Here is a 69,341-nt window from a genome sequence, read left to right on the forward strand (position 1 = left end):
TACTACCTATCTCTCCTTTTTTCTGATCTTGGTTCCATCCACACCTATTTAGAAACCCCAATCTGAGCCATCGAGGATGAGTCAGTTGTTGTTCGCTGATGATACAGCGCTGGTGGCTGATTCATGTGAGAAACTGCAGAAGCTGGTGACTGAGTTTGGTAAAGTGTGTGAAAGAAGAAAGTTAAGAATAAATGTGAATAAGAGCAAGGTTATTAGGTAGAGTAGGGTTGAGGGTCAAGCCAATTGGGAGGTTAGTTTGAAAGGAGAAAAACTGGAGGAAGTAAAGTGTTTTATATGTCTGGGAGTGGATCTGGCAGCGGATGGAACCATGGAAGCGGAAGTGAATCATAGGGTGGGGGAATGGGGCGAAAATTCTGGGAGCCTTGAAGAATGTGTGGAAATCGAGAACATTATCTCGGAAAGCAAAAATGGGTATGTTTGAAGGAATAGTGGTTCCAACAATGTTGTATGGTTGCAACCATGGAGACATCACACACCCCTGCTGCAAACCTACATTCACTGAGAACCAATCACTTTCCTCTCTCCCTACACATACACATGCCTTACATCCTCGATAAAAACTTTTCACTGCTTCTAACAACTTGCCTGCCACACCATATATTCTTAGTACCTTCCACAGAGTATCTCTATCAACTCTATCACATGCCTTCTCCAGATCCATAAATGTACATACAAATCCATTTGCTTTTCTAAGCATTTCTCACATCCATTCTTCAAAGCAAACACCTGTTCCACACATCCTCTACCACTTCTGACACCACACTGCTCTTCCCCAATCTGATGCTCTGTACATACTTTCACCCTCACAATCAATACCCTTCCATATGATTTACCAGGGAATACTCAACAAACTTATACCTCTGTAATTTGAACACTCACTCTTATCACCTTTGCCTTTGTACAATAGCACTATGCACGCATTCCGCCACTGCTTAGGCACCTCACCATGAATCATGCATACATTAAATAACCTTACCAACCAATCAACAATACAGTCACCCCCATTTTTAATAAATTCCACTGCAATACCATCCAAACCTGCTTCCTTGCCGGCTTTTATCTTCCGCAAAGCTTTTACTTCCTCTTCTCTGTTCACCAAATCATTTTCCCTAACCCTCTCACTTTGCACACCACCTCGACCAAAACACCATATACATGCCACTCTATCATCAAACACATTCAACAAACCTTCAAAATACTCACTCCATCTCCTTCTCACATCACCACTACTTATTATCACCTCCCCATTAGCCACCTTCACTGAAGTTCCCATTTGCTCCCTTGTCTTACGCACTTTATTTACCTCCTTCCAGAACATCTTTTTAATCTCCCTAAAATTTAATGATACTCTGTCACCCCAACTCTCATTTGCCCTCTTTTTCACCTCTTGCACCTTTCTCTTGACCTCCTGTCTCTTTCTTTTATACATCTCCCACTAGAGGGGACGGGAGCGGGGTGCCAGAAACCCTGCCCTCCTTGTATTTTAACTTTCTGAAATAGGAAACAGAAGAAGGAGTCACGCGGGGAGTGCTAATCGTCCTCGTAGGCTCAGATTGGAGTGTCTAAATGTGTGTGGATGTAACCAAGATGTGAAAAAAGGAGAGATAGGTAGTATGTTTGAGGAAAGGAACCTGGATATTTTGGTTCTGAGTGAAACGAAGCTCAAGAGTAAAGGGGAGGAGTGGTTTGGGATTGTCTTGGGAGTAAAGTCAGGGGTTAGAGAGAGGACAAGAGCAAGGGAAGGAGTAGCACTACTCCTGAAATAAGAGTGGTGGGAATATGTGACAGAATGTAAGAAAGTAAATTGTAGATTAATATAGGTAAAACTGAAAGTTGATGGAGAGAGATGGGTGATTATTGGTGCATATGCACCTGGGCATGAGAAGAAAGATCATGAGAGGCAAGTGTATTGGGAGCAGCTGAATGAGTGTGTTAGTGGTTTTGATGCACAAGACAGGGTTATATTGATGGGTGATTTGAATGCAAAGGTGAGTAATGTGGCAGTTGAGGGAATAATTGGTATACATAGGGTGTTCAGTGTTGTAAATGGAAATGGTGAAGAGCTTTTAGATTTATGTACTGAAAAAGGATTGGTGATTGGGAATATCTGGTTTAAAAAGCGAGATATACATAAGTATACGTATGTAAGTAGGAGAGAAGGCCAGAGAGCGTTATTGGATTACGTGTTAATTGACAGGCGCGCGAAAGAGAGACTTTTAGATGTTAATGTGCTGAGAGGTGCAACTAGAGGGATGTCTGATAATTATCTTGTGGAGGCGAAGGTGAAGATTTGTATGTGTTTCAGAAAAAAGAGAGAATATTGGGGTGAAGAGGGTGGTGAGAGTAAGTGAGCTTGGGAAGGAGACTTGTGTGAGGAAGTACCAGGAGACACTGAGTACAGAAAGGAAAGAGGTGAGAACAAAGGAGGTAAGGGGAGTGGGGGAGGAATGGGATGTATTTTGGGAAGCAGTGATGGCTTACGCAAAAGATGCTTGTGGCATGAGAAGCGTGGGAGGTGGTTTGATTAGAAAGGGTAGTGAGCGGTGGGATGAAGAAGTAAGATTATTAGTGAAAGAGAAGAGAGTTGCATTTGGACGATTTTTGTAGGGAAAAAATGCAAATATATATATATATATATATATATATATATATATATATATATATATATATATATATATATATATATATATATATATATATATATATATATATATATATATATATATATATATTTATATATATATATATATATATAAATATATATATATATATATATATATATATATATATATATATATATATATATATATATATATATATATATATATATATATATATATATATATATATATATATATATTTTTCCCTCGGGATAGGGGAGAAAGAATACTTCCCACGCATTCCTCACGTGTCGTAGAAGGCGACTAAAGGGGACGGGAGCGGGGGGCCAGAAACCCTCCCCTTCTTCCATTTTAACTTTCTAATAGGGGAAACAGAAGAAGAAGTCACGCGGGGAGTGCTCATCTTCATCGAAGGCTCAGCTTGGGGTGTCTAAATGTGTGTGGAAGTAACCAAGATGAGAAAAAAAGGAGAGATAAGAAGTATGTTTGAGGAAAGGAACCTGGATGTTTTGGCTCTGAGTGAAACGAAGCTCAAGGGTAAAGGGGAAGAGTGGTTTGGGAATGTCTTGGGAGTAAAGTCAGGGGTTAGTGAGAGGACAAGAGCAAGGGAAGGAGTAGCACTACTCCTGAATCATGAGTTGTGGGATAATGTGATAGAGTGTAAGTAGATTCTAGATTGATATGGGTAAAACTGAAAGTTGATGGAGAGAGATGGGTGATTATTGGTGAATATGCACCTAGGCATAAGAAGAAAGATCATAAGAGGCAAGTGTTTTGGGAGCAGCTGAATGAGTGTGTTAGTGGTTTTGATGCACAAGACCGGGTAATAGTGATGGGTGATTTGAATGCAAAGGTGAGTAATGTGGCAGTTGAGGTAATAATTGGTATACATGGAATGGTGAAGAGCTTGTAGATTTATGTGCTGAAAAAGGACTGATTGGGAATACCTGGTTTAAAAAGCGAGATATACATAAGTATACGTATGTAAGTAGGAGAGATGGCCAGAGAGCGTTATTAGATTACGTGTTAATTGATAGACGCACGAAAGAGAGACTTTTGGATGTTAATGTGCTGAGAGGTGTAACTGGAGGGATGTCTGATCATTATCTTCTGGAGGCGAAGGTGAAGATTTGTGGAGGTTTTCAGAAAAGAAGAGAGAATGTTGGGGTGAAGAGAGCGGTGAGAGTAATTGAGCTTGGGAAGGGGACTTGTGTGAGGAAGTACCAGGAGAGACTGAGTACAGAATGGAAAAAGGTGAGAACAAAGGAGGTAAGGGGAGTGGGGGAGGAATGGGATTCTTGTGGCATGAGAAGCGTGGGAGGTGGGTTGATTAGAAAAGGTAGTGAGTGGTGGGATGAAGAAGTAAGATTATTAGTGAAAGAGAAGAGTGAGGCATTTTGACGATTTTTGTAAGGAAAAAATTCAATTGAGTGGGAGAGGTATAAAAGAAAGAGGCAGGAGGTCAAGAGCAAGGTGGAAAAGGTTATAAAGAGGGCAAATGAGAGTTGGGGTGAGAGAGTATCATTAAATTTCAGGGAGAATAAAAAGATGTTTTGGAAGGAGGTAAATATAGTGCGTACGACAAGGGGGCAAATGGGAACTTCAGTGAAGGGGGCTAATGGGGAGGTGATAACAAGTAGTGATGATGTGAGAAGGAGATGGAGTGAGTATTTTGAAGGTTTGTTGAATGTGTTTGATGATAGAGTGGCAGATATAGTGTGTTTTGGTCGAGGTGGTGTGCAAAGTGAGAGGGTTACGGAAAATGATTTGGTAAATAGAGAAGAGGTAGTAAAAGCTTTACGGAAGATGAAAGCCGGCAAGGCAGCAGATTTGGATGGTAGTGCAGTAGAATTTATTAAAAAAGGGGTTGACTGTATTGTTGACTTGTTGGTAAGACTATTTAATGTATGTATGATTCATTTTGAGGTGCCTGAGTATTGGCGGAATGCTTGCATAGTGCCATTGTACAAAGGCAAAGGGGATAAGAGTGAGTGATCAAATTACAGAGGTATAATTTTGTTGAGTATTCCTGGTAAATTATTTGGCAGGATTTAGAGGGTGAAGGCATGTACCGAGCATCAGATTGGGGAAGAGCAGTGTGGTTTCAGAAGTGGTAGAGGATGTGTGGATCAGGTGTTTGCTTTGAAGAATGTGTAGGAGAAATACGTAGAAAAGGAAATGGATTTGTATGTAGCATTTATGGATCTGGAGAAGGCATATGATAGAGTTGATAGAGATGCTCTGTGGAAGGTTTTAAGAATATATGGTGTGGGAGGCAAGGTGTCAGAAGCAGTGAAAAGTTTTTATCGAGGATGTAAGGCATGTGTACGTGTAGGAAGAGAGGAAAGTGATTGGTTCTCAGTGAATGTAGGTTTGCGGCAGGGGTGTGTGATGTCTCCATGGTTGTTTAATTTGTTTATGAATGGGGTTGTTAGGGAGGTGAATGCAAGAGTTTTGGAAAGGGAGGCAAGTATGCAGTCTGTTGTGGATGAGAGAGCTTGGTGAGTGAGTCAGTTGTTGTTCGCTGATGATACAGCAGTGGTGGCTGATTCATGTAAGAAACTGCAGAAGCTGGTGACTGAGTTTGGCAAAGTGTGTGAAAAAATAAGGTTAAGAGTAAATATGAATAAGAGCAAGGTTATTAGGTACAGTAGGGTTGCGGGTCAAGTCAATTGGGAGGTAAGTTGGAATGGAGAAAAACTGGAGGAAGTAAAGTGTTTTAGATATCTGGGAGTGGATCTGGCAGCGGATGGCACCATGGAAGTGGAAGGGGAGGGAGCGAAAATTCTGGGAGCCTTGAAGAATGTTTGGAAGGCGAGAACATTATCTCGGAAAGCAAAAATGGGTATGTTTGAAGGAATAGTGGTTCCAACAATATTGTATGGTTGCGAGGCGTGGGCTATGGATAGACTTGTGCGCAGGAGGGTGGATGTGCTGGAAATGCGATGTTTGAGGACAATATGTGGTGTGAGGTGGTTTGATCGAGTAACTAATGGAAGGAAAAGAGAGATGTGTGGAAATAAAAAGAGTGTGGTTGAGAGAGCAGAAAAGGTTGTTTTGAAATGGTTTGGTCACATGGAGAGAATGAGTGAGGAAAAATTGACCAAGAGGATAAATGTGTCAGAGTTGGAGGGAACGAGGAGACGTGGGAGACCAAATTGGAGGTGGAAAGATGGAGTGAAAAAGATTTTGAGTGATCGGGGCCTGAACATGCAGGAGGGTGAAAGGCGTGCAAGTAATAGAGTGAATTGGAACGATGTGGTATACCGGGGTAGACGTGCTGTCAATGGATTGAACCAGGGCATGTGAAGCGTCTGGGGTAAACCATGGAAAGTTGTGTGGGGCCTGGATGTGGAAAGGGAGCTGTGGTTTCGATGCATTTTTACATGACACCTAGAGACTGAGTGTGAACGAATGGGGCCTTTGGTGTCTTTTCCTAGCGCTACCACGCACACATGTGGGGGGAGGTTGTTGTTATTCCATGTGTGGCGAGGTGGCGATGGAACAAATAAAGGCAGACAGTATGAATTATATACATGTGTATATATGTATATGTGTGTGTGTATATATATGTGTACATTGAGATGTATAGGTATATATATTTGCGTGTGTGGACGTGTATGTATATACATGTGTATATGTATATATATATATATATATATATATATATATATATATATATATATATATATATTAAGAATATATGGCGTGGGAGGGAAGTTGTTAGAAGCAGTGAACTGTTTTTATCGAGGATGTAAGGCATGTGTACGTGCAGGAAGAGAGGAAAGTGATTGGTTTTCAGTGAATGTAGTGCGGCAGGGGTTGTGATGTCTCCATGGTTATTTAATTTGTTTATGGATGGGGTTGTTAGGAAGGTGAATGCAAAAGTTTTGGAAAAAGGGGCAAGTATGTAGTCTGTTGTGGATGATAGAGCGTGGGAAGTGAGTCAGTTGTTGTTCGCTGATGATACAGCGCTGGTGGCTGATTCATGCGAGAAACTGCAGAAGCTGGTGACTGAGTTTGGTAAAGTGTGTGAGAGAAGAAAGTTGAGAGTCAATGTGAATAAGAGCAAGGTTATTAGGTACAGTAGGGTTGAGGGCCAAGTCAATTTGGAGGTAAGTTTGAATGGAGAAAAACTATAGGAAGTGAAGTGTTTTAGATATCTGGGAGTGGATTTGGCAGCGGATGGAACCATGGAAGTGGAAGTGAATCATAGGGTGGGGGAGGGGGCGAAAATTCTGGGAGCCTTGAAGAATGTGTGGAGGTCGAGAACATTATCTCGGAAAACAAAAATGGGTATGTTTGAAGGAATAGTGGTTCAACAATGTTGTATGGTTGCGAGGCGTGGGCTATGGATATAGTTGCACGCAGGAGGGTGGATGTACTAGAAATGAGATGTTTAAGGACAATATGTGGTGTGAGGTGGTTTCATCGAGTAAGTAATAATAGGGTAAGAGAGATGTGTGGTAATAAAAGGAGTGTTGTTGAGCGAGCAGAAGAGGGTATTTTGAAATGGTTCGGTCACATGGAGTGAATGAGTGAGGAAAGATTGACCAAGAAGATATATGTGTCAGATGTGGAGGGAACAAGGAGAAGTGGGAGACCAAATTGGAGGTGGAAAGATGGAGTGAAAAAGATTTTAAAAGATCGAGACCTGAACATGCAGGAGGGTGAAAGGCGTGCAAGGAATAGAGTGTATTGGAACGATGTGGTATACCGGGGCCGACGTGCTGTCAATGGATTGAATCAGGGCATGTGAAGCGTCTGGGGTAAACCATGGAAAGTTGTGTGGGGCCTGGATGTGGAAACGGAGCTGTGGTTTCGGTGCATTATTACATGACAGCTAGAGACTGAGTATGAACGAATGGGGCCTTTGTTGTCTTTTCCTAGCACTACCTCGCACACATGAGGGGGGAGGGTTTGTTATTTCATGTGTGGCGGGGTGGCGATGGGAATGAATAGATGCAGACAGTATGAATTATGTACACGTATATATATGTATATGTCTGTGTGCGTATATACATGTATACGTTGAGATGTATAGGTATGTATATTTGCGTGTGTGGCTGTGTGTATATACATGTGTATGTGGGTGGGTTGGGCCATTCTTTCGTCTGTTTCTTGCGCTACCTCGTTAACGCGGAAGACAGCGACAAAGCAAAATAAAAAATAAAATTACAAAAAAAAAAAAATATATATATATATATATATATATATATATATATATATATATATATATTTGTATTTCAACTTTATAAAACGGGAAACAGAAGAAGGGGTCACACGGGGAGTGCTCATCGTCCTCGAAGGCTCATATTGGGGTGTCTAAATGTGTGTGGATGTAACCAGGATGAGAAAAATGTAGAGATAGGTGGTATGTTTGAGGAAAGGAACCTGGATGGTCTGGCTCTGAATGAAACGAAGCTCAAGGGTAAAAGGGACGAGTGGTTTGGGAATGTCTTGGGAGTAAAATCATGGGTTGTTGAGAGGACAAGAGCATGGGAAGGATGAGCAATACTCTTGAAACAGGAGTTGTGGGAGTATGCGATAGAGTGTAAGAAAATAAACTCTAAATTGATATCGGTAAAACTGAAAGTGGATGGAGTGAGATGGGTGATTATTGGTGCATATGCACCTGGGCATGATAAGAACGATCATGAGAGGCAAGTGTTTTGGGAGCAGCTGAGTTAGTGTGTTAGTAGTTTTGATGCACGAGACCGGGTTATAGTGATGGGTGATTTGAATGCAAAGGAGAGTAATGTGGCAGTTGAGGGAATAATTGGTGTACTTGGGGTGTTCAGTGTTGTAAATGGAAATGGTGGAGAGCTTGTAGATTTATGTGCTGAAAAAGGATTGGTGATTGGAAATACCTGGTTTAAAATGAGATATACATAAGTATACATATGTAAGTAGGAGAGATGGCCAGAGAGCGTTACTGGATTACGTGTTGATTGACAGGCGCGCGAAAGAGAGACTTTTGGAGGTTAATGTGCAGATAGGTGCAACTTGAGGGATGTCTGATAATTGTTTTGTGAAGGCAAAGGTGAAGATTTGTAGAGGTTTTCGGAAAAGAAGAGAGAAATATTGGGGAGAAGAGAGTAGTGAGAGTAAGTGAGCTTGGGAAGGAAACTTGTGTGATGAAGTACCAGGAGAGACTGAATACAGAATGGAAAAAGGTGAGAACAAAGGACGTAAGGGGAGTGGGGGAGGAATGGGATGTATTTAGGGAAGCAGTGATGGCTTGCACAAAAGATGCTTGTGATATGAGAAGCGTGGGAGGTGGGCAGATTAGATGGGGTTGTGAGTAGTGGGATGAAGAAGTAAGATTATTGTTGAAAGAGAAGAGAGAGGCATTTGGACGATTTTTGCAGGGAAATAATGCAGATGACTGGGAGATGTATGAAAGAAAGAGGCAGGTCAAAATAAAGGTGCAAGAGGTTAAAAAGAGTGGAAATGAGAGTTGGGCTGAGAGAGTAACATTAAATTTTAGGGAGAATAAAAAGATGTTTTGGATGGAGGTAAAAAAAGTGCGTAAGACAAGGGAACAAATGGGAGCATCAGTGAAGGTGGCTAATGGGGAGGTGATAACAAGTAGTGGTGATGTGAGAAAGAGATGGAGTGAGTATTTTGAAGGCTTGTTGAATGTGTTGATGATAGAGTGGCAGATATAGGGTGTTTTGGTCGTGGTGGTGTGCAAAGTGAGAGCGTTAGGGAGAATGTTTTGGTAAACAGAGAGGAAGTAATAAAAGCTTTGTGGAAGATGAAATCTGGCAAGGCAGCGGGTTTGGATGGTATTGCAGTAGAATGTATTAAAAAAGGGAGTAACTGTGTTGTTGACTGGTTGGTAAGGTTATCTAATGTATGTATGGCTCATGGTGAGGTGCCTGAGGATTGGAGGAATGCTTGCATAATGCCACTGTACAAAGGCAAAGGGGATAAAAGTGAGTGCTCAAATTACAGAGGTATAAGTTTGTTGAGTATTCCTGGGAAATTATATGGGAGGGTTTTGACTAAGAAGGTGAAGGCATATATAATGCGCTCCAGCATTATATTGAATCTCTGGCCTTTGCGTGGTAATTGGAAACGCTAACCGCTCTGCTGTGACCGCCGCTGGGAGGAAGTTGACTATTGGATCAGAAGTAATCGAATACCCTTCTTCTCACATGCTTGAGCAACGGGGTCTAGACTTATCAAATCGTATAAGGCTCACATTAGCAGTAGCTAACATTCTATTGAAGATTACTGTCAAACGCGGAGGTATATGAACACGAATGTAGTTGGTACGAACGCACAATTTTGTACAACACACATGCTTTCCAACAGCAATGACTCGATCCCGGGACCTTTGCGTGGTAGTTGGGAATGCCACCTGTTTGGCTGTGATCTACCTTAATAGTGAAATGAGTATTGAGGATATAGTTTTGGAATACTGAATATTGAATGACATAAATGGAAATCAAGAATAGTTTGTAAGGATGTGTAATGAAAAGGACTGTTGCCTGGAATACCTGGTTAAAACGGGACTTACCCAAGTTTACACAGGCGAATAGGAGCGATAGTAAGAGGGTATTGTTGTCTTACGTGGTAATTGACAGGCATGGAAAAGAAAATGTTGGATACGAATATGTTGAGAGAGGTAGCTGGTGGAATGTATTACCATCACTTGGTGTAGGCAAGGTAACCTCACATGACAAAAATGGCGAAGTTTACCGTAAAGGAACTGGAGAACCTGCTCACAGTGGGAATCATCGTCTCTGCTGACCATTTGTACCCACTGTATACAGGGATGATTTATCCAGGTGTGAAGTTGTGGCCTCACGTTTGGGGCAGTTCTAACTCTTCGTATATACTTACGGGACATGAATATAAATCCATCCGATTTATCATCATCTCTTCCAATCTGATCTCAACAATTGGTTTGCTTTTCCTACGCTACACTGTGGACCCTATGTACTTCTACTGCTGATATGACTTCAGGTTCTGCTTGTGCACCTTCACCAGTAGGTAGAAAGTGCTATACTCGGCAAGGCACCGCATCACATGATTATGTAACTCCTGGCAACTCAGATATGACCTCTGTGACGTGTGCTTCTTTCCCTTCAGAACTTCTCTGATTGGATAAACAGAAGAGAATAGAAGAGTTGTTAGTATACTGATGAACTGAGTGAGTGAGTGAGTGACTGACTGACTGACTGAATGACTGACTGCGTGCCTGGTAAAGGGTCAAAAAATGTCCAAATGAAGCCCAATACAACCAGGCGACATGGCACAGTGTTCGTAAATGAGTCTGTATATGCTGCTTAAAGTCTTGGTAATGTCAAGGTACGTTACGTGAGCCACAAAAGATCTGCTAGTATGGTATGTAAGGTTACGTTAAGTTAGTATCAACGTTATCAAAATTCCCCAGTATTGTGGAGGCTTCACTTACGATATCATACTCGCTTTTTTTACATTTGAGTATATCGTCGGAACCACAAGATAAGATAGCAGGAAAGAATATGTTAAGCAAAGCGAATGGAGGAAACGCCAAGATGGAACTTGTAAAGAGTTCATGAAATTGACAGGTCAGGAATGTGTTGAGTCTGTAGAAGATGTATTGTGGACAGTACATGACGATAAGTGAAGAATGCGTGGACACCGTGACGGAAGATGATGTTAGAGACGCCACGTTAACATGCTGTAAACTGTGAATAGATAGATGGCTACGGGAAATATAGCGGAGAGGATAATTAACGGAAGAAGGTTAAAATGGTAAAGGTATTACAAAAGGATGAGGGAAGACTGGCAGGAGAGAGTGTTGGAGACGGTCACTGAAGACGACGATAGTGACTATCATGTTGGAGATAGTGGCTGTGGAGACGACAGTAATGGAAAAGCATGTTGGAGACGATGTGTGTCAAAGATAACAGTAAAAAATGTGTTGGAGACGGTGATGATAGCAGTGAGGAACGTCTTACAGGCGATGAGAGGAGAAGGCAACATCACGAGTGGTGATGGAGGCGGTGAGTGGAGACTCGGTAATGTACAGAGGACGTGAGTCAATGGTGTGTCCCACGATACAAGCTGACATATGACTGGCACTTTCCCACACACGATTCACAAAAATGATAACACCAAATTTGTCATTACTATTTCAGGTTAAGCATTACAAAACCGCCTAACCTATCTATCATCAAGTAGTTATACAACATATTAGTACATAAGAATCTCTTGGATCTGAAAATGTATATCTCGATATTTGAAGACACACAGTCTGAATATGAAGCCTTACGTAGGTTATGCAGGACCCACACGCAGGCAGGCCCAAGCCAGGACTATATAGGGAAGCTATGGAAGAAAACGACGTCAGTCAGGAGAACGTCAGTAGTGAAGATGTACCAGTAGTGAAGATGTACTATCCTGTCAGGAGAATGTCAGTAGTGAAGATGTACCAGAGTCTTGCAGTCTTATTAGTGGTGGTGGTCGGCTCTACGTCCGCCGAGCTCACAGACGAGTGCATGGCCTTGCATGTGTTGGGTTAGTGCCTCCTGCCACCTCTCTATATACGTGAGGGCCATCATGTTGTCACGATGGCTCACTGACACCATCCGCTTCTTGTAGACCAGTGCCAACACCCTGTACTCGTAGTCTACTGCCACCATCCTTTTCACACTGTTCAGTGCCACGATCCTGTCTCTGTATCCCAGTGGTATCATCATGTCTTTATGTCCCAGTGCCACCATCCTGTCCTTATGTCCCAGTGCCACCATCCTGTCCTTATGTCCCAGTGTCACTATCCTGTCCTTATGTCCCAGTGCCACCATCCTGTCCTTATTTCCCAGTGCCACCATCCTGTCCTTATTTCCCAGTGCCACCATCCTGTCCTTATTTCCCAGTGCCACCATCCTGTCCTTATGTCCCAGTGCCACCAACCTGTTCTCGTGACCCAGTGCCACCAACTTGTTCCTGTATCGCAGTACCACCATCCTGTCTCCATGACAGAGTGCTATCATCTTCTTGTGGCCCAGTGCCACCATCCAGTTCTTATTAATCAGTGCCACTATCCTACTCCTGTGGCTCATTACCACTATCCTGCTCCTGTGGCTCAGTGCCACTATCCTACTCCTGTGACTCAGTGCCACAATCCTGCTTCTGTGACTCAGTGCTACTATCCTGCTCCTGTGGCTCAGTGCCATCATCCTGCTCCTGTGACTCAGTGCCACAATCCTGCTTCTGTGACTCAGTGCCACAATCCTGCTTCTGTGACTCAGTGCTACTATCCTGCTCCTGTGGCTCAGTGCCACTATCCTGCTCCTGTGACTCAGTGCCACTATCCTACTCCTGTGGCTCAGTGCCACTATCCTGCTCCTGTGACTCAGTGCCACTATCCTGCTCCTGTGACTCAGTGCAACAATGCTGTCGCTATGATCCTTTGTCACCACCTTGATCCTGTGGCTCAGTGCCACTATCCTGCTCCTGTGACTCAGTGCCACAATCCTGCTCCTGTGGCTCCGCGCCACTATAATGCTCTTGTGGCTAATTATCCTGCTCCTGTGACTCAGTGCCACTATCAAGCTCCTATGGCTCAGTGCCACTATCCTGATCCTGTGAGTCAGTGCCACTATCCTGATCCTGTGGCTCAGTGCCACTATCATGCTCCTGTGACCCAGTGCCACTATCCAGCCTAGGTGGCTCAGTGTCACTATCCTGCCATTGTGGCCCAGTGCCACTATCCTGCTCCTGTGGCTTAATGTCACTATCCTGCCCTTGTGGCCCAGAGTCATCATCGCATTCCCAGAGAAAACTGTTCCCATCCGGTGCCCAAGACCAAGTGTCATCAATCTATTCCCAGAACCAAATTTCTTCATGTGCTACCTTCACCATTCTACCACTATAAACCAGCGCCAATAGTCTGACCTGACGACGTAGACTCCCCACATTGCTCTCCCCATCCACAACCTCTATCCTGCTCCCGTTGATTATCACCAGTCCACAAACTATATCCTGCTCACGTTGATAAGCACCAGTCCACGACCTCTATCCTGCTCCTGTTGATAAGAACCAGTCCATGACCTCTATCCTGCTCATTTTGATAAGCACCAGTCCACGACCTCTATCCTGCTCCTGTTGATAAGCACCAGTCCACGACCTCTATCCTGCTCCTGTTGATAAGAACCAGTCCATGACCTCTATCCTGCTCATTTTGATAAGCATCAGTCCACGACCTCTATCCTGCTCCTGTTGATAAACACCAGTCAACGACCTCTATCCTGCTCCTGTTGATAAGCACCAGTCCACGACCTCTATCCTGCTCCTGTTGATAAGAACCAGTCCATGACCTCTATCCTGCTCATTTTGATAAGCATCAGTCCACGACCTCTATCCTGCTCCTGTTGATAAGCACCAGTCCACGACCTCTATCCTGCTCCTGTTGATAAACACCAGTCAACGACCTCTATCCTGCTCCTGTTGATAAGCACCAGTCCACGACCTCTATCCTGCTCACGTTGATAAGAACCAGTCCATGACCTCTATCCTGCTCATTTTGATAAGCATCAGTCCACGACCTCTATCCTGCTCCTGTTGATAAGAACCAGTCCATGACCTATATTCTGCTCCCGTTGATTTGCACCATTCCACGGCCACTATCCTGCTCACGTTCATAAGTACCAGACGACGACCTCTATCCTGCTCACTTTAATAAGCACCAGTGCAAGACCTCTACCCTGCTTACTTAGATAAGCACCCGTCCACGACCTATATCCTGCTCACGTTGATAAGCACCAATCCACGATCTCTATCCTACTACCGTTGATAAGCACCAATCCAAGACCTCTATCCTGCTCACTTAGATAAACACCCGTCCACGACCTGCATCCTGCTCACGTTGATAAGCACCAATCCACGACCTGTATCCTGCTCAAGTTGATAAGCATCAGTCCACGGCCTATATCCTGCTCCCGTTGATAATCACCAGTAGACAACCTATATCCTGTTCACGTTGATAAGCACCAGTCCACGACCTCTATCCTGCTCATGCTGATAAGAACCAGTCCACGACCTCTATCCTGCTCATGCTGATAAGAACCAGTCAACGACCTCTATCCTGCTCATGCTGATAAGAACCAGTCAACGACCTCTATCCTGCTCATGCTGATAAGAACCAGTCAACGACCTCTATCCTGCTCATGCTGATAAGAACCAGTCAACGACCTCTATCCTGCTCATGCTGATAAGAACCAGTCAACGACCTCTATCCTGCTCATGCTGATAAGAACCAGTCAACGACCTCTATCCTGCTCACTTAGATAAACACTCGTCCACAACCTACATCCTGCTCCCGTTGATAATCACCAATCCACGATCTCTATCCTACTACCGTTGATAAGCACCAGTCCACGACCTCTATCCTGCTCATGCTGATAAGAACCAGTCAACGACCTCTATCCTGCTCACCTTGATAAGCACCAGTCCACAACCTATATCGTGCTCCCGGTGTTAAGAACCAGTGCACGACCTCTTATTACTCCCGTTGATAAGCACCAGTCCAATACTTCAATCCTGCTCACGTTGATAAGCACCAGTCCTCTACCTCTATCCTGCTCCCGTTGATAAGAACCAGTACATGGCGTACATCCTGCTCCCGTTGATAAGAACCAGCCCACAACCTATATCCTGTTCCCGTTGATAAGTACCAGCCCACAACCTATATCCTGCTCCCGTTGATAAGTACCAGCCCACAACCTATATCCTGTTCCCGTTGATAAGTACCAGTCCACGACTTCTCTCCTGCTCCCGTTGATAAGCACCAATCCAAGATATATCTATCCCGCTCCCGTTGATATGCACCACTCCACTACCTATATCATGCTCAACCGTTGATAAGCACTAGTCCACGACCTCTATCCTGCTCACTTTGATAAGCGCCAGTCCACGACCTATATCCAGCTAATGTTGATAAGCACCAGTCCACGACCTGAATGCTGCTCAAGGTGATAAGCACCAGCCCATGACCTCCATCCTGCTCACCTTGATAAGCACCAGTTAACATCCTATATCCTGCTCCCATTAATAAGCATCAGCCCTCGACCTATATCCTGCTCCCGTTGATAAGCACCAGTCCTCTACCTCTATCCTGCTCCCGTTGATAAGAACCAGTACATGGCGTACATCCTGCTCCCGTTGATAAGCACTAGTCCACGACCTCTATCCTACTCCCGTTGATAAGCGCCAGCCCACGACCTCTATCCTGCTCCCGTTGATAAGCACCAGTCCACGACCTATATCCTGCTCCCGTTGATTAGCACTAGTCCACGACCTCTATCCTACTCCCGTTGATAAGCGCCAGTCCACGACCGATATCCTCCTTACTTTGATAAGCACCAGTACATGGCGTACATCCTGCTCCCGTTGATAAGCACCAGTCCATGACCTCTATCCTACTCCCGGTGATAAGCACCAGTCCACGAACTCTTTTCTGCTCACGTTGATAAGCCCCAGTCCACGACCTCTATCTTGTTCACGTTCATAGGCACCAGTGCACGACCTATATCCTGTTCCCGTGAACTTTTGTCATAGTTATGTTCCCTTGACCACCTCCAGCTGTTCAGTGTCATTATAACTTAATAATGGTAAAGCCACCATCCTACCTCCGTATCACAGTGCCACCAACGTACCTCTGTATCCTAGTTCCACCAACCTTCCTCCGTATCCCAGTGCCACCAACCTTCCTCCGTTTCCTCTGTGCCACCAACCTACCTCCGTATCCCAGTGCCAATAACCTACCTCCGTATTTCAGTGGCATCATTCTAGCTCCGAATCCCAGTGCCACCATCCTACCTCCGTATCTCAGTGCCACCAACCTACCTACGTATCCAAGTGACACCATCCGATCTCCGTATCCCATTGCCACTATCCTAAGTCCGTATCTCAGTACCACCAACCTACCTACGTATCCAAGTGCCACCATCCTTCCTCCGTATCCCAGTGCCACCAACCTACCTCCGTATCCCAGTGCCACCAACCAACCTCCGTTTCCCAGTGCCACCAACTTACCTCCGTTTCCCAGTGCCACCAACCTACCTCCGTTTCCCAGTGCCACCAACCTACCTCCGTTTCCCAGTGCCACCAACCTACCTCCGTATCTCAGTGGCATCAGTCTAGCTCCATATCCCAGTGCCACCAGCCTACCTCCGTATCCCAGTGCCACCCCCCTATCTCCGTATCCTATTGTCACTATCCTAAGTCCGTATTTCAGCGCCACCAACCTACCTATGTATCTAAGTGCCACCATCCTTCCTCCGCATCCCAGTGCTACCACTTTACCTCCTTATCAGGGTGCCACCATCCTAACTCCATATCCTAGTGCCACCATCCTACCTTCGTATCCCAGTACCACCATCCTACCTCCGTATCCCATCGACACCATTCTACTTCCGTTTCCCATTTGACACCATCCTACTCCTGTAGCCCAATGCCACCATCCTACTCCTTTAACCTAGTACCACCATCCTACTCCTGTAGTCTAGTGTTACCATCCTACTCCTGTAGTCCAGTGCCACCATTCTACTCATGTAGTTATGTATCACCATCCTACTCCTGTGGTCCAGTGTCACCATCCAACTCCTGTAGCCCAGGATCACCATCCTACTCCTGTAGCCCAGTGCTACCATCCTACTCCTGAAGTAGCGTACCACCATCTTACTCCTGTAGTAGAGTACCACCATTCTACGCCTAAAGTCCTGTGCCACCATCTCACTACTTTAGTCCAGTGCCACCAACCTACTCCTGTAGTCTAGTACCACCATCGTACTCCTGTAGTCCAATACCACCATCCTACTTATGTAGTCCAGTACCACCATCCTACTCCTGTAGTCCAGTACCACCATCGTAATCCTATAGTCAAGTGCGGCCATCCTACTCCTGTAGCCCAGTATCACCATCCTATTTTTGTAGTCCAGTGCCACCATCTTACACCTGTAGTTCAGTGCCGCCATCTTACTCCTGTAGTCCAGTGTCACTATCCTACTCCTGTAGTCCAGTACCAGAATCCTACTCCTGTAGTTCAGTACCACATCCCTACTTCTGTAGTTCATTGTCACCATCCTGCTCCTGTAGTACAATGCCACCATTCTACTCCTGTAGTCCAATGCCACCATTCTACTCCTGTAGTCCAATGCCACCATCCTACTCCTGTAGTTCGGTGCCACCATCCTAGTCATACAGTCAAGTACCACCATCCTAATCCTGTAGTCCAGTGCCACCATCTACTCCTGTAGTTCAAAACCATCATCCTACTCCTGTAGTCCAGTACCACCATCCTACTCCTGTAGTCCGGTGCCACCATCCTACTCCTATAGTCCAGTGCCGCCATGCTACTCCTGTAGTCCAGTGCCACCATCCTACTCCTGTATTCCAGTAACACCATCCTGTTCCTGTAGTCATGTACCACCATCCTACTCCTGTAGTCCAGTGTCACCATCCTACTCCTGTAGTCCAGTACCACCATCCTACTCCTGTAGTCCGGTGCCACCATCCTACTCCTGTAGTCCAGTTCCACCATCCTACTTCTGTAGCTCAATACCACCATCCTACTCCTGTGGTCCACTACAACCATCCTACTCCTGTAGTCCAATGCCATCATCCTACTCCTGTAGTCCAGTTCCATCATCCTACTTCTGTAGCTCAATAACATGCATCCTACTCCTGTAGTCCAGTACCACCTTCCTACTCCTGTAGTCCAATACCACCATCCTACTCCTATAGCCCAGCACCACCATCCTACACTTTTAGTCCAGTGGCACCATCCTACTCCTGTAGTCCAGTGCTACTATCCTACTCCTCTAAGCCATTACCACAATCCTAATCCTGTAGTCCAGAGCCACTATCCTACTCCTGTAGTCCAGTACTACCGTCCTATTCCTGCCGTCCAGTACCACCATCCTACTCCTGTAGTCCAGTGGCACCATCCTACTCCTATAGTCCAGTATCACCATCTTCCTCCTGTAGTCCAGGACAACATCCTACTCTTTAGTCCACTGCCACCATCCTACTCCTGTAGTCTAGTACCACCATCCTACTCCTGTAATCCAGTACCACCATCCTGCTTCTATATCCCAGTACCACCATCCTACTCCTGTAGCTCAGTATCACCATCCTACCTAAATATACTACTCCTGTAGTGCAGTACCACCATCCTACTCTTCTAGTCCAGTGTCCCCATCCTACTCCTCTATCCAGTACCACCATCAAACTCCTGTAGTCTAGTATCACCATTCAACTCCTGTAGTCCAGTACCTACCATCCTACTTCTGTAGTCCAGTACAACCATCCTACCCTGTAGTCAAATGCCACCATCCTACTCCTGTAGTCCAGTGACCCTACCTATCTCCTGTAGCCCATTACACCTTCCTACTCCTGTAGTCCAATACCACCATTCTACATCTAAAATCCAGTACAAACATCCTACTACTCTAGTCAAATGCCACCATCCTACTCTTGTAGTTCAGTATCAACATGCTACTCCTGAAGTCCAATACCACCTTCCTACTCCCGTAGTCCAGTACCAACATCCTACTCCTGTAGTCCAGTACTACCGTCCTATTCCTGCCGTCCAGTACCACCATCCTACTCCTGTAGTCCAGTGGCACCATCCTACTCCTATAGTCCAGTATCACCATCTTCCTCCTGTAGTCCAGGACAACATCCTACTCTTTTAGTCCACTGCCACGATCCTACTCCTGTAGTCCAGTACCACCATCCTACTCCTGAAGTCCAGTACCACCATCCTGCTCTTATAGTCCAGTGCCACCATCCTACTCCTGTAGCTCAGTATCACCATCCTACCTAAATATACTACTCCTGTAGTGCAGTACCACCATCCTACTCTTCTAGTCCAGTGTCCCCATCCTACTCCTCTATCCCAGTACCACCATCAAACTCCTGTAGTCTAGTATCACCATTCAACTCCTGTAGTCCAGTACCTCCATCCTACTTCTGTAGTCCAGTACAACCATCCTACACCTGTAGTCAAATGCCACCATCCTACTCCTGTAGTTTAGTACCATCATCCTACTTCTGTAGTCCAGTGCTACCATCCTACTCCTGTAGTGCAGTATCACCATCCTACTGCTGTTGTCCAGTACCACCATCCTACTCCTGTAGTTCAGTGCCACCATCCTGCTCCTGTAGTCCAGTACCACTATCCTACTTCTGTAGTCCAGTTTCACCATCCTACTCGTGTAGTCCATTCCACAATCATACTCTTGTAGTCGAGTACCACCAACCTTCTCCTATAGTCCAGTGCCACCATCCTACTCCAGTAGTTCCAGTACCAGCACCTTACTCCTGTAGTCCAGTACATCATCCTACTCCTGTAGACCAGTGCCACAATCCTACTCCTGTAGTCCAGTGCAACCATCCTACTCCAGTATTACTATCCTACTTCTGTAGTCCAGTTTCACCATCCTACTCGTGTAGTCCATTCCACAATCATACTCTTGTAGTCGAGTACCACCAACCTTCTCCCATAGTCCAGTGCCACCATCCTACTCCAGTAGTTCCAGTACCAGCATCTTACTCCTGTAGTCCAGTACATCATCCTACTCCTGTAGACCAGTGCCACAATCCTACTCCTGTAGTCCAGTGTAACCATCCTACTCCTGTAGTCCATTGCCACCATCATTCTCTTGTAGTCCACCTGTCACCATCCTACTCCAGTAGTCCAGTACCATCATCCTACTCCTGTAATCTAGTACCACCATCGTATTCTTGTAGCTCAGTGCCACCATCCTACTCGTCTAGTCCAGTGCCACCATCCTACTTCTGTAGTCTAGTGCCCCTATCCTTCTCCTGTAGTCCAGTGCTGCCATCTTACTCCTATAGTCCAGTACTGCCATCTTACTCCTGTAGTCCAGTACCACCATCCTACTCCTCTAGTCTAGTGCCACCATCCTACTCCTGTAGTCCAGTATCACCATCCTACTCTTCTAGTCTAGTGCCATCATCCTACTCTTGTTTTCCAGTACCACCATCCTACTCTTGTGGTTCAGTGCCACCATCCTACTCCTGTAGTCCAGTGTCACCATCCTACTCCTGTAGTCTAGTACCACCATAATTCTTCTGTTGTCCAGTGCCACCATCCTGCCCCTGTAGTCCAGTGCCACCATCCTACTCCTGTAGTCCAGTACCACCATCCTACTCCTCTAATCTAGTGCCACCATCATACTCCTGTAGTCCAGTACTACCACCTTAATCCTTTCTCCAGTACCACCATTCTAATCCTGTAATCCATTGTCACCATCCTACTCCTGTAGTCCAGGACCAACATCCTAATCCTGTAGTCCAGTACCACCATCCTACTCCTGTAGTCCAGTGTCACCATTCTACTCCTGTAGTCTAGTACCACCATAATTTTTCTGTAGTCCAATGCCACTATCCTGCCCCTGTAGTCCAGTGCCACCATCCTACTCCTGTAGTCCAGTTCCACCATCCTACTCCTCTAATCTTGTGCCACCATCATACTCCTGTAGTCCAGTACCACCACCCTAATCCTTTTCTCCAGTACCACCATTCTAATCCTGTAATCCATTGTCACCATCCTACTCCTGTAGTCCAGCACCACCATCCTACTCCTGTAATCCAGTGCACCATCCTATTCCTGTAGTCAAGTACCACCATCCTACTCCTGTAGTCAGTACAACCATCCTACTCTTGTAGTCCAGTGCCACCATCTTAATCCTGTAGTTCAGTACCACCATCCTACTCCTGCAGTCCAGTATCACAATCCTACCTCCATATCCCAGTGCCACCATCCTACTCCTGTAGTCCAGTGTCACCATCCTACTCCTGTAGTTTAGTACCACCATAATTCTTCTATAGTTCAGTACCACCATCCTGACCCTGTAGTCCAGTGCCACCATCCTGCTCCTGTAGTCCCAGTACCACCATCCTACTCCTCTAATCTAGTGCCACCATCATACTCCTGTGGTCCAGTACCACCACCCTAATCCTTTTCTCCCGTACCACCATTCTAATCCTGTAATCCATTGTCACCATCCTACTCCTGTAGTCCAGTACCACCATCCTACTTCTGTAGTCCAGTACCACCATCCTACTCCTTTAGCCCAGTACCACTATCCTACTCCTGTAGTCCAGTACCTCCATCCTACTTCTGTAGCCCAGTAACACCATCCTTCTCCTGTAGTCCAGTAACACCATCCGACTCCTGTAGTCCAGTGGCCACCATCCGGCTCCTTTAGCCCAGTGCTACCATCCTGCCCCTTTAGTCCAGTGCCACCATCCTACTTCTCTAGTCCAGTACCAACATCCTACTCCTGTAGTCCAGTACCACCATCCTACTCCTGTAGCCCAGTACCACCATCCTACTCCTGTAGTCCAGTACCACCATCCTACTCCTGTAATCCATTACCACCATCCTACTCCCGTAGTCCAGAGCCACCACACTACTTCCATATCCAAGTGCCATCATCCAACTCCTGTCGTCTAGTGCCACCATCCTACTCCTGTAGTCCACTGCCACCATCCTACTCCTGTAGCCTAGTGCTACCATCCTACTCCTGTAGTACAGTGCCACCACCCTACTCCTGTAGCACAGTACGACCATCCTACTCCTGTATTCCAGTAACACCATCCTACTCCTGTAATCCAGTGCCACCATCCTATTCCTGCATTACAGTACCACCATCCTACTCTTGTAGTCCAGTAACACCATCCTACTCCTTATGTCTAGTACCACCATCCTACATTTTTAGTATAGTACCACCATCCTACTCCTGTAGTGCAGTGCCGCCACCTTACTTCGGTAGTCCAGTGTCTCCATCCTACTCCTGTTGTCCAGTACCACCATCCTACTCCTATAGTCCAGTACCACCATCCTACTCCTGTAGTCCAGTACCACCAACCTACTCCTGTAGTCCAGTACCACCATACTACTCCTGTAGTCCAGTACCACCATCGTACTCCTGTAATGCAGTACAATCATCCTACTCCTGTAGTCCAATACTACCATCCTACTCCTGTAATCCAGTACAACCATCCTACTCCTGTAGTCCAGTACCACCATCCTACTCCTGTAATCCAGTACAACCATCCTACTTCTGTAGCCCAGTACCACCATCGTACTCTTTTTCTCCAGTACTACTATTCTAATCCTGTAATCCATTGTCACCATCCTACTCCTGTAGTCTAGTGCCACCATCCTACTCGTGTAGTCCAGTATCACCATACTACTTTTGTAGTCCAGTGCCACCATCCTATTCCTATAGTCCAATACCACCATCCTACTCCTGTAGTCCAGTACCACCATCCTATTCCTGTAATCCAGTACAACCATCCTACTCTTGTAGTCCAGTGGCACCATCCTACTCTAGTAGCCGAGTACCACCATCCTACTCCTTTTCTTCAGTAACACTATTCTAATCCTGTAATCCATTGTCACCATCCTACTCCTGTAATCCAGTACCACCATCCAACTCCTGTAGTCCAGTACCACCATCTTACTCCTGTAGTACTCCTGTCCGTAGACTTGAGCATGATTTTTTTCCTTATGATCCAGAATATTCTGTTATTTTATCATGGTTTGCCGTTATCAACCTCTCATCTTACTGATATCAGCAGCCGATTTTAAACATGCAGTTCTTAATGCTTTCACATTGCTCTTGACATGGAAACCTGAGATAATATGGCATATGAAGACGACATTAACGTAGTTTGGAAAATTTCGGTAAAAACCTTCAAAGCAGTAGAGGGAACACCTGTGTCTATGCGTAGTAAACGGTGTATTTATAAACAATGCTAAGGTGGTGGGAAGGTCAGATAAAGTGTTTGTTGTCTGAGAAAATATCTCGTAAGAAAGTCAGAGATCAATAACGAACATGAAAGAGTAAGTTATGCAACATTACGTCAAATATGAGAGTTATACGATATAGTAAACGTCAGTATGAAACGTATATCGCTGAACTTAGCAAACAAAACCCTAAAGAGTTTCATAAGTCTTTGAGAAGTCAGAGATATATTACACAGTCAACTGGACCATTGATTAAGGAAAGCAGTGACCTGGTTCAGGAGAACAAAGCCATAGCAGAAATCTTAACATCCTAGCATCTGTTTGTACGAACGCAGATACAACTCATAACCCACATCCAGTTGTTCAACAACTTCACATGAAACTTGTAGTCGTACTACCAGTAATAATAATATGAGTTATGTTCAGACAATGAAAGAGACGAGAAATGAGAGAGTTAAACACTTGACTGCCCTCTGCACTACCTCACATCTACGGGGAGAAGCTCCACATTAACGTAAGTTTGCCAACGTAAAACAGATATTGAAGAGAAGGTAATACGTTATTGCCGGGAAATCATCGTCACATGAGTTGAAGGTTTGTTGGTAAAGATATTATGGAACCCATCATTCGAGATAGAGTTATAAAGCGTTTACATGACCACAACATGATAAACGGGTCTCAATTTGATCTTTGACGAAATCGTTCATGTCTAACGAATCTGCTTCGTTTCTTAGATGATATGATATATAGGTATATAAAGCAGGTCACGTCATCTATCTAGATAATCAAATATCATTCAAAAAGGTACACATCACAGGTTAAAAGTTAAGTCACATAGCAATGATGAGGTTCTACCTAAGTGGATAGTATATTGGTAGACTGGTTATAAGTACAAGCTGTTGTTAATTGTCAAGTCTGAAGATGGTTAGAAGTAACAAGGATCAATCTCGGGATCGGTTGTCTTCCTCATATATGTTAGTGATAGTGATCGCTGTCTTCCTCATACATATTAGAGAAAGTGATCGTTGACTTCCTCATACATGTTAGTGATACTGATCGCTGTCTTCCTCATATATGTTAGTGATAGTGATCGTTGTCGGCTTCATACATATCAGAGAAAGTGATCGTTGTCTTCCTCATACATGTTAGTGATAGTGATCGTTGTCTTCCTCATGCATGTTAGTGATAATGATCGTTGTCTTCCTCATACATGTTAGTGATAGTGATCGTTGTCCTCTTCATACATATTATAGAAAGTGATCGTTGATTTCCTCATACATGTTAGTGATAGTGATCGTTGACTTCCTCATACATGTTAGTGATAGTGATCGTTGTCTTCCTCATACATGTTAGTGATAGTGATCGTTGTCTTCCTCATGCATGTTAGTGATAATGATCGTTGCCTTCCTCATACATGTTAGTGATAGTGATCGTTGTCTTCTTCATACATATTAGAGAAAGTGATCGTTGATTTCCTCATACATGTTAGTGATAGTGATCGTTCACTTCCTCATACATGTTAGTGATAGTGATCGTTGTCTTCCTCATACATGTTAGTGATAGTGATCGTTGTCTTCCTCATGCATATTAGTGATAGTGATCGTTGTCTTCCTCAAAAATGTCAGTGATATTGGTCGTTGACTTCCTCATACATGTTAGTGATAGTGATCGTTGTCTTCCTCAGACATGTTAGTGATAGTGATCGTTGTCTTCCTCATACATGTTAGTGATAGTGATCGTTGACTTCCTCATACATGTTTGTGATAATGATCGTTGTCTTCCTCATATATGTTAGTGATAGTGATCGTTGTCTTCCTCATACATGTTAGTGATAGTGATCGTTGACTTCCTCATACATGTTAGTGATAGTGATCGTTGTCTTCCCCATACATGTTAGTGATAGTGATCGTTGACCTCCTCATACATGTTAGTGATAGTGATCGTTGACTTCCTCATACATGTTAGTGATAGTGATCGTTGTCTTCCTCATATATGTTAGTGATAGTGATCGTTTTCTTCCTCATACTTGTTAGTGATAGTGATCGTTGACTTCCTCATACATGTTAGTGATAGTGATCGTGGTCTTCCTCAAAAGTGTTAGTCATAGTGATCGTTGACTTCCTCATACATGTTAGTGATAGTGATCGTTGACTTCCTCATACATGTTAGTGATAGTGATCGTTGTCTTCTTCATACATATTAGAGAAAGTGATCGTTGCCTTCCTCATACATATCAGTGATAGTGATCGTTGTCTTCCTCATACATGTTAGTGATAGTGATCGTTATCTTCCTCATACATGTTAGTGATAGTGATCGTTATCTTCCTCATACATGTTAGTGATAGTGATCGTTGTCTTCCTCAAAGATATTAGTGATAGTGATCGTGGTCTTCCTCAAAAATGTTAGTGATAGTGATCGTTGTCTTCCTTATATATGTTAGTGATAGTGATCGTTGTCTTCCTCATGAATGTTAGTGATAGTGATCGTTGACTTCCTCATACAAGTTTGTGATAATGATCGTTGCCTTCCTCATACATGTTAGTGATAGTGGTCGTTGTCTTCCTCATACATGTTAGTGATAGTGATCGTTGCCTTCCTCACACATGTTAGTGATAGTAATCGTTGTCTTCCTCAGACATGTTAGTGATAGTGATCATTGTCTTCCTCATACATGTTAGTGATAATGATCGTTGACTTCCTCATACATGTTTGTGATAATGATCGTTGTCTTCCTCATACATGTCAGTGATAGTGATCGTTGGCTTCCTCATACATGTTAGTGATAGTGATCGTTGACTTCCTCATACATGTTAGTGATAGTGATCGTTGTCTTCCTCATACATGTTAGTGATAGTAATCGTTATCTTCCTCATACATGTTAGTGATAGTTATCGTTGTCTTCCCCATACATGTTAGTGATAGTGATCGTTGACCTCCTCATACATGTTAGTGATAGTGATCGTTGACTTCCTCATACATGTTAGTGATAGTGATCGTTGTCTTCCTCATATATGTTAGTGATAGTGATCGTTTTCTTCCTCATACTTGTTAGTGATAGTGATCGTTGACTTCCTCATACATGTTAGTGATAGTGATCGTGGTCTTCCTCAAAAGTGTTAGTCATAGTGATCGTTGACGTCCTCATACATGTTAGTGATAGTGATCGTTGACTTCCTCATACATGTTAGTGATAGTGATCGTTGTCTTCTTCATACATATTAGAGAAAGTGATCGTTGCCTTCCTCATACATATCAGTGATAGTGATCGTTGTCTTCCTCATACATGTTAGTGATAGTGATCGTTATCTTCCTCATACATGTTAGTGATAGTGATCGTTATCTTCCTCATACATGTTAGTGATAGTGATCGTTGTCTTCCTCAAAGATATTAGTGATAGTGATCGTGGTCTTCCTCAAAAATGTTAGTGATAGTGATCGTTGTCTTCCTTATATATGTTAGTGATAGTGATCGTTGTCTTCCTCATGAATGTTAGTGATAGTGATCGTTGACTTCCTCATACAAGTTTGTGATAATGATCGTTGCCTTCCTCATACATGTTAGTGATAGTGGTCGTTGTCTTCCTCATACATGTTAGTGATAGTGATCGTTGCCTTCCTCATACATGTTAGTGATAGTGATCGTTGTCTTCCTCAGACATGTTAGTGATAGTGATCATTGTCTTCCTCATACATGTTAGTGATAGTGATCGTTGACTTCCTCATACATGTTAGTGATAATGATCGTTGTCTTCCTCATACATGTTAGTGATAGTGATCGTTGGCTTCCTCATACATGTTAGTGATAGTGATCGTTGACTTCCTCATACATGTTAGTGATAGTGATCGTTGTCTTCCTCATACATGTTAGTGATAGTAATCGTTGTCTTCCTCATACATGTTAGTGATAGTGATCGTTGTCTTCCTCATACATGTTAGTGATAGTGATCGTTATCTTCTCATACATGTTAGTGATAGTGATCGTGGTCTTCCTCAAAAATGTTAGTGATAGTGATCGTTATCTTCCTCATACATGTTAGTGATAGTGATCGTTGACTTCCTCATACATGTGAGTGAGAGTGATCGTTGTCTTCTTCATATATATTAGAGAAAGTGATCGTTGCCTTCCTCATACATATTAGTGATAGTGATCGTTGTCTTCCTCATACATGTTAGTGATAGTGATCGTTGTCTTCCTCATACATGTTAGTGATAGTGATCGTTATCTTCCTCATACATGTTAGTGATAGTGATCGTTGTCTTCCTCAAACATATTAGTGATAGTGATCGTGTCTTCCTCATACATGTTAGTGATAGTGATCGTTGCCTTCCTCATACATGTTAGTGATAGTGATCGTTGTCTTCCTCATACATGTTAGTGATAGTGATCGTTGTCTTCCTCATACATGTTAGTGATAGTGATCGTTGTCTTCCTCATACATGTTAGTGATAGTGATCGTTGTCTTCCTCATACATGTTAGTGATAGTGATCGTTGCCTTCCTCATACATGTTAGTGATAGTGATCGTTGTCTTCCTCAAAAATGTTAGTGATAGTGATCGTTGTCTTCTCATACATGTTAGTGATAGTGATCGCTGTCTCTCTCATGCATGTTAGTGATAGTGATCGTGGTCTTCCTCATACATGTTAGTGATAGTGATCATACTGAGTCGCACTATAACGTATCAGAATCAGCTGATGATACAAAGCTGGAAATAAGAGTAAACAATGAGTCTCCAGTTTTAAACTGACATAGATAAAGTGACTGACGAGGCTCAGAGGTGGCAGATTCATTTCAATTTCGATAAGTGCAAAGTAATGATTATGTTGAATTACTAATAGTACATTGATGATAATAATGATTATGACATCATAATCACCGGTGACGTACACCCATGTAAACCTTACAGAGAAGTAGGGAAAACTGTGCGAGATTCTGGGATTCGTAAGTAGAACTTCAGATATAAGTCTGAGATATTCCTTGTTCTCTGCAGTTCACTGATTCGTCGCCATATTTGAATGTTGTGGTCAGATTGGATCAACTTACTTTGAAAAACAAGAGAGAATAGAGAGTGTAGCTTCCAGGAGTGATCTAATACAAGTATTAAATGTTATTAAAGTTCGTGATGTTCTTCATCTATCAAGTCACTTAAGGAACTACTAAAGTAGTTTTACCCTCATAATGAACAATGCTCGTGGGAAAGTATCTAACCTCGAACGAGGTAAACTACTTTATCCTTAACAAGATTGTTAACATATGGAACAATCTGCCAGTTACAGTAGTTGACAGCAGAACTATAGATGAGTTTAAGATTAGACTCGAATTACCGATATATCATCCTGCCTCAAAGTCCTAGTGTCACCATCCTGCCCTCACAGTCCTAGTGTCACCATCCTGCCCTCACCATCCTAATGTCACCATCGTGCCTCACAGTCCTAGTGTCACCATCCTGCCTTCACAGTCCTAGTGTCACCACATGCCCTCACAGTCCTAGTGTCACTATCCTGCCCTCACAGTTCTAGTGTCACCATCTTGCCTCACAGTCCTAGTGTCACCGTCCTGCCCTCACAGTCCTAGTGTCACCATCCTGCCTCACAGTCCTAGTATCACCATCCTGCCCTCACAGTCCTAGTGTCTCCATCCTGCCCTCACAGTCCTAGTGTCACCATCTTGCCTCACATTCCTAGTGTCACCATGCTGCCCTCACAGTCCTAGTGTCACCACAGTGCCCTCACAGTCCTAGTGTCACCAATCTGCCCTCACAGTCCTAGTATCACCCTCCTGCCTCACAGTCCTAGTGTCACCATCCTGCCTGACAGTCCTAGTGTCACCATCCTGCCCTCACAGTCCAAGTGTCACCATCCTGCCTCAAGTCCTACTGTCACCATCCTGCCTCACAGTCCTAGTGTCACCATCCTGCCTCACATTCCTAGTGTCAACATCCTGACTTCACAGTCCTAGTGTCACCATCCTGCCCTCACAGTTCTAGTGTCACCATCCTTCCTCACAGTCCTAGTGTCATCATCCTGCCCTCACAGTCCTAGTGTCACCATCATTCCCGCACAGTCCTAGTGTCAACATCCTGCCTCACACTCCCAGTGTCACCATCCTGCCCTCACAGTCCTAGTGTCACCATCCTGCCTCAGAGATCTAGTGTCACCATCGTGCCCTCACAGTCCTAGTGTCACCACTCTGCCTCACAGTCCTAGTGTCACCATCCTGCCCACAGAATCCTAGTGTCACCATCCTGCCTCACAGTCCTAGTATTATTATCCTGCCCTCACAGTCCTAATGTCACCATCCTGCCTCACAGTCCTAGTGTCTCCATCCTGCCTCACAGACCTAGTGTCACTATCATGCCTCACAGTCCTAGTGTCACCATCATGCCCTCACAGTCCTAGTGTCACCAATCTGCCCTCACAGTCCTAGTGTCACCATCCTCCCTCACAGTCCTAGTGTCACTATCCTGCTTCACAGTCTTAGTGTCACCATCCTGCCTCACAGTCCTAGTATCATCATCCTGCCCTCACAGTCCTAATGTCACCATCCTGCATGACAGTCCTAGTGTCACCATCATGCCCTCACAGTCCTAGAGTCACCATCCTGCCTCACAGTCCTACTGTCACCATCCTGCCTCACACTCCTAATGTCACCAACGTGCCTCACAGTCCTAGTGTCACCATCCTGCCCTCACAGTCCTAATGTCACCAATCTGCCCTCAGAGTCCTAGTGTCGCCATCCTGCCTCACAGTCCTAGTGTCACCATCCTGCCTCACAGTCCTAGTGTCACCATCCTGCCTCACAATCCTAGTGTCACCATCATGCCCTCAGAGTCTTAGTGTCACCATGCTGCCCACACATTCCTAGTGTCACCATCCTGCCTTACAGTCCTAGTGTCACCATCCTGCCCTCAGAGTCCTAGTGTCACCATCCTGGTATCACAGTTCTAGTGTCACCAACCTGCCCTAACAGTCCTATTGTCACCATCCTGCCATCACAGTCCTAGTGTCACTATCGTGCCCTCACAGTCTTAGTGTCACCATCCTGCCCTCACAGTCCTAGTGTCACCATCCTGCCTTCACAGTCCTAGTGTCACCATCGTGCCTCACAGTCCTAGTGTCACCATCCTGCCTCACAGTCCTAGTGTCACCATCCTGCCCTCACAGTCCTAGTGTCACCATCCTGCCCTCACAGTCCTAGTGTCACCATCCTGCCTCACAGTCCTAGTGTCACCATCCTGCCCTCACAGTCCTAGTGTCACCATCCTGCCTCACAGTCCTAGTGTCACCATCTGCCTCACGTCCTAGTGTCACCATCCTGCCTCACGTCCTAGTGTCACCATCCTGCCTCACAGTCTAGTGTCACCATCCTGCCCTCACAGTCCTAGTGTCACCATCCTGCTCACAGTCCTAGTGTCACCATCCTGCCCTCACAAGTCCTAGTGTCACCATCCTGCCTCACAGTCCTATTGTCACCATCCTGCCTCACAGTCCTAGTGTCACCATCCTGCCTCACAGTCCTAGTGTCACCATCCTGCCTCAAAGTCCTAGTGTCACCATCCTGCACTCACAGTCCTAGTGTCACCATCCTGCCTCACAGTCCTAGTGTCACCATCCTGCCTCACAGTCCTAGTGTCACCATCATGCCCTCACAGTCCTAGTGTCGCCATCCTCCCTCACAGTAATAGTGCCAACATCATGCCCTCACAGTCCTAGTGTCACCATCCTGCCCTCACAGTCATAGTGTCACCATCCTGCCTTACAGTCCTAGTGTCACCATCCTGCCCTCACAGTCCTAGTGTCACCATCATCCATGCACAGTCCTAGTGTGACCATCCTTCCTCACAGTCCTAGTGTCACCAACCTACCCTCACAGTCCTAGTGTCACCATCTTGCCTCGCAGTCCAAGTATCATCATCCTGCCCTCACAGTCATAGTGTCACCATGCTGCCCTCACAGTCCTAGTGTCACCATCCTGCCTCACAATCCTAGTGTCACCATCCTGCCTCACAGTCCTAGTGTCACCATCCTGCCTCACAACCCTAGTAAAACCATCCTGCCCTCACAGTCCTAGTGTCACCATCATGCCTCAAAGTCCTAGTGTCACCATCCTCCCTCACAGTCCTAGTGTCACCATCATGCCCTCACAGTCCTTGTGTCACCATCCTGCCCTCACAGTCCTAGTGTCACCATCATGCCTCACAGTCTTAGTGTCATCATCCTCCCTCACAGTAATAGTGTCACCATCATGCCCTCACAGTCCTTGTGTCACCATCCTGCCCTCACAGTCCTATTGTCACCATCCTGCCCTCACAGTCCTATTGTCACCATCCTGCCTAACAACCCTAGTGTCACCATCCTGCCCTCACAGTCCTAGTGTCACGTTCCTGCCTCACAGTCTTAGTGTCACCATCCTGCCTTACAGTCCTAGTGTCACCATCGTGCCTCACAGTCCTAGTGTCATCATCCTGCCCTCACAGTCCTAGTGTCACCATCATGCCCTCTCAGTCCTAGTGTCACCATCTTGCCTCAAAGTCCTATTGTCACCAACCTGCCCTCACAGTCCTAGTGTTACCGTCCTGCCTTACAGTCCTAGTGTCACCATCCTGCCCTCACAATCCTAGTGTCACCATCCTGCCCTACAGTCCTAGTGTCACCATCCTGCCTCACAGTCCTAGTGTCATCATCCTGCCTCACAGTCCTAGTGTCACCATTCTGCCCTCACAGTCCTAGTGTCACCATCATGCTTCACAATCCTAGTGTCACCATCCTGCCTCACAGCCCTAGTGTCACCGTCTTCCCCTCACGGCTCCAGGTATCACCATGCTGGCCGAGTATGAGATGGAAGAGTAGTGTAAATTGTTCAAGAGAGAGAGGTAAACTAACATAATGTTAAATGTTGTTGTCTACAATGTTCACTAGAAAGAGGTAAACTAACATATTGTTCAATGGTGTAGTCTACAATGTTCACTATGGAGAGATAAACTAGTTTAATATTAAATGGGGTAGTCTACAATGTTCACTGGAGAGAGGTAAACTAACGTAATGTTGAATGGTGTAGTCTACAATGTTCACTAGAGAGATGTAAACTAACATGATGTTGAATAGTGTAGTGTACAATGTTCACTAGAGAGAGAGGTAAACTGAAATGATGTTGAATAGTGTACTCTACAATGTTCACTAGAGAGAGGTAAACTAACACAATGTTGAATGGTGTAGTCTATAATATTCATTAGTGACGTAAACTAACATATTGTTGAATGGTGTAGTCCACAATGTTCACTTGAGAGAGGTAAACTACCATAATATTCAATGGTATAGTCTAAAATGTTCACTAGAGAGAGTTTTTTTTTTTTTTTTTTGCTTTGTCGCTGTCTCCCGCGTTCGCGAGGTAGCGCAAGGAAACAGACGAAAGAAATGGCCCAACCCACCCCCATACACATGTATATACATACGTCCACACACGCAAATATACATACCTACACAGCTTTCCATGGTTTACCCCAGACGCTTCACATGCCTTGATTCAATCCACTGACAGCACGTCAACCCCGGTATACCACATCGCTCCAATTCACTCTATTCCTTGCCCTCCTTTCACCCTCCTGCATGTTCAGGCCCCGATCGAACAAAATCTTTTTCACTCCATCTTTCCACCTCCAATTTGGTCTCCCTCTACTCCTCGTTCCCTCCACCTCCGACACATATATCCTCTTGGTCAATCTTTCCTCACTCATTTTCTCCATGTGCCCAAACCATTTCAAAACACCCTCTTCTGCTCTCTCAACCACGCTCTTTTTATTTCCACACATCTCTCTTACCCTTACGTTACTTACTCGATCAAACCACCTCACACCACACATTGTCCTCAAACATCTCATTTCCAGCACATCCATCCTCCTGCGCACAACTCTATCCATAGCCCACGCCTCGCAACCATACAACATTGTTGGAACCACTATTCCTTCAAACATACCCATTTTTGCTTTCCGAGATAATGTTCTCGACTTCCACACATTCTTCAAGGCTCCCAGAATTTTCGCCCCCTCCCGCACCCTGTGATCCACTTCCGCTTCCATGGTTCCATCCGCTGCCAGATCCACTCCCAGATATCTAAAACACTTCACTTCCTCCAGTTTTTCTCCATTCAAACTCACCTCCCAATTGACTTGACCCTCAACCCTACTGTACCTAATAACCTTGCTCTTATTCACATTTACTCTTAACTTTCTTCTTTCACACACTTTACCAAACTCAGTCACCAGCTTCTGCAGTTTCTCACATGAATCAGCCACCAGCGCTGTATCATCAGCGAACAACAACTGACTCACTTCCCAAGCTCTCTCATCCCCAACAGACTTCATACTTGCCCCTCTTTCCAAAACTCTTGCATTCACCTCCCTAACAACCCCATCCATAAACAAATTAAACAACCATGGAGACATCACACACCCCTGCCGCAAACCTACATTCACTGAGAACCAATCACTTTCCTCTCTTCCTACACGTACACATGCCTTACATCCTCGATAAAAACTTTTCACTGCTTCTAACAACTTGCCTCCCACACCATATATTCTTAATACCTTCCACAGAGCATCTCTATCAACTCTATCATATGCCTTCTCCAGATCCATAAATGCTACATACAAATCCATTTGCTTTTCTAAGTATTTCTCACATACATTCTTCAAAGCAAACACCTGATCCACACATCCTCTACCACTTCTGAAACCACACTGCTCTTCCCCAATCTGATACTCTGTACATGCCTTCACCCTCTCAATCAATACCCTCCCATATAATTTACCAGGAATACTCAACAAACTTATACCTCTGTAATTTGAGCACTCACTCTTATCCCCTTTGCCTTTGTACATTGGCACTATGCACGCATTCCGCCAATCCTCAGGCACCTCACCATGAGTCATACATACATTAAATAACCTTACCAACCAGTCAACAATACAGTCACCCCCTTTTTTAATAAATTCCACTGCAATACCATCCAAACCTGCTGCCTTGCCGGCTTTCATCTTCCGCAAAGCTTTTACTACCTCTTTTCTGTTTACCAAATAATTTTCCTAACCCTCTCACTTTGCACACCACCTCGACCAAAACACCCTATATCTGCCACTCTATCATCAAACACATTCAACAAACCTTCAAAATACTCACTCCATCTCCTTCTCACATCACCACTACTTGTTATCACCTCCCCATTTGCGCCCTTCACTGAAGTTCCCATTTGCTCCCTTGTCTTACGCACTTTATTTACCTCCTTCCAAAACATCTTTTTATTCTCCCTAAAATTTAATGATACTCTCTCACCCCAACTCTCATCTGCCCTTTTTTTTCACCTCTTGCACCTTTCTCTTGACCTCCTGTCTCTTTCTTTTATACATCTCCCACTCAACTGCATTTTTTCCCTGCAAAAATCGTCCAAATGCCTCTCTCTTCTCTTTCACTAATACTCTTACTTCTTCATCCCACCACTCACTACCCTTTCTAATCAACCCACTTCCCACTCTTCTCATGCCACAAGCATCTTTTGCGCAATCCATCACTGATTCCCTAAATACATCCCATTCCTCCCCCACTCCCCTTACTTCCATTGTTCTCACCTTTTTCCATTCTGTACTCAGTCTCTCCTGGTACTTCCTCACACAAGTCTCCTTCCCAAGCTCACTTACTCTCACCACCCTCTTCACCCCAACATTCACTCTTCTTTTCTGAAAACCCATACAAATCTTCACCTTAGCCTCCACAAGATAATGATCAGACATCCCTCCAGTTGCACCTCTCAGCACATTAACATCCAAAAGTCTCTCTTTCGCGCGCCTGTCAATTAACACGTAATCCAATAACGCTCTCTGGCCATCTCTCCTACTTACATAAGTATACTTATGTATATCTCGCTTTTTAAACCAGGTATTCCCAATCATCAGTCCTTTTTCAGCACATAAATCTACAAGCTCTTCACCATTTCCATTTACAACACTGAACACCCCATGTATACCAATTATTCCCTCAACTGCCACATTACTCACCTTTGCATTCAAATCACCCATCACTATAACCCGGTCTCGTGCATCAAAACCACTAACACACTCATTCAGCTGCTCCCAAAACACTTGCCTCTCATGATCTTTCTTCTCATGCCCAGGTGCATATGCACCAATAATCACCCATCTCTCTCCATCAACTTTCAGTTTCACCCATATTAATCGAGAATTTACTTTCTTACATTCTATCACATACTCCCACAACTCCTGTTTCAGGAGTACTGCTACTCCTTCCCTTGCTCTTGTCCTCTCACTAACCCCTGACTTTACTCCCAAAACATTCCCAAACCACTCTTCCCCTTTACCCTTGAGCTTCGTTTCACTCAGAGCCAAAACATCCTAGAGAGAGGTAAACTAACATAATGTTGAATGGTGTAGTCTACAATGTTCACTAGAGATATGTAAACCAACATAATAATGAATGATGTAGTCTACAATGTTCACTAGAGAGAGGTAACCTAACATGGTTGTTGAATGGTTTTCTCTACAATGTTCACTAGAGAGAGGTAAACTAACATAATGTTGAATGGTGTAGTCTACAATATTCATTTGAGAGAGGTAAACTAACATAATGTTGAATGGTGTAGTCTACAATGTTCAGTAGAGAGAGGTAAACTAACATAATGTCAAATGGTGTAGTGTACAATATTCACTAGAGAGAGGTAAACTAACATAATGTCAAATGGCGTAGTCTACAATGTTTACTAGAGAGAGGTAAACTAACATTATGTTGAATGGTGTAATCTACAATGTTCAGTGGAGTGAGGTAAACTAACATATTGTTGAATGATGTAGTCTACAATACTTACTAGAGAGAGGTAAACTAACATAATGTTGAATGGTGTAGTCTGCAATGATAAGTAGAGAGAGGTAAACTAACATGATGTTGAATGGTGTAATCTACAATGTTCACAAGAGAGAGGTAAACTAACATAATGTTGAATTTTGTAGTCTACAAAATTCACTAGAGAGAGGTAAACTCACATAATCTCAAATGGTGTAGTATACAATGTTCACTAGAGAGAGGTAAACTATCATAATGTTAAGTGTAGTCTAAAATGTTCACTAGAGAGAGGTAAACTAACATAATGTTAAATGGTGTAGTCTACAATACTCACTAGAGAGAGGTAAACTAACAACGTTGAATAGTGTAATCTACAATGTTCACTGGAGAGAGGCAAACTAACAAATTGTTGAATGGTGTAGTCTACAATATTCATTAGAGAGAGGTAAACTAACATAATGTTTAATGGTGTAGTCCACAAAGCTAACTAGAGAGAGGTAAACTAACATAATGGCGAATTATGTAGCCTACAATGTTCACTAGAGATAGGTAAACTAACATAATGTTGAATGGTGTTATCTACAAAGTTAACTAGAGAGAGGTAAAATAGCATATTTTTGACTGGTGTAGTCTACACTGTTCACTAGAGATAGGGAAACTAACATAATGTTGAATGGTGTAGTCTACAATATTCACTATAGAGAGGTAAAGTAACATAATGTTGAATGGTGTAGTCTACAATGTTCACTAGAGAGAGGTAAACTAGCATAATGTTGAATGGTGTATTCTACACTGTTCAGTAGAGAGAGGTAAACTAACATAATATTGAATGGTGTAGTCTACAAAATTCACTAGAGAGAGGTAAACTAACCTAATGTTGAATGGTGTAGTCTACAATGTTAAGGAGACAGAGGTAAAGGAAAATATTGTTGAATGGTGTACTCTATAATGTTCACTAGAGAGAGGTAAACTGACATAATGTTGAATGGTGTAGTCTACAATATTCACTAGAGGGAGGTAAACTAACATAATGTCAAATGGTGTAGTCTACAATGTTCACTGGAGAGAGGTAAACTAATATAATGTTAAGTGGGTTAGTCTACAATATTCACTAGGGAGAGGTAAACTAACATAATGTTAAATGGTGTAGTCTACAATACTCACTAAAGAGAGGTAAACTAGCATAACGTTAAATGATGTACTCTACAATATTACTTAGAGAGAGGTAAACTAAAATAATGTTGAATGGTGTAGTCTACAATGTTCATTAGAGAGAGGTAAATTAACATAATGTTTAATGGTGTAGTCTACAATGTTCACTAGAGAGAGGGAAACTAACATAATGTTGAATGGTGTAGTCTACAATATTCACTAGAGAGAGGTAAACTAACATAATGTTGAATGGTGTAGTCTACAATGTTCACTAGAGAGAGGTAAACTAACAATGTTGAATGGGGTAATCTACAATGTTCACTGGAGAGAGGTAAACTAACATATTGCTGAATGGTGTAGTCTATAATATTCACTAGAGAGAGGTAAACTAACATTATGCTGAATGGCGTAGTCTACAAAGTTCACTAGAGGTAAACTAATATAATGTTGAATGATATAGTCTACAATGTTCACTAGAGAGAGGGAAACTAACATAATGTTGAATGGTGTAGTCTGCAATGTTCACTAGAGAGAGGTAAACTAACATAATGTTGAATGGTGTAGTCTACAATGTTCACTAGAGATGTAAACTAACATAATAGTGAATGATGTATTCTACAATGTTCACTAGAGAGAGGTAACCTAACATGGTTGTTGAATGATGTTCTGTACAATTTTCACTAGAGAGAGGTAAACTAACATAATGTTGAATCCTGTAGTCTACAATGTTCACTTGAAAGAGGTAAACTAAAAAAATGTTGAATGGTATAGTCTACAATTTTCATTAGAGAGATGTAAACTAACATAATGTTGAATGGTGTATTCTACAATGCTCACTAGAGACAGATAAACTAACATAATGTTCAATGGTGTAGTCTACAATGATCACTACAGAGAGGTAAAGTAACACAATGTTTAATGGTATAGTCTACAATATTCACTATAGAGAGGTAAACTAACATAATGTTGAATGGTGTAGTCTACAAAGTTCACTAGAGAGAGGTAAACGCATATTTTTGAATGGTGTAGTATACCATATTTACTAGAGAGAGGTAAACTAACATAATGTTCAATGCTGTAGTCTTTAATATTCACTAGAGACGTAAACTAACATATTGTCAAATGGTGTAGTCCACAATCTTCACTTGACAGAGGTAAACTACCATAATGTTGAATGGCATAGTCTAAAATGTTCACTAGAGAGATGTAAACCAACATAATAATGAATGATGTAGTCTACAATGTTCGCTAGAGAGAGGTAAATTAACATAATGTTGAATGATTTAGTCTACAATGTTCATTTGAGAGAGGTAAACTAACATAATGTTGAATGGTGTAGTCTACAATGTTCACTTGAGAGAGGTAAACTAAGATATGCTGAATGGTATAGTCTACAATGTTCTCTAGAGAGGTAAACTAACATAATGTTGAAAGGTGTAGTGTACAATGTTCACTAGAGAGAGGTAAACTAACATAATGTTGAATGGTGTAGTCTACAATATTCACTTGAGAGAGGTAAACCAACATAATGTCAAATGGTGTAGTCTACAATGTTTACTAGAGAGAGGTAAACTAACATAATGTTGAATGATGTAATCTCCAATGATCACTGGAGAGAGGTAAACTAACATATTACTGAATTGTGTAGTCTACAATATTCACTAGAGAGGTAAACTAACATAATGTTGAATAGTGTAGTCTAAAATGTTAAGTAGAAAACGGTAAACTAACATAATGTTGAATGGTGTACTCTACAATTTTCACTAGAGAGAGGTAAACTAACATAATGTTGAATGGTGTAGTCTACAATGTTCACTAGAGAGAGGTAAACTAACATAATGTCAAATGGTGTAGTCTACAATGTTCACTAAAGAGAGGTAAACTATCATAATGTTAAGTGTAGTCTAAAATATTCACTTGAAAGAGGTAAACCAACATAATGTTAAATGGGGTAGTCTACAATACTATCTAGAGAGAGGTAAACTAGCAATGTTGAATGGAGCATTCTACAATGTTCACTGGAGAGAAGTAAACTAACATATTGTTGAATGGTGTAGTCTACAATATTCACTAGAGAGAGGTTTACTAACATAATGTTTAATGGTGTAGTCCACAAAGTTCACTAAAGAGAGGTAAAGTAACATAATGATGAATTATGTAGTCTACAATGTTCACTAGAGAGAGGTAAACTAACATAATGTTGAATGGTGTAGTCTACAATATTCATTAGAGAGGTAAACTAACATAATGTTGAATGGTGTAGTCTACAATGTTCACTAGGGAGAGGTAAACTAACATAATATTGAATGGTGTAATCTACAATGTTCACTGGAGAGAGGTAAACTAACATATTGTTGAATGGTGTAGTATATGATATTCACTAGAGAGAGGTAAACTAACATAATGTTGAATGGTGTGGTCTACAAAGTTCACTAGAGAGAGGTAAACTAACATAATGTTAAATGATTTAGTCTACAATGTTCACTAGAGAGAGGTAAACTAACATAATGTTGAATGGTGTAGTCTGCAATGTTCACTAGAGAGAGGTAAACTAACATAATGTTGAATGGTGTAGTCTACAATGTTCAATAGAGAGATGTAAACTAACATAATAATGAATGATGTAGTCTACAATGTTCACTAGAGAGAGGTAACCTAACATGGTTGTTGAACGGTGTTCTGTACAATGTTCACTAGAGGTAAACTAACATAATGTTGAATCGTGTAGTCTACAATGTTCACTTGAGAGGTACACTAAAATAATGTTGAATGGTATAGTCTACAATGTTCACTAGAGAGAGGTAAACTAACATAATGTTGAATGGTGTAGTCTACAATGATCACTACAGAGAGGTAAACTAGCACAATGTTTAATGGCGTAGTCTACAATATTCACTATAGAGAGGTAAACTAACATGATGTTGGATGGTGTAGTCTACAAAGTTCACTAGAGAGAGGTAAACTAGAATATTTTTGAATGGTGTAGTCTACAATGTTCACTAGAGATAGGTAAACTATCATGATGTTGAATGGTGTAGTCTACAATATTCACTATAGAGAGGTAATCTAACATAATGTTGAATGGTGTAGTCTACAATATTCACTAGGGATAGGTAAACTAGCATAATGTTGAATGGTGTAGTCTACACTGTTCAGTAGAGAGAGGTAAACTAATATAATGTTGAATGGTGTAGTCTACAATGTTAAGTAGAGAGAGGTAAACTAACATAATTTTGAATGGTGTACTCTACATTGTTCACTAGAGAGAGGTAAATTAACATAATGTTGAATGGTGTAGTCTACAATATTCACTAGAGAGAGGTAAACTAACATAATGTTGAATGGTGTTGTCTACAATGTTCACTAGAGAGAGGTAAACTAACATAATGTTAAGTGGTGTAGTCTACAATATTCACTAGAGAGAGGTAAACTAACGTAATGTTAAATGGTGTAGTCTACAATACTCACTAGAGAGAGATAAACTAACATAACGTTAAATGGTGTAGTCTACAATATTCACCAGAGATAGGTAAAATAATATAATGTTGAATGGTGTAGTCTACAATGTTTATTAGAGAGAGGTAAACCAACATAATGTTTACTGGTGTAGTCTACAATGTTCACTAGAGAGAGGTAAACTAACATAATGTTGAATTGTGTAGTCTACAGTGTTCACTAGAGAGAGGTAAACTAACATAACGTTAGAGGTAATCTAACATAATGTTGAATGGTGTAGTCTACAATATTCACTAGAGATAGGTAAACTAGCATAATGTTGAATGGTGTAGTCTACACTGTTCAGTAGAGAGAGGTAAACTAATATAATGTTGAATGGTGTAGTCTACAATGTTAAGTAGAGAGAGGTAAACTATCATAATTTTGAATGGTGTACTCTACATTGTTCACTAGAGAGAGGTAAACTAACATAATATTTAATGGTGTAGTCTACAATATTCACTAGAGATAGATAAAATAACATAATGTTTAATGGTGTAGTCTCCAATGCTCATTAGAGATAGGTAAACTAACATAATGTTGAATGGTGTAGTCTACAATGTTCACTAGAGAGACGTAAACTAACATAATGTTAAATGGTTGAATTACGTACGGTTGTGACGTGTTGAGCCAGTTAGATATAGAGTTGAGTCATCTTTCGTCATGTCTTTATACGTCCACATCAGCATTTACTGGGCCTTCCATGAAGGAGTTGCGAGAGTTCTGAGATATAGAAAGAAAACAAAAACAGAAGATGGAATTATTGTTAACTACAAGAGGTAGTTGAAGGACACTTGACCTGTAGCACGGGTCAGGTCAGCTCATAGAAGCAATCGACCTGTAGCACGGGTCAGGTCAGCTCATGGAAGCACTCTACATCCCAGGAGAAAACTTCGAGTGAAGGACAGGAGGAGGAAAGAGGGATGTGAAGGAGGTGGCCGAGAGATGTTATGTTCTCCCCTACCCACATGTTGTATTTCTATACAACAGTTGTGTAGTACGTGAGCAACATTGCCTCGATGTTTGGTTAGTTCTAGGGTTATGTCTCTGAGAAATACAATACCAGACACTAATGTAACCAGCCGTGATGGCTGGGCTGTCGACGTAGGGAAACTCCAGGTCTATATCTATGGTATTGTAGCACGGCACAGGAACACCCAGTGCAGTTGTGCAGATGTACATGTGGTACTCCATCAGTTTCCCTCTGGACGAGCGGGAGAATAAATGTTTACCTCTACTTTTGGCCTCCTTAATGAGACTTGCTACCTCCTCTTCTGAAATGTGAGACGATGACACCAGAAATCAGTCCTCGATTCATCGTTCGATTCTCAACCAGGACAGACCAGGTTATTTGCTTCATATTATTTACCACCTGTTCACTTGTTTGTTTAGTATGAACTTTGGTGTCCATCATGTAGTAGCGTCAGTTCCACTAAAAAGTTGGTGACAAGGAACCTCGTCAGAGTCCTGGCTACGTACTGTGGAGCTGTGGTACATGGGGAAACGCTTCCTTTGTACAAAAAAAGTAACTTGACGCTCTGGGTGTGCACCTCCTCTGCAGCTTCATGTATACATCGTGTCCAGCTGATGATCACTTCATACCCACATAGATGTTCAATCAATACAATGGTATGCAAACCCGAACTGGATGTAACACAGCTAACACTTAACACGACCCACCAGCAAGATGTAAGCCTTTGTGACAACTTGGTAACCGAGGCTGTGGTCATCTGTTGGTGGCACTGAGTCACCCTGAGAGGAGAGACATGCATGTAGCTTTCATCAAGTCAGACTCGAAATTTACACCAAACTTTCATTTCTAGTCAATTGTATGGTTACTCTTACTGTTTGTGATTAATTCAGGGGATTAAGGCCTTATAAGTCGATGATTAACTATGGTACTGACTGAAGATATAATTAATTTATATTGTGGGCAAAGATTGAGTTGCTTAATGAACTATGGATATTGAAGATATACATACTTCATGCTACGCTTGTGTTGCAGGCCTCCAGTAACTGCACCATGAAGGACCCCGTGTGTCAGATCCACGAGTGGGGGGAGGTGTGTGGACCGTGGGCCATAACCCAGCCTTACTGGGTGGACGGAGGCTCCCATGGCGAAGGTGAGTCTAAAGTGACCACGATGGTAGAGATTACTGGTGGCTGCCATGATGGTGAACTGTCTGTTGTGACGACGATGATTGTGATAGTCATCATCGCTATCATGATGAAGGTGAACCTATATTAGTCATCATCACTATCATGAAGGTGAACCTATAATAGTCATCATCACTATCATGATGGTGAAACTATAATAGTCATAACTATCATGATGAAGGTGAACCTATAATAATCATCATCACTATCATGATGAAGGTGAATCTATAGTAGTCATCATCACCATCGTGATGAAGGTGAACCTATAATAGTCATCATCACTATCATGATGAAGGTGAACCAATATTAGTCATCATCACTATCATGATGAAGGTGAACCTATATTAGTCATCATATATATATATATATATATATATATATATATATATATATATATATATATATTCTTTTCTTTTTTTTTTTTTTTTTGCCGCTGTCTCCCGCGTTTGCGAGGTAGCGCAAGTAAACAGAAGAAAGAAATGTCACAAGCCACCCCCATACACATGCCTTGATTCAATCCACTGACAGCACGTCAACCCCGGTATACCACATCGCTCCAATTCACTCCATTCTTTGCCCTCCTTTCACCCTCCTGCATGTTCAGGCCCCGATCACACAAAATCTTTTTCACTCCATCCTTCCACCTCCAATTTGGTCTCCCTCTTCTCCTCGTTCCCTCCACCTCCGACACATATATCCTCTTGGTCAATCTTTCCTCACTCATTCTCTCCATGTGACCAAACCATTTCAAAACACCCTCTTCTGCTCTCTCAACCACGCTCTTTTTGATTCCACACATCTCTCTTACCCTTACGTTACTTACTCGATCAAACCACCTCAACCACACATTGTCCTCAAACATCTCATTTCCAGCACATCCATCCTCCTGCGCACAACTCTATCCATAGTCCACGCCTCGCAACCATACAACATTGTTGGAACCACTATTCCTTCAAACATACCCATTTTTGCTTTCCGAGATAATGTTCTCGACTTCCACACATTCTTCAAGGCTCCCAGAATTTTCGCCCTCTCCCCCACCCTATGATTCACTTCCGCTACCATGGTTCCATCCGCTGCCAGATCCACTCCCAGATATCTAAAACACTTCACTTCCTCCTGTTTTTCTTCATTCAAACTCACCTCCCAATTGAATTGACCCTCAACCCTACTGTACCTAGTAACCTTGCTCTTATTCACATTTACTCTTAACTTTCTTCTTTCACACACTTTACCAAACTCAGTCACCAGCTTCTGCAGTTTCTCACATGAATCAGCCACCAGCGCTGTATCATCAGCGAACAACAACTGACTCACTTCCCAAGCTCTCTCATCCCCAACAGACTTCATACTTGCCCCTCTTTCCAAAACTCTTGCATTCACCTCCCTAACAACCCCATCCATAAACAAATTAAACAACCATGGAGACATCACACACCCCTGCCGCAAACCTACATTCACTGAGAACCAATCACTTTCCTCTCTTCCTACACGTACACATATATATACATATATATATATATATATATATATATATATATATATATATATATATATATATATATATATATATATATATATTTTTTTTTTTTTTTGTTATACTTTGTCGCTGTCTCCCGCGTTTGCGAGGTAGCGCAAGGAAACAGACGAAAGAAATGGCCCAACCCCCCCCCACATACACGTCCACACACGCAAATATACATACCTACACAGCTTTCCATGGTTTACCCCAGACGCTTCACATGCCTTGATTCAATCCACTGACAGCACGTCAACCCCGGTATACCACATCGATCCAATTCACTCTATTCCTTGCCCTCCTTTCACCCTCCTGCATGTTCAGGCCCCGATCACACAAAATCTTTTTCACTCCATCTTTCCACCTCCAATTTGGTCTCCCTCTTCTCCTCGTTCCCTCCACCTCCGACACATATATCCTTTTGGTCAATCTTTCCTCACTCATCCTCTCCATTTGCCCAAACCACTTCAAAACACCCTCTTCTGCTCTCTCAACCACGCTCTTTTTATTTCCACACATCTCTCTTACCCTTACGTTACTCACTCGATCAAACCACCTCACACCACACATTGTCCTCAAACATCTCATTTCCAGCACATCCATCCTCCTACGCACAACTCTATCCATAGCCCACGCCTCGCAACCATACAACATTGTTGGAACCACTATTCCTTCAAACATACCCATTTTTGCTTTCCGAGATAATGTTCTCGACTTCCACACATTCTTCAAGGCCCCCAGAATTTTCGCCCCCTCCCCCACCCTATGATCCACTTCCGTTTCCATGGTTCCATCCGCTGCCAGATCCACTCCCAGATATCTAAAACACTTCACTTCCTACAGTTTTTCTCCATTCAAACTCACCTCCCAATTGACTTGACCCTCAACCCTACTGTACCTAATAACCTTGCTCTTATTCACATTTACTCTTAACTTTCTTCTTCCACACACTTTACCAAACTCAGTCACCAGCTTCTGCAGTTTCTCACATGAATCAGCCACCAGCGCTGTATCATCAGCGAACAACAACTGACTCACTTCCCAAGCTCTCTCATCCCCAACAGACTTCATACATATATATATATATATATATATATATATATATATATATATATATATATATATATATATGTATATATATATATATATATATATATATATATATATATATATATATATATATATATATATATATATATATATATATATATATATATATATATATATATATGGCAGTAATGTGGCAGTTGAGGGAATAATTGGTATCCATTGGGTGTTCAGTGTTGTGAATAGAAATGGTGAAGAGATTGTCGACTTATGTGCTGAAAAAAGACTGGTGATTGGGAATACCTGGTTTAAAAAGCGAGATATACATAAGTATACATATGTAAGTAGGAGAGATGGCCAGAGAGTGTTATTGGATTACGTGTTAATTGATAGGCGCGCGAAAGAGAGACTTTTGGATGTTAATGTACCGAAAGGTGCAACTGGAGGGATGTGTGATCGTTATCTTGTGGAGGCGAAGGTGAAGATTTGTAGGGGTTTTCAGAAAAGAAGAGAGAATGTTGGGGTGAAGAGAGTGGTGAGAGTAAGTGAGCTTGGGAAGGAGACTTGTGTCAGGAAGTACCAGGAGAGACTGAGTACAGAACGGAAAAAGTTGAGAGCAAAGGAGGTAAGGGGAGTGGGGGAGGAATGGGATGTATTTAGGGAATCAGTGATGGCTTGCGCAAAAGATGCTTGTGGCATGAGAAGCGTGGCAGCTGGGTTAATTAGAAAGGGTAGTGAGCGATGGGATTAAGAAGTAAGATTATTAGTGAAAGAGAAGAGAGAGGCATTTGGAAGATCTTTGCAGGGAAAAAATGCAAATGAGTGGGAGATGGTTAAAAGAAAGAGGCAGGAGGTCAAGAGGAAGGTGCAAGAGGTGAAAAAGAGGGCAAATGAGAGTTGGGGTGAGAGAGTATCATTAAATTTTAGGGAGAATAAAAAGATATTTTGGAAGGAGGTAAATAAAGTGCGTAAGACAAGGGAGCAAATGGGAACTTCAGTGAAAGGGGGCTAATGGGGAGGTTATAACAAGTAGTGGTGATGTGAGAAGGAGATGGAGTGAGTATTTTGAAGGTTTGTTGAATGTATTTGATGATAGAGTGGCAGATATAGGGTGTTTTGGTCGAGGTGGTGTGCAAAGTGAGAGGGTTATGGAAAATTATTTGGTAAACAGACAAGAGGTCGTAAAAGCTTTAAGGAAGATGAAAGCCGGCAAGGCAGCAGGTTTGGATGGTATTGCATTGGAATTTATTAAAAAAGGGGATGACTGTATTGTTGACTGGTTGATCAGGTTATTTAATGTATGTATGACTCATTGTGAGGTGCCTGAGGATTGGCGGAATGCTTTCAGGGTGCCATTGTACAAAGGGAAAGGGGATTAGAGTGAGTGCTCAAATTACAGAGGTATAAGTTTGTTGAGTATCCCTGGGAGATTATATGGGAGGGTATTGATTGAGAGGGTGAAGGCATTTACAGAGCATCAGATTGGGGAAGAGCAATGTGGTTTCAGAAGTGGTAGAGGATGTGTGGATCAGGTGTTTGGTTTGAAGAATGTATGTGAGAAATACTTAGAAAAACAAATGGATTTGTATGTAGCATTTATGGATCTGGAGAAGGCATATGATAGAGTTGATAGAGATGCTCTGTGGAAGGTATTACGAATATATGGTGTGGGAGGCAAGTTGTTAGAAGCAGTGAAAATTTTTCATCGAGGATGTAAGGCAAGTGTACGTGTAGGAAGAGTGGAAAGTGATTGGTTCTTAGCAAATGTAGGTTTGTGGCAGGGGTGTGTGATGCCTCCATGGTTGTTTAATTTGTTTATGGATGGGGTTGTTAGATAGGTGAATGCAAAAGTTTTGGAAAGAGGGGCAAGTATGCAATCTGTTATGGATGAGAGAGCTTGGGAAGTGAGTCAGTTGTTGTTCGCTGATGATACAGCGCTGGTGGCTGATTCATGAGAGAAACTGCAGAAGCTGGTGACTGAATCTGGTAAAGTGTGTGAAAGAAGAAAGTTGAGAGTAAATGTGAATAAGAGCAAGGTTATTAGGTACAGTAGGGTTGAGGGTCAAGTCATTGGGAGGTAAGTTTGATTGGAGAAAAACTGGAGGAAGTAAAGTGTTTTAGATATCTGGGAGTGGATCTTGCAGCGGATGGAACGATGGAAGCGGAAGTGAATCATAGGATGGGGGAGGGGCGAAAATTCTGGGAGCATTGAAGAATGTGTGGAAGTCGAGAAAATTATCTCGGAAAGCAAAAATGGCTATGTTTGAAGGAATAGTAGTTCCAACAATGTTGTATGGTTGCGAGTCTTGGGTTATGGATAGAGTTGTTCGGAAGAGGGTGGATGTGCTGGAAATGAAATGTTTGAGGACAATATGTGGTGTGAGATGGTGTGATCAAGTAAGTAATGTAAGGGTAAGAGAGATGTGTGGAAATAAAAAGAGTGTGGTTGAGAGAGCAGAAGAGGGTGTTTTGAAATGGTTTGGTCACATGGAGAGAATGAGTGAGGAAAGATTGACCAAGAGGATATATGTGTCGGTGGTGAAGGGAACGAGAAGTGGGAGACCAAATTGGATGTGGAAAGATGGAGTGAAAATGATTTTGTGTGATGTATATATATATATATATACATATTGGAAAGAATCACAATTTTGCGCGTGATCAAGATAATTCCTATGCCACCATGGGGAAAATAAAACACGAAAAGTTCCCAAGTGCACTTTCGTGTAATAATCACATCATCAGGGGAGACACAAGAGAGAAATATAAGTCAGTTGATATATATCGAAGAGACGAAGGTAGGACGCCATTTGGTAAACATGTGATTGTCCAAAACATACAACGAGCGTTCATAAACTTATCATTTTACAAATCTTATCAACAATAAAGTTATCTAATTTGTATAGACCATCACTAATATTAAGATTATAATTCTTTTTGTATTTAATGATAGACGATTCAATGATATTTCTCTTGGTAATAGAGTTAGAGTTAATAACTGAGATGGCGTTACTCCTGTCAATACAATGATCATAGTTTTTAACATGATTAAACAAGGCATTTTATTCTTGTCCCGTTCTTATACTATATCATAAATATAGTATAAGAACGGTACAAGAATCAAATGGCCTTTCATTACTCGATCAAATCACCTCACACCACATATTGTCCTCAAACATTTCATTTCGAAAATATCCACCATCCTCCGCACAAATCTATCCATAGCCCACGTCTCACATCCATATAACATTGTTGGAACCACTATTCCTTTAAACATACCCATTTTTGCTTTCCGAGATAACATTCTCACCTTCCACACATTTTTCAACGTCCCCAGAGCTTTCGCCCCCTCTCCCACACTGTGACTCATTTCCGCTTCCAAGGTTCCATATGCTGCCAAATCCACTCCCAAATACCTAAAACATTTCACTTCCTCCAGTTTTTCTCCATTCAGACTTACCTCCCAATTGACATGTCTCTCAACTATACAGTACCTAATAACCTTGCTCTTATTCACATTTACTCTCAGCTTTCTTCTTTCACACATCTTATCAAACTCAGTCACCAGCTTCTGCAGTTTCTCACCCGAATAAGCCACCAGCGCCCTATAATCGGCAAACAACAACTGACTCACATCCCAAGCCCTCTCATCCACAACAGACTGCATACTTGCCCCTCTCTCCAAACCTTTGCATTCACCTCCCTAACAACCCCATCCATAAACAAATTAAACAACCATGGAAACATCACGCGCCCCTGCCGCAAACCAACATTTACTGAGAGCCAACCACTTTCTTCTCTTCCTACTCGTACACATGCCTTACATCCTCGGTAAAGTCTTTTCACTGGTTCTAGCAACTTTCCTCCCACGCCATATATTCTTAATACTTTCCACAGAGCATCTCTATTAACTCTATCATATGCCTTCTCCAGATCCATAAATGCTATATACAAGTCCATTTGCGTTTCTAAGTATTTCTCACATACATCCATCAAAGCAAATACCTGATCCACACATCCTCTACCACTTCTGAAACCACACTGCTCTTCCCCAATCTGATGCTCTGTACGTACTTTCACCCTCTCAATCATTACCCTGCCATATAATTTCCCAGGAATACTCAACAAGCTTGTTACTCTGTTATTTGAGCATTCAACTTTTTCCCTTTTGCCTTTGTACAATGGCGCTATGCATGTATTCCTCAAATCCTCAGGCACCTCACCATGAGTCATACATACAATGAATATCCTTACCAACCAGTCAACAACACAGTCACCCCCTTTTTAGATAAATTCCACTGCAATACCATCCAAACCCGCTACCTTGCCTGCTTTCATCTTCCGCGAAGCTTTTACTACCTCTTCTCTGTTTACCAAATCATTCTTTCTAACCCTTTCACTTCGCACACCATCTCGACCAAAACACCCTATATGTGCCACTCTATCATCTAACACATTCAACAAACCTTCAAAATACTCATTCCATCCCCTTCTGATATCACCACTACTTGTTATTACCTCTCCATTTGCCCCCTTCACTGTTGTTCCCATTTGTTCTCTTGTCTTGCGCACTGTATTCACCTTTTCCCAAAACATCTTTTTATTCTCCCTAGAACTTAATGATACTCTCACACCAACTCTCATTTGCCCTCTTTTTCACCTCTTGCACCTTTCTCTTGACCTCCTGCCTCTTTCTTTTATACGTCTCCGAGTCATTTGCACTATTTCCCTGGAAAAATCATCCAAAAGCCTCTCTCTTCTCTTTCACTAAAATCTTACATCTTCATCCCACCACTCACTAGCCTTTCTAATGTGTCTACCTCACACTCTTCTCATGCCACAAGCACTCTTTTGCACAGGCCATCACTGCTTTCCTAAATACATCCCATTTCTCCCCTACTCCCCTTACGTCCTTCGCTCTTTCCTTTTTCCATTCTGCACTCAGAGTCTCTTGGTACTTCCTCACACAAGTCTCCTTCCCAAGCTCACTTACTCTCACTACTATCTTCACCTCAACATTCTCTCTTCTTTTCTTTAAACCTCTACAAATCTTCGCCTTCGCCTCCACAAGATAATGATCAGACATCCCTCTAGTTGCACCTCTCAGCACACTTACATACAAAAGTCTCTCTTTCACGTGCCTATCAATTTACGTGTAATCCTATAATGCTTTCTGACCATCTCTCCTACTTACATACGTATACTTATGTATATCACTCATTTAACCAGGTATTCCCAATCACCAGTCCTTTTTTAGCACACAAATGTACAAGCGTGTCACCATTTCCATTTACAACACTGAACACCCAATGTACATCAATTATTCCCTAAACTGCATCATTACTCACCTTTGCATTCATATCACCCATCAGTATAACCCTGTCTCGTGCATAAAAACTGCTAACACACTCAATCACCTGCTTCCAAAACACTTGCCTCTCATGATCTTTCGTCTCATGCCCACGTGCATATGCACCAATTATCACCCATCTATCTCCGTCTACTTTCAGGTTTACCCATATCAATCTAGAGTTTATTTTCTTACACTCCATCACATACTCCCGCCACTCCTGTTTCAGGAGTAGTGCTACTCCTCTTGCTCTTGATCTCTCACCAACCCTTGACTTTACTCCCAAAAGATTCCCAAACCACTCTTCCCCTTTACCCTTGAGCTTCGTTTCACTCAGAGCCAAAACATCCATGTTCTTCTCCTCAAACATACTACCTATCTCTCCTTTTTTCTCATTTTGGTTACATCCACACACATTCAGACACCCCAATCTGAGCTTTCGAGGAGGATGAGCACTCCCCGTGTGACTCCATCTTCTGTTTCTCCTTTTCAGAAGTTAAACTATAAGGAGGGGAGGGTTTCCAGCCCCCCGCTCCCGTCCCCTTTAGTCGCCTTCTACGATCACGTGAGAAATGCGTGGGGAGTATTCTTTCTCCAGTATTCCCATTTCAACGTATACATAAATATATATATATATATATATATATATATATATATATATATATATATATATATATATATATATATATATATATATACATTCACAGGCATATACATATATGCACATGTATATCCTTCATTCTTGCTGCCTTTATTCATTTCCGTCACCACCTCGCAACACATGAAATGACAACCCCCTCACCCCGCACAAGCGCGAGGTAGCGGTAAGAAAAGACAACAAAGGTCACATTCGTTCACACTCAGTCTCTAGCTGTCATGTATATTGCACCGAAACCACAGCTCCCTTTCCACATCCAGGCCCCACAAAACTTTCCATGGTCTACCCTAGACGCCTCACATGCCAGGGTTCAATCCACTGACAGCACGTCGACCCCGGTATACCACATCGTTCAAATTCACTCTATTCCTTGCACGCCTTTCACCATTCTGCATGTTCAGATCCCAATCGCTCAAAATCTTTTTCACTCCATCCTTCCACCTCCAATTTGTTCTCCCATTTCTCCTCGCTCCATCCACCTCTTACACATATATCCTCTTTGTCAATCTTTCCTCACTCGTTCTCTCCAGATGACTAAACCATTTCAATACACCCTCTTCTGCTCTAACAGCAACACGCTTTTTATTACCACACATCTCTCTTACACTTTCATTACTTACTCGATCAAACCACCTCACAATACATTTTGTCCTCAAACATCTCATTTCCAACACATCCACCCTCCTCCAAACAACCGTATCTATAGCCCACGCCTTGCAACCACTTAACATTGTTGGAACCACTATTCCTTCAAACATAGCCATTTTTGCTTTCCGAGATAATGTTCTCGCCTTCCACACATTCTTGAACGCTCCCAGAACTTTCGCCCCCTCCCCCACCCTATGATCCACTTCCGCTTACATGGTTCCATCCGCTGCCAAATCCATTCCCAGATATCTAAAACACTTCACTTCCTCCAGTTTTCCTTCATTCAAATTTACCTCCCAAATGACTTGTCCCTCAACCCTACTTTACCTAACAACCTTGCTCTAATTCACATTTACTCTCAGCTTTCTTCCCTCTCATACTCTCCCACACTCAGTCACCAGCTTCTGCAGTTTGTCACCCGAATCAGCCACCAGCGGTGCATCATCAGCAAACAACAGCTGACTCACTTCCCAAGTCCTCTCATCCACAGCAAACTGTATATTTGCCTCTCTCTCCAAAACTCTTGCATTTACCTCCCTAACTGCCCCCATCCATAAGCAAATTAAACAACCATGGAGATATTACGCACCCCTGCCACAAACCGACATTCACTGAGAACCAATCACTTTCCTCCCTTCCTACTCGTACATATGCCTTACACCCTGGATAAAAACCTTTCACTTCTTCCAGCAACTTGCCTACCACACCATATATTCTTAATACTTTCAACAGAGCATCTCCTCAAGTCTATCATATGCCTTCTGCAGATCCATAAATGCTACATACAAATCCGTTTGCTTTTCTAAGTATTTCTCACATACATTTTTCAAAGGAAACACCTGATCCACACATCCTCTACCACTTCTGAAACCACACTGTTCTTCCCTAATCTGATGTTCTGTTCATGCAATCACCCTCTCAATCAATACCTTCCCATTAGATTTCTAGGAATACTCAACAAACTTATATATCTGTAATTTGAACACTCACTCTTATCCCCTTTGCCTTTGTACAATGGCACTATGGATCCATTATGCCAATCATCAGGCACTTCACCATGAGCCATATATACATTGAATATCCTCACCAACCAGTCAACATCAGAGTCACCCCCTTTTTTAATAAATTCCACTGCAATACCATCCAAACCCGCCGCCTTGCCGGTTTTCATCTTCCGCAAAGCTTTTACTACCTCTTTTTCTGTTTACCAAATCCTTCTCCTTGATCCTCTCACTTTGCACACCATCTCGACCAAAACACCCTATATGTGCCACTCTATCATCTAACACATTCAACAAACCTTCAAAATACTCAATCCATCTCTTTTTTACATCACCACTACTTGTTATTACCTCCCCAATAGCTCCTTTCATCGATGTTCCCATTTGTTTTGTTGTCTTACGCACTTTATTTACTTCCTTCCAAAATTCTTTTTTTTATTTTCCCTAAAATTTAATTGTTATCTCTCACCATAACTCTCATTTGCCCTCTTTTTCCCCATTTGTACCTTTATCTTGACCTGCCTTTTTCTTTTATTCATCTCCCAGTCATTTACACTATGTCTCTGCAAAAAGCGTCCAAATGCCCCTCTCTTCTCTTTCACTGATAATCTTACTTCTTTATCCCATCACTCACTACCCTTTTTAATCTGCCTGCCTTCCACGCTTCTCATGCCACAAGCATCTTTTGCGCAAGCCATCACTGCTTCTCTAAATACATCCTATTCCTTTCCTACTCCCCTTACGTCTTTTGCTCTCACCTTTTTCCATCCTGCATTCAGTCTTTCCTGGTACTTCCTCACACAAGTTTCCTTTCCAAGCCCACTTACTCTCACCACTCTCTTCACCGCAACATTCTCTCTTCTTTTCTGAAAACCTCTATAAATTTTCACCTCCACAAGATAATGATCAGACATCCCTCCAGTTGCACCTCTCAGCACATTAAGATCCAAAAGTCTCTTTCACGCGCCTATCAATTAACACGTAATCCATTAACGCTCTCTGGCCATCTCTCGTACTTACACACGTATACTTATGTATATCTCCCTTTTTAAAGCAGGTATTCCCAATCACCAGTCCTTTTTCAGCACACAAATGTACAAGCTCTTCACCATTTCCATTTACAACATTGAACACCCCATGTACACCAATTATTCCTTCAACTGCAACATTACTCACCTTTGCATTCAAATCACCCATCACTATAAACCGGTCTCGTTCATCAAAATTGCTAACACACTCACTCAGCTGCTCCCAAAACACTAGCCTCTCATGATCTTTTTTCTCATGCCCAGGTACACAGGCACCAATAATCACCCATCTCTCTTCAGCCACCTCCAGTTTTACCCTTATCAATCTAGAGTTTACTTTCTTACACTCTATCACATACTCCCACCACTCCTGTTTCAGGAGTAGTGCTACTCCTTCCTTTGCTGATGTCCTCTTACCAACCCCTGACTTTACTCCCAAAAGATTCCTAAACCACTCTTCCTCTTTACCCTTGAGCTTCGTTTCACTCAGAGCCAAAACATGCAGGTTCCTTTCCTCAAACATACCACCTATCTCTCCTTTTCTCTCATCTTGGTTTCATCTACACACACATTTAGACACCCTAGTCTGAGCCTTCGAGGATGATGAGCACTCCCAGTGTGACTCCTTTTGTTTCCCCTTTTAGAAAGTTAAAATACAAGGAGGGGAGGGTTTCTAGCCCCCCATCCCGTCCCCTTTAGTTGCCTTCTACGACACGTGAGGAATGTTTGGGAAGTATTTTTTCTCCCCTATCCCCAGGATATATATTCCTATGACTCCGAGGGAAAATGAAACACGATATGTTCCCAAGTGCACTTTCGTGTAATAATCAAGTCATCAGAGGAGACACAAGATAGATATATAACAGTCAGTTGATGTACAAATTTGAGGCTTAGGTAAGACGCCATTTGGTAAACAAACGATTGTCCAAGATAGACAACTAGCGTATTATAAACTTTTGTGGTCAAGAAGGGGAACTGTTAATAAATTTTTTCAACAATAAAATTATTCAGTCTATATGGACCTTTACTAATATTCAGATTACAGTGTTTCGGCTCAGTTCGCTCATGGTACATTTACCCCTCAGGCTTCTACTCGTGTGTGCTGGATTGGCAGTGTAACGAGAACACAGTGAGAGGCTACATGGCGCACTACTTACCCTCCCCCTACGCCAAGTGTGAGGACTACGCTAGGACTCACGCAGGAGGTCCCCTGGGGTCTAGCAACGACAACACCCTCCCCTACTGGTACACAGTCAAGGATTGTCTCGACTACAGCCTCTTCACTCCCCCTACACTGCTCTGAGACGTAGTGCAGCTTCATGACAAAGTGACTGTGTCAACCGAGACAGAGGAAAATTGTATCCGATTCATTAGTTAGAAATGTCATGACATCTTCAGTCCGGGGAAATGTTAAACAGAAGACAGTCTGGAAATATACCCCAAATCTGAACACTAACCTTTTTCAGAGGTTTCGCTGTTTATGTTCTTTTGTCATATATGTACCAGATTTCAACAGTAATCAATAAAGTATAGCAAAGCAAATGCCTTTTAAGAAATGATTCTTCATCGTATAAGTTTGATGTAATTAGATGTAAACGTACACTAATTTAAAGTGACTTCTATCATTGTCAGATCATAGAATGTAAACTTGGTGATGATCAGCGGGACTGTGGTCAGGGGAGCCGGGGAAAACACCGTGGAGGGCTCAGATGACGGGAAGATCCTGGTAAAGTTCAGAAAACTGATCAAACATCTCTGAAACGACTTAGAGAGGACTCTGGGAAGGTATCATCGGAGGTGCTTACTAAACAAAAACTTTTTGGGGAGGATACAAAGAATGGAAGAGGCATTAGATACGCAAGGATAAATGAAGAAAAAGAGATGACTGAATAGGATATACAGAAGGAAGAAGGCATGTTGGCCTATAAGGAGGCTATCATAAGCTTTCACACTAAGATAGATGAGGTTTGAAGAGATCATTGACCTTAGGCAACAACAGCAGACACAGGCTCTAAGAATAGGCAGGTGCTGCCATGAGAAGGACGTGGAAATGTACAGGAAAGAATTATTGACACTATTCATGTATGATCTGCCGGTAATTCTGCGTCACAACACTCCTCTGTTACACTCCTCTGACAGCAACGTCACTCAGGGACGCTTCAACGTGAGAAAACAGTGAAAAATCTGCATTAGTGTGTGTCTGTATATATCCCTACATTCCTCCCATTCAGTAAACTTTTGAACTGGTAAGTCACTTGTCTGAGCCATCCTTAAAAGCGTTCATGGTTTTTTTCATCAACAAATACTGACTGTAACTTGTTCCACTATTCAGGGGTTCCATTTGCAAAGAAACCTTTTTACTCGTTTAAATTGAATATCTTATCTTAAACTATCAGTTTATTTGTTTTAGTTACAGTATTGGTTTTTCGTCCATTTGTTTTCAAACAGATCATCATTCTTTATATGTCACTTGTGAAAAACTTTAGACTTGTTTCAATTCAGTCTATGTTTCACAAGAAGATAAGACTTAATCTTCACAGCCTTCCCTCAGGGCTAAGATATTGTCACTCATAACTGTAATTGTTCAAGTTTTCTTCAAGTTTTCTTTCTGTGGCTCAGGGACCAAACCTTGACGGCATATCTATGATGTCTTCTTACACATTAGAAAGAATCAATATTGTTTCTAGCGCTTTGTGGTCGATATTCCTAGTTATAACGTATAGTTTGATATATAACTTGTTGTTATACAATGTCTAGCTATAACGTATAGTTTGATATATAACTTGTTGTTATACAATGTCTAGTATACCCCAGACAGTTGCTGATGGCTCTAAGATCCTTTTCTTCATTAACTATGTATATCGGGTGTGCAGACGTGGTTCTACTATATTTGATATTCACGTCTCCAAAGTGTATAGATTTCCATTGAATTAGACTTTTCATTTAACTCTTCCGTTAAAGTGTCAATATCTGAGTGAACCATTTCACAGTGTTGTTCACCTGTAACAAGTATCATTCTGAAAAGTTTGATCTAAGACCAAGTTCCAGATTGATCATGTGTTTTATGAAGACGGAATGAGGCCATGACCGACCACCGTCGCACCTCACATTGCACGGTCACCTAGTGAGGGGGTTCACCACCTCACACTACACACCTGCTTCACTGAGAATCACTCACGAATACTGTGCATAGTTCCCCTCTTCTATGGTGTGTTGTGTGTGGGGACCCTGCATGACAGCACAGTGTGGGATGTAGGGACCCTACATGACAGCAGTGTAGGATGTAGGGACCCTACATGACAGCGCAGTGTAGGATGTAGGGACCCTACATGACAGCGCAGTGTAGGATGTAGGGACCCTACATGACAGCACAGTGTAGGATGTAGGGACCCTACATGACAGCGCAGTGTAGGATGTAGGGACCCTACATGACAGCACAGTGTAGGATGTAGGGACCCTACATGACAGCGCAGTGTAGGATGTAGGGACCCTACATGACAGCGCAGTGTAGGATGTAGGGACCCTACATGACAGCACAGTGTAGGATGTAGGGACACTACATGACAGCGCAGTGTAGGATGTGGGGACCCTACATGACAGCGCAGTGTGGGATATGGGGACCCTACATGACAGCACAGTGAGGGATGAGGGGACCCCACATGACAGCACAGTGTAGGATGTAGGGACCCTACATTATAAGACTCCCAGTTATTTGCATTACTTTACTACAAAAATCGTCCAAATGCCTCTCTCTTCTCTTTTACTAATAATCTTACATTTTCATTCCACCACTCACTACCCTTTCTGATCTGCCCACCTCCCACGCTTTTCATGCCTCAATCTTTTTTTGCCCAAGAAATCACTGCTTCCCTAAATACATCCCATTCCTCTCCCACTCTCCTTACGTCCTTTGTTCTCACCTTTTTCCATTCTGTACTCAGTCTCTCCTGGTACTTAATCACACAAGTCTCCTTCCCAAGCTCATTTGCTCTAACTACTCTCTTCACCCTAACATTGTCTCTTCTTTTCTGAAAACCTCTACAAATCTTCACCTTCGCCTCCACAAGATAATGATCAGACATCCCTCTAGTTGCACCTCTCAGCACATTAACATTCATAAGTCTCTCTTTCGCGCGCATATCAATTAACACGTAATCCAATAACGCTCTCTGGCGATCTCTCCTACTTACATACGTGTACTTATGTATATCTCTCTTTTTAAGCCAGATATTCCCAATCACCAGTCCTTTTTCAGCACATAGATCTACAAGCTCTTCACCATTTCCATTTACAACACTGAATACCCCATGTACGCCAATCATTCTGTCAATAGCCACATTACTCACCTTTGCATTCAAATCACCCATCACTGTAACCCGGTACAATAGTCTCTCATGATCTTTCTTCTCATGCCTAGGTGCATATGCACCAATAATCACCCATCTCTCTCCATCAACTTTCAGTTTTACCCATATCAATCTTGAGTTTACTTTCTTACACTCTATCACATACTCCCACCCCTCCTGTTTCAAAAGCAGTGCTACTCCTTCCCTTGCTCTTATCCTCTAACTAACCCCTGACTTTACTCTCAAGACATTCCCAAACCACTCTTCCCCTTTACCCTTGAGCTTCGTTTCACTCAGAGCCAAAGCATCCAGGTTCCTTTCCTCAAACATACTACCTGTCTCTCCTTTTCTCTTATCTTGGTTTCATCTACACACACATTTAGACACCCCAGTCTGAGCCATCGAGGAGGATGAGCACTCCTTGCGTGACTCCTTCTGTTTCGCCGTTTAGAAAGCTAAAATACAAGGAGGGAAGGATTTCTATCACCCCGCTCCAATCCCCTTTAGTCGCCTTCTACGATACGTGAGGAATGCGTGAGAATTATTCTTTCTCCTCTATCCCCAAGGATATATATATATATATATATATATATATATATATATATATATATATATATATATATATATATATATATATATATATATATATATATATATATATATATATATATATATATATATATATATATATATATATATATATATATATACATGTATATATTATATTATATCATTTCTTTTTAATTTGCTTTGTCGCTGTTTCCCGCGTTAGCGAGGTAGCGCAAGGAATCAGAGGAAAGAATGGCCCAACCCACCCATATACAAATGTATATACATACACGTCCACAAACGCAAATATACATACCTATACATCTCAACGTATACATATATATACACACACAGCCATATACATATATACACATGTACATAATTCATACTGTCTGCCTTTATTTATTCCCATCGCCACCTCGCCACACATGGAATAACAACCCCCTCCCTCCTCATGTATGCGAGTTAGCGCTAGGAAAAGACAGCAAAGGCCCCATTCGTTCACACTCAGTCTCTAGCTGTCATGTAATAATGCACCGAAACCACAGCTCCCTTTCCACACCCAGGCCACACAGAACTTTAAATGGTTTACCCCAGACGCTTCACATGCCCTGGTTCAATCCTTTAAGAGCACGTCAACCCCGGTATACCACATCGTTCCAATTCACTCTATTGCTTGCACACACCTTTCACCCTCCTGCATGTTCAAGCCCCGATCACTCAAAATCTTTTTCACTCCATCTTTCCACCTTCAGTTTGGTCTCCCACTTCTCGTTCCCTCCACCTCTGACACATATAACCTCTTGGGCACTCTTTCCTCACTCATTCTCTCCATGTGACCAAACCATTTCAAAAAACACTCTTCTACTCTCTCAACCACACTCTTTTTATTTCCACACATCTCTCTTACATTTACATTACTTACTCGATCAAACCACCTTACACCACATATAGTCCTCAAACATCTCATTTCCAGCACATCCACCCTCCTGCGCACAACTCTATCCATAGCCCACGCCTCGCAACCATACAACATTTTTGGAACCACTATTCCTTCAAACATACCCATTTTTGCTTTCTGAGATAATGTTCTCGACTTCCAAACATTCTTCAAGGCTCCCAGAATTTTCGCCCCCTCTCCCACCCTATGATTCACTTCCTCTTCCATGGTTCCATTCGCTGCCAGATCCAGATATCTAAAACACTTTACTTCCTCCAGTTTTTCTCCATTCAAACTTACCTCCCAATTGACTTGACCCTCAACCCTACTGTGCCTAATAACCTTGCTCTTATTCACATTTGCTCTCAACTTTCTTCTTTCACACACTTTAGCAAACTCAGTCAAAAGCTTCTGCAGTTTCTCACATGAATCAGCCACCAGCGCTGTATCATCAGCGAACAACAACTGACTCACTTCCCAAGCTCACTCATCCACAACAGACTGCATACTTGCCCCTCTTTCCAAAACTCTTGCATCCACCTCCCAAAGAACCCCATCCATAAACAAATTAAACAACCATGGAGACATCACACACCCCTGCCGCAAACCTACATTCACTAAGAGCCAATCAATTTCCTCTCTTCCTACACGTACACATGCCTTACATCCTGATAAAAACATCTCACTGCTTCTAACAACTTGCCTCCCACACCATATATTCCTAATACCTTCCACAGAGCATCTCTATCAACTCTATCATATGCCTCCTCCAGATCCATAAATGCTACATATAAATCCATTTGCTTTTCTAAGTATTTCTCACCACCTGATCCACACATCCTTTACCACTTCTGAAACCACACTGCTCTTCCCCAATCTGATGCTATGTATATGACTTCACCCTCTCAATCAATACCCTCCCATATAATTTACCAGAAATACTCAACAAACTTATACCTCTGTAATTTGAGCACTCACTCTTATCCCCTTTGCCTTTGTACAATGGCTCTATGCAAGCATTCCACCAATCCTCAGGCCCTCACCATGAATCATACATACATTAGATACACTTACCAACCGGTCAACAATACAGTCACCCCCTTTTTTAATAAATTCCACTGCAATACCATCCAAACCTGCTGCCTTGCCGGCTTTCATCTTCCTCAAAGCTTTTACTATCTCTTCTCTGTTTACCAAATCATTTCCCCTAACCTTCTCACTTTGCACACCTCCTCAACCAAAACACCTTATATCTGCCACTCTTTCAGCAAACACATTCAACAATCTTCAAAATACTCACTCCATCTCCTTCTCACATCACCACTACTTGTTATCACCTCCCCATTAGCCACCTTCACTGAAGTTCCCATTTGCTCCCTTGTCTTACGCACTTTAATACTTCCTTCCAAAATATGTTTTTATTCTCCCTAAAATTTAATAATACTCTCCCACCCCAACTCTCATTTGCCCTCTTTTCACCTCTTGACCTCCTGCCTCTTTCTTTTATACATCTCCCAATCATTTGAGATTTTTCCCTGCAAAAATCATCCAAATGACTCTCTCTTCTCTTTCACTGATAATCTTACTTCTTCATCCCACCACTCACTACCCTTTCTAATCAACCCACCTCCCACGCTTCTCATGCCACAAGCATCTTTTGCGCAAGCCATCACTGCTTCCCTAAATCCATCCCACTCCTCCCCCACTCCCTTTACCTTCTTTGTTCACACCTTTTTCCATTCTGTACTCATTCTCTCCTGGTACTTCCTCACACAAGTCTCCTTCCCAAGCTCACTTACTCTCACCACTCTCTTCACCCCAACATTGTCTCTTCTTTTCTGAAAACCCCTACAAATCTTCACCTTAGCCTCCACAAGATAATGATCAGATATCCCTCCAGTTGCACCTCTCAGCACATTAACATCCAAAAGTCTCTCTTTCGCGCGCCTATCAATTAACTCGTAATCAATAACGCTCTCTGGCCATCTCTCCTACTTACATACGTATACTTATGTATATCTCGCTTTTTAAACAAGGTATTCCCAATCACCAGTCCTGTTTCAGCACATAAATCTACAAGCTCTTCACCATTTCCATTTACAACCCTGAACACCCCATGTATACCAATTATTCCCTCAACTGCCACATTACTCACCTTTGCATTCAAATCACCCATCACTATAACCCGGTCTCGTTCATCAAAACCACTAACACAGTCATTCAGCTGCTCCCATAACACTTGCCTCTCATGATCTTTCTTCTCATACCCAGGTGCATATGCACCAATAATCACCCACCTCTCTCCATCAACTTTCAGTTTTACCCATATCAATCTAGAATTTACTTTCTTACACGCTATCACATACTCCCACAACTCCTGTTTCAGGAGTAGTGCTACTCCTTGACCTGCTCTTGTCATCTCACTACCCCCTGACATTACTCCTAAGACATTCCCAAACCACTCTTCCCCTTTACCCTTGAGCTTCGTTTCACTCAGAGCCAAGACATCCAGGTTCCTTTCCTCAAACATACTACCTATATCTCCTTTTTCCTCATCTTGGTTACATCCACACACATTTAGACACCTCAATCTGAGCCTTCGAGGAGGATGAGCACTCCCCGCATGACTCCTTCTTCTCTTTCCCCATTTAGAAAGTTAAAACACAAGGAGGGGAGGGTTTCTAGCCCTCCGCTCCCGTCGCCTTTAGTCGCCTTCTACGACACGTGAGGAATGCGTGGGAGGTATTCTTTCTCCCCTATTATTACTTACTCGATCAAACCAACTCACACCACATATTATCCTCAAACATCTCATTTCCAGCACATCCACCCTCCTGCGCACAACTCTATCCACAGCCCACGCCTCGCAACCATACAACATTGTTGGAACCACTATTCCTTCAAGCATACCCATTTTTGCTTTCCGAGATAATGTTCTCGACTTCCACACATTCTTCAAGGCTCCCAGGATTTTCACCCTCTTCCCCACCCTATGATTAACTTCCGCTTCCATGTTTCCATCCGCTGCCAAATCCACTCCCAGATTTCTAAAACACTTCACTTCCTCCAGTTTTTCTCCATTCAAACCTACTTCCCAGTTGACTTGTCCCTCAACCCTATTGAACCTAATAACTTTGCTCTTATTTACATTTATTCTCAGCTTTCCTCTTTCACACACTTTACCAAACTCAGTCACCAGCTATTTCAGTTTCTCACATGAATCAGCCACCAACGCTGTATCATCAGCGAACAACAACTGACTCACTTCCCAAGCTCTCTCATCCACAACAGACTGCATACTTGCCCCCCTTTCCAAAACTCTTGCATTCACCTCCCCAACAACCCCATCCATAATCAAATTAAACAACCATGGAGCCATCACAAACTCCTGCCACAAACCGACATTCACTGAGAACCAATCACTTTCCTCTCTTCCTACACGTACACATGCCTCATATCCTCGATTAAAACCTTTCACTGCTTCTAACAACTCGCCTCCTACACCTTATGTCCTTAATACCTTCCAGAGAGCATCTCTATCAATATCCCTTCTCCAGATCCATAAATGCTACATACAAATCAATTTGCTTTTCTAAGTATTTCTCTCATACATCCTTCAAAGCAAACACCTAATCCACACATCCTCTATCACTTCTGAAGCCACGCTGCTTCTCCAATCTGATGCTCTCTACATGCCTTCAGCTTCTCAATCAATGCCGTCCCATATAATTTCCCAGGAATACTCAACAAACTTATACCTCTGAAATTTGAGCACTCATTTTTATCCACTTTGCTTTTGTACAATGGCACCATTCAAGCATTTCACCAATCCTCAGGCACGTCACCATGATTCATTCATACATTAAATAACCTTGGCAACCAGTCAACAATACAGTCACCCCCTTTTTTAATAAATTCAACTGCAATACCATCCAAACCCGCTACCTTGCCGACTTTCATCTACTGCAAAGCTTTTACTACCTCTCCTCTGTTTACCAAATCATTTTCCCTAACCCTGTTACTTTGCACACCACATCGACCAAAATACCCTATATCTGTCACTCTATCATCAAACACATTCAACAAACCTTTAAAATACTCACTCTATCTCCCTCTCACATCACCACTACTTGTTATCACCTCCCCATTAGCCCGCTTCACTGAAGTTCCCGTTTGTTCCCTTGTCTTACGCACTTTATTTACCTCCTTCCAAAACATCTTTTTATTCTCCCTAGAACCTAATGAAACTCTCTCACTCCAACTCTCATTTGCTCTCTTTTTCGCCTCTTGCACCTTTCTCTTGACCTCCTGCCTCTTTCTATTGTACATCTCCCAGTCATTTGTATCATTTCCCTACAAAAATCGTCCAAATGCCTCTCTCTTCTCTTTCACTAATAATCTTACCTCTTCATCCCACCACTCACCACCCTTTCTAATCTGCCGACCTCCCACGCTTCTCATGCCAGAAGCATCTTTCGCTCAAGCCATCACTGCTTACCTAAATACATCCCACTCTTCCCCCACTCCCCTTACGTCCTTTGTTCTCACCTTTTTCCATTCTGTACTCAGTCTCTCCTGGTACCTCCTCACACAAGTTTCCTTCCCAAGCTCACTTACTCTCACCACTCTTTTCACCCCAACATTCTCTGTTTCTGAAAACCTCTACAAATCTTCACCTTCGCTCCACAAGATAATGATCAGACATCCTTCCAGTTGCACCTCTCAGCACATTAGCATCCAAAAGTCGTTCTTTCTCTCGCACATCAATTAACACGTAATCCAATAACGTTCTGTGGTCATCTCTACTACTTAGATAGGTATACTTATGTATATCTCTCTTTTTAAACTAGATATTCCCAGTCACCAGTCCTTTTTCAGCACATAAATCGAGAAGCTCTTGACCATTACCATTTACAAGACTGAACACCCCATGTACACCAATTATTCCCTCAACTGCCACATTACTCACCTTTGCATTCAAATCACCCATCACTCTAACCCGGTCTCGTGCATCAAAACTAGAAACACATTTACTCAGCTGCTCCGAAAACACTTGCCTCTCATGATCTTTCTTCTCATGGCCAGGTGCATATGCACCAATAATCACCCATTTCTCTCCATCCACTTTCAGGTTTACACATATCAATCTAGAGTTTACTTTCTTACACTCTATCACATACTCCCACCACTCCTGTTTCAGGAGTAGTGCTACTCATTCCCTTGCTCTTGTCCTCTCACTAACCCCTGACTTTACTCCCAAGACATTCCCAAGCCACTCTTCCCCTTTACCCTTAAGCTTCGTTTCACTCAGAGCCAAAACATCCAGATTCCTTTCCTCAAACATACTACCTATATCTCCTTTTTTCTCATCTTGGTTACATCCACACACCCCAATCATAGCCTTCGAGGAGGATGAGCACTCCCCGCGTGACTCCTTCTGTTTCCCGTCTTAGAAAATTGAAATATGTATTTTGAAAACGATCACAGTTTTGCGCGTGATCAAGTATATTCTTAAGAGTCCACGGGGAAAATGAAACACGTTAAGTTCCCATACATGTACGGACTTATCAGATCACATAAAAAAAAAATTCAGCAAGACCTATATTGAGTTCAGTAGGCTCCATCAAAAAAATTGTCAAAATGGTTAGTTTCTTTATCATGCCCTTTAGTGGGTTAGATATGAAATCTGATATCATGAACAATGTAGATTTAGTTAACAAGCTTAACGATATCAATTTCAAACTTGTTAGCTTTGATGTCTCCTCACTTTTTACAAAAGTTTCAGTTGATGACCTTTTAGAATGTTTATTTGATGTCTTGGATGTTATTCATTACCCTGTTTCAAAGTGTTTTCATTACACTGATGAAGTTGTGCATAGAAGACTGTGTATTTGAATTCAATGGAGATTATTATGCTCAATAATTTGGTATGGCAATGGGTAACTCTCTTACCTTCTAATGCAATTGATTTAGTTATATAGATACTGTTCTTTGTGTTTGGCCAACAAATGAAAATTTACAAATATTTCTCCCCATAACAATTTAGTACCTTCCATCAAATTTTCTGTAGAAGATGAAAATGATGGTATGTTACCATTATGAGATTCTATGATCCATAGGCAAGGAAACAAATGTAAGTTTACCATATGCAAAGAGCCTACCAATGTATGTTCATATATCCATTATCACTCATTTCAACATGACAGAGTTAAATTATCATCCTTTCAATATATGTTCCTTACGGCATTACGCATTTGAAGTCCAGAGTATATCGGTGATGAGTTTGAAAGGATATATTCTATTGGATCTAAGTTAAACTACCCTAGATCTTTCATTGATAAACATCTGAAGTTAGCAAAGAAATCATTTCATAGAGTTGAGCCCAAACCTCCCATGGACACCAAGAATCTTTTAGTTCTCCATTTTAATAATCATTTTACTTTACTTGCCATGTTGCTAAAATCCTTTAATGTAAATGTTGCCTTCAGCACCAACAATAGTATAAAGAATATCTTAATCAGGAATTAACAAGAAAATTCTCCTGGGTCCATCTGTAAAGCGCCATGTAGAAATTGTGATAAGTTTTATGATGGGGAGACTGGCAAGGATCTGTCTGTGAGACTTAAGTAACATAGATATAGCATAAGAACGGGAAAAATATCAAATGCCTTGCTAAATCACGTTAAAAACTATGTTAATGGTACTGACTGGAGTAATGCCATCTCAATTATAAACTCTAACTCTATTACCACGAGAAATATCTCTGAATCTTCTGAAATTAAATACACAAAGAATCATAATCTTAATATTAGTGATGGTTTATATAAATTGGATAACTTTGATGAAAAAATTTGTAAAATAATAAGTTTATGATACGCTCGTTGTCTGTCTTGGACGATCGCATGTTAACCAAATGGCGTCCTAGCTAGTTATCTTCGTTATATATCAACAGACTGTTATATATATATATATATATATATATATATATATATATATATATATATATATATATATATATATATCTTTTTTCATCTATTTATTTTGCTCTGTTGCTGTCTCCCACGTTTGCGAGGTAGCGCAAGGAAACAGACGAAAGAAATGGCCCAACGCACCCTCATACACATGTATATACATACACGTCCACACACGCAAATATACATGCCTATACATCTCAATTTACATATATATATACACACACAGACACACGCACACACATACACGTGTATATAATTCACAGTGTCTGCCCCTACTCATTCCCATCGCCACCCCGCCACACATGGAATAACATCCCCCTCCCCCCTCATGTGTGCGAGGTAGCGCTAGGAAAAGACAACAAAGGCCCCATTCGTTCACACTCAGTCTCCAGCTGTCATGTAATAATGTCCGAAACCACAGCTCCCTCTCCACATCCAGGCCCCAAAATACCTTCCATGGCCCACCCCAGACGCTTCATATACCCTGATTCAATCCATTGACAGCACGTCGACCTCGGTATACCACATCGATCCAATTCACTCTATTCCTTGCCAGCCTTTCACCCTCCTGCATGTTCAGGCCGCGATCACACAAAATCTTTTTCACTCCATCTTTCCACCTCCAATTTGGTCTCCCACTTCTCGTTCCCTCCACTTCCGACACATATATCCTCTTGGTCAATCTTTCCTCACTCATTCTCTCCATATGCCCAAACCATTTCAAAACACCCTCTTCTGCTCTCTCAACCACGCTCTATTTTTTTCCACACATCTCTCTTACCCTTACATTACTTACTCGATCAAACCACCTCACACCACATATTGTCCTCAAACATCTCATTTCCAGCACATCCATCCTCCTGCGCACAACTCTATCCATAGCCCACGCCTCGCAACCATACATCATTCTTGGAACCACTATTCCTTCAAACACACCCATTTTTGCTTTCCGAGATAATCTTCTCGACTTCCAAACATTCTTCAAGGCTCCCAGGATTTTCGCCCCCTCGCCCACCCTATGACTCACTTCCGCTTCCATGGTTCCATCAGCTGCCAGATCCACTACCAGATATCTGAAAACACTTTACTTCCTCCAGTTTTTCTCCATTCAAACTTACCTCCCAATTGACTTGACCCTCAACCCTACTGTACCTAATAACCTTGCTCTTATTCACATTTACTCTTAACTTTCTTCTTTCACACACTTTACCAAACTCAGTCACCAGCTTCTGCAGTTTCTCACATGAATCAACCACCAGTGCCGTATCATCAGCGAACAACTGACATATATATATATATATATATATATATATATATATATATATATATATATATATATATATATATATATATATATATATTTATTTTTTTTTTTTGATTTGTCGCTGTCTCCCGCGTTTGCGAGGTAGCGCAAGGAAACAGACGAAAGAAATGGCCCAACCCACGCCCATACACATGTATATACATACGTCCACACACGCAAATATACATACCTACACAGCTTTCCATGGTTTACCCCAGACGCTTCACATGCCCTGATTCAATCCACTGACAGCACGTCAACCCCGGTATACCACATCGGTCCAATTCACTCTATTCCTTGCACGCCTTTCACCCTCCTGCATGTTCAGGCCCCGATCACTCAAAATCTTTTTCACTCCATCGTTCCACCTACAATTTGGTCTCCCACTTCTCGTTCCCTCCACCTCCGACACATATATCCTCTTGGTCAATCTTTCCTCACTCATTCTCTCCATGTGCCCAAACCATTTCAAAACACCCTCTTCTGCTCTCTCAACTACGCTCTTTTTATTTCCACACAACTCTCTTACCCTTACATTACTTACCCGATCAAACCACCTCAAACCACATATTGTCCTCAAACATCTCATTTCCAGCACATCCACCCTCCTGCGCACAACTCTATCCATAGCCCACGCCTCGCAACCATACAACATTGTTGGAACCACTATTCCTTCAAACATACCCATTTTGCTTTCCGAGATAATGTTTTCGACTTCCGCACATTCTTCAAGGCTCCCATCATTTTCGCCCCCTCCCCCACCGTATGACTCACTTTCGATTCCATGGTTCCATCCGCTGCCAGATCCACTCCCAGATATATAAAAGACTTCACTTCCTCCAGTTTTTCTCCATTAAAACATACCTCCCAATTGACTTGACCCTCAACCCTACTGTAAACCCAA

General features: G+C 42.4%; 1 protein-coding gene across 1 annotated transcript; it reads left to right on the top strand.

The window, feature by feature from the left end:
- The first annotated feature begins 11,986 nt into the window (after positions 1-11,986).
- Positions 11,987-55,867, top strand: LOC139758878 (lysozyme-like). The gene is made up of 3 exons (XM_071680741.1): positions 11,987-12,158; positions 42,926-43,043; positions 55,411-55,867. Exons 1-3 carry the CDS (start codon positions 12,150-12,152, stop codon positions 55,626-55,628), a joined length of 345 nt encoding a protein of 114 aa, XP_071536842.1. The 5' UTR covers positions 11,987-12,149; the 3' UTR covers positions 55,629-55,867.
- The last annotated feature ends 13,474 nt before the right edge of the window (positions 55,868-69,341 follow it).

The sequence above is a fragment of the Panulirus ornatus genome, chromosome 31, assembly GCF_036320965.1.
Source record: "Panulirus ornatus isolate Po-2019 chromosome 31, ASM3632096v1, whole genome shotgun sequence".
Classification (NCBI taxonomy): domain Eukaryota; kingdom Metazoa; phylum Arthropoda; class Malacostraca; order Decapoda; family Palinuridae; genus Panulirus; species Panulirus ornatus.

Coding starts and splice junctions, on each gene's coding strand:
- LOC139758878 (XM_071680741.1), top strand. Junction 43,044..55,410: donor CGGAGGCTCCCATGGCGAAG/GTGAGTCTAAAG, acceptor TTTACCCCTCAG/GCTTCTACTCGTGTGTGCTG.